We start from the raw sequence: 70474 nt of genomic DNA, 5'->3' as shown, positions 1-70474 counted from the left end.
CAAACAGGCTTTGTCAAAAAAATTTTATTCAAAACATTTTCTTCTCTTAACGATGCATTTTTAAAACATTAAAAATCTAAAATGAAACTATTAAAAAAATTTATAATTTTTTAACCTTCAATATTTAATTCAATATTTATAATTTTTATTATTTTAGTCCTTACTTTTTAAAGATACATAAAATAAAACCTAAAATAAAATGAAACTAATAAAAAATGAAACAATGTTATAGCATGATTCAAAAGCAGACTTTCCATTAAATGAATTGTTAAAAGTATAAAATATTTAACACATTTGTAGATATTCAACATAAATTTAATTCAAAGAAAAAAGAAAGTAAAAAATAAAAATAAAAATAATAAACTGAACATACGTTCAGAAGAAATATTATATAATACCTGATAGGTAATTAGTAAATGTATCAAGAATTGTCAAACGTGTTAGATTACTGATGGTTGACGGAATGGACCCTCCAAACATATTGAAAGAAATGTTTAATTGTTCCAAATTGAGAAGACTCGGGAAGTCGAATGGGATTGGACCTGCAAATTCAAATATTATCATAAAAAAGGCAACCATGTGATAGCGTGATTCAACAGTAAATTTACCACTAATGAAATTTACAAGTATACAATTTAACAAATTTGTATTTTCTTAAAATAAACGATAGAAATTGAACAATTTCATTTACGAAATAAATAAATAAAAATTCAATATATATTGAAGAAATGTGATATAGTGCTCAACTAATTATTACTGGGTAAATAGAAAAAATTGAAATGTTGAGGTCCTATGAAAGTAAGAGCGAAGCTAAAACAAAAAAAAATTTAATTGAAGGGAAAAGTAAATTATAAATTTTTGGGAAAATTAAAATATAATTTTATTGTGGATATTTATCTTATATATTATCAGTGGAGTAAAAAAAAAAGTTCACAAGTAAATTTGGATTGATACAATTTGTTTTTAAGGTAAAATAAAATAATGATTAAATAATTAAATAGATATTTGATATTATTTTAGACTCGCTTGTGGAAATTTTTTTATTCTATTGGCAGTGGATAGAATAATTACCATTTCTTATCACATTAACTTACAATTTTAAAATTTTTGCGAAAATCAAATTACAATTTTATTATTTTAGAGTCTAAGTACTTACTTCCTCCACTGCCACCTTTTCACCAAAGTGAAGATGACATATAATATATTTAGATCCAACTATTTTTAAATTTGAGTAATTTTAGAAACATATAATTTTTAATTTAAATCACTCAATTAAGCATTAAATTAAAAGGTTTCAAATATTTAATGCATGGATAATTACACACATATAAATTGAAAAAAATAAATAAGAATCAAGAAAAAAGTTGAATGAAGAAATGATATATAATACCACTTAGATGATTTCTGGATAAATCAAGAATTCTCAAACGTGTTAAATTATACATAGGTGGAGGATGCCGCAATAATCCATTGTTAGACATGGTTAATTGTTCTAAATTGAGAAGATCTCCAATTTCACCTGCATAATCAAATTAATTTGTGAAACAAATATAAAATAAATATTTGTTACTTTTGTTTTAAGATTAAAAGATCAAAGTCCAATAATTCGAATTTTATTATGCCACTTTTTTCTAAATGTAACGCACTAAATTGAAGCTTAAATAATGTCTATTTTATAATTTAGTGATGTCAAACATAAAAGTTTGTGAGCAAAGGGACAGTTTTCTATTGAGTTTCAAAAATACCTTTTAAGGTAAATATGTTTTTCAAGTTAAAAGTAAATAGACAGTTTTTTAAATTAAACCATACTTTTCGAGTCAAACCAAAACAAATAAAAATTATAATTTTCATTTCAAAAAATATTTTGAGTTTCAATTTATAAATTTACCTCTCATTTATATAAACTATACAAGATTAATATTATTTATATATTCCATATATCATAATATTAATTAATTTAAATATCATTTAAATTCATATATTAATTTTATTCATTACAAAATCATGTTTAAAATAAAAAAATTATTTTTTTCAAAAACACTTCAAACAACTTTTCAATCTCAAAACTTGTACATCAGTACAATTGAAGCAATGATCCTGAGTAATTTGATTATTTCTTTTACTTCTAACAAATAATGGATTCTTTGTTTTTCAAATTTGAATACCTAAACATTATTTCAAAAGAAATAAAAAAATTTAGAATTAATCAAAGCTATCTTAAATTATATAATATGATATAACTACACCAAGACCTTTTACAAAACCGTGATGCACGCGCACAGCCATTATATTTTTTATGATCAAGATATTTTTATGACGATTTTACAATATATAAAGTTCTTTTTTAAAAATTTTTATTTCCTCTTAAAATTGTCACCAAAACTCAAGTTCCTTTTTGGTTTTTAAGAAAAATACACTCAAATTCAATACGATATAGCTGGAAAAGAAGCGAAAAAAGTTATGGCCAAAAGAGAAAAAAATCAAGCCTTTTGTTTTTTACAATTTTAATAATTAAAATATGTAACAATTATCTTCTTTAAAATAACACATTAATATTTAAGACAATAACCATATTTGCTTCTTTTAATAAAATATGAAAATATTTTAGATTTTTAAAAATTAATCATCATTAAAATTATGAATTGAGCAATTAGCGCTATCATGATTGATGAAAAGCATGAAAATTCTTGTTTTTGCTACCTTGCAATCCGAAAGAGAATAATTTTTTTCCGTTTACCTTGGATCCGGTTATTGTCGAGATGTAGACTCCTAAGCTTTGTCAAGTTTCCTATTTCTTCTGGTAGAATCCCTTCCAACCTATTACTTTCTAAATTTATGAACTGTAACTCTTTGCACTTGAGTAAATCTATCGGAATTTTTCCCGACAGATTGTTCATACCCAAGTTAAGACTTTGCAGTTTAGGTAGACGTTCAAACATATCTGATGGGATTTGACCTGTAAATTTGTTAGCACTTAAAGACAAGTATTGAAGTTCAGGGAAGGAACCAAACCATGATGGGATCTCTTCGTAAAAATAGTTTTCACCCAATTCTATAAATCTCAGTCGATGCAAATTAGCCAACTGAATGGGTAATGAGCCATGAAATGAGTTGTTCATCAAGTTGAGTGAAGTAAGGAAAGATAAATTTCCAATTTGAGGTGGTAGAGTGCCAGTGAGAAGCATGTTAGAAAGATTAAGAGCTATGACTCTTTGATGTTGAGATCCACAAGTGACACCAGCCCAATTACAAACAGAAGTTGTAATAGACCAGTTGGTTTCCAAAATCTTTTGAGGATCGCTAACAACATGAGCTTTCAGTGCTTGAAGAGCTGACTGATCTGTGCTGGTATCGATTTTTGTTTTGGTAGAGAATGAAACAACAAAATTAGGTAACAGCACGGGCATTGTAAGACCCAGAATGAACCGAGGGACATTTGCCATCAAAATTTGTGGAACCGCAACAATTGTGATCAGAGGTATGCTCCAAGTGGCGAAATTTGTGATGAGACTTGCTCTACTTTGTTAAATTTTCTTACAAAATTCAATCACATATATAGAAAACCAATGAGGTTTTTTTAATCCAAACAAATTGACCGTAATTGTCTACACATGCGACTTATTGACGACTTGTAGCTTACCTGTGGTTGACTTTGACTAATAATTTTCTTTTCAGTTGTTTACAATAGGGACGTCATGGTTAGAGATTATCCAAATTCACTTGTAGCTTAGAAACAATTGGATTTCTTTTTGAAGTTAGAAATTATTTTTATTGGATTCAGGGAACCTAGAAATCAAAACAATTTTCCAATAATTTTTCGAAATTTAGTTTATTTTTGCCAACTCTGCAAATCACTGATCAAATATTTCAGAGCATCATTAAAATTTTAATTTCAAAAGATGAATACAATCAAAACTATTTACTCTACTGATTAAATGCCATAACCAATCAAAGCTAATTTGTTATTTTGTAACATAATTCTTTGGTAAAAGTATCATGGAAACTTTTGTACTAGGAATTAGTTTACATTTTGTCTCTTCTACTCATAAAATAAGTAAATCAGTCATTATGCATTAGATCAAAGAGAAAATTGGTATTTCTTTTAAAAATTTCACCCCTTTATATCATTAAAAACTGGTGTAACTGACAAAATAACTAGACAATGATATGTACCTATTTTTTAATAGTAAAAATGAACAAAATTTTTAATAGAATTACCATTTACTTTTTAATTTAATGCACAAAAATTAAATTACTCATTTTCCGAATATAAAAACTAAAATACACTTTTAATATAAATACTTCTATAATAAATTTATCCAATTTTTTATATCAAAACATTTCCTTTTTTTTCCACTTCCTACGAAAAGCGCCATGACTATATTAGCTGGTAACTTTTCCAATTTAGTGCAATAATGACCACCTTAAAAGGCCAACCAATAAGAGAATTAAGTATAATGGACATGTATTTATCCACGTGTCCCCTCATGGCTCAGATCTTTCATATTATTGTTTTCTTCATAATCTCATGTTATCTAATTTTTTCATGATGAAGTTTTTCAACGACATAAATATTGATTTTTATTTTACAAAGACAAGAAATAATTAGGACAAAGAAAAGATAATACAGAAGTAGCTTTAGCCCAACGAAAAGTGTGGCTCTTTAGGTGGTAATTGTTTGCTCGTTGTTGAACAATATTGACGTTCCGGAGGAGAGATTTGACATCTTCAAAGATTAGCAGCTGTTTCCACGTTACTTTAAAACAACTTGTGATGATGTTACTCCATTTCTTATTAGCGCTCATAACCTGCAATATTTATCATTATGGGTTCTAAAAAGTAGCCAGTATAATTCGGAGTAAAGATATGCGCAAGGACCATGTTTGTAAATATAAAATTGTTAAAATTGAGTGAATCGAATTCTTATTAAAATAAAATACAATAGTAAAATAAAAAAATAAAATTTATATAGAACTACACTTCTTTTATTTTATTTTAGAATAAGATTTTTAAACTTTATTACACTTAATCTATTTGATATTTATTAGAATAAGGTGTTTCAATCTTATTACACAACTTCTATTAGAATATGATTTTACAAGCCTATAAATAAACATAGCCTACTCCTCTTGTAATCACTCAAATTCGACTTAGTGAATTATCTTCTCCTCTGCCCGTGATTTTTTCCCAAAAGGGTTTCCACTTAAAATCTGTGTGTTCTTTATTTTTCTTTCTATTTTCTTTGCGATACATTGTCATTATCGACGTTCTATTTTTTAACAAATTGGTATCAAAGCTTTCTGGGTTACTTATCTCGATCACAGTAATGACACCACTGAAGTATGAAATTTTGTTGTTGGATCACAACACCAAATTCACGTTGTGACAAATTAAGATGCGGGCAGTTCTTGAGCAGATGGATCTGGAGGTTACCCTGCTAGGGATGTATAAGATGCCTTCGATATTGACCGATGAAGAGAAAAAGCGTAAGGATTGAAAGACGTTAACACAGTTACATCTGCATTTGTCTAACAAAATTTTGTAGGATGTAATGAAGGAGAAGACCACCGTTGCATTATAGAAGAGGTTGGAACAAATATGTACGTCGAAATCTCTAACCAGCAAGCTATTTATGAAGCAGTGTCATTATGCTCATCGTTTGGAGGAAGGTGCGTCTATGCACGAACACTTAACAGTATTTAAAAAAAATCCCCTCAAACTTGAAGGCCATGGAGGTTCAGTATGATAAGGAAGATTTAGGGTTTATTCTACTTTGTTCGTTGTCCCCATCTTATTCAACCTTTAGAGACACGATTTTATATGACAGCGAGTCTCTCATAGTTGATGAGATCTATGATTCTTTGACCTCGTATGATAAGATGAAGTATCTTATAGTTAAACCCGACTCTCAAGGAGAGGGTCTCATTTTTTGTAGGAGACAAGACCGGAATGTTGATGATGATTGTGGAATGACACAGGAATGGAATCCTCGCGGTAAATCTAAGGAAAGATCAAAGTCTTCAAACAAAGGTAAAACTTGTAACTTCTGTAAAAAGAAAGGGCACATTAAATCTGAGTGTTTTAAGCTGCAGACTAAAATCAAAAGGGAGGCTACGAATCAAAAGAGCAAACAACCAGAAAAATCTGGTGAAGCTGATATTGTAGAATGTTACAGCGACGGTGAACTTCTAGTTGCTTCTGTCAACAATTCTAAAGTAAACGAGAAGTGGATCCTTGATTTGGGTTGCACCTTTCACATGAGTCTCAATCGAGATTGGTTTACAACTTATGAAACTGTGTCTGAAAGTGTTGTTTTGATGGAAAATAATGCTTCGTGTAAAATCATAGATGTTGGAACGATTAAACTTAAGATGTTTGACGGAGTTGTTAGAACACTTAGTGACGTGTGACATGTTCCTGAATTGAAGAGAAATTTGATTTCATTGAGTACTTTTGATTCAAAAGTGTACAGATACATAGCTAAAAGTGGACTTTTGAAGATTTTCTAAGGTTCCCTCGTTATGATGGAAGGGTAGAGAAAGACTGTCAAATTATATGTTTTGCAAGGTTCTACAATTACTAGTGATGCAAATGTCACTTCCTCTTTCTTGTCAGATGATGATATTACTAGACTTTATCATATGTGTCTAGGGCATATGAGTGAGAATGGCATGGCAAAATTGAGTAAAAGAGGGCTTCTTGATGGGTAAGGAATTTACAAACTGAAATTCTGTAAACACTACATTTTGGGAAAAAAAAAGAGTTCAATTCACCAAAGGAATTCTTAACACGAAGGGAATATTGGAGCATATTCATTATGATCTGTGGGGGCCATCTAAAGTGCCTTCGAGAGGTGGAGCTAATTATATGCTAACTTTTATTGATGATTTTTCTAGAAAAGTTTGGGCATTCTTCATGAAGCAGAAAAGTGATGTGTTTTCCGCATTCAAGTCTTGGAAAACTATGATTAAAAAATAGATAGAAAATCAAATAAAACACCTCCGCATAGACAATGGCTTAGAGTTCTATTCTGATGAGTTTAATGAATTATGTAAGTCAAAAGAGATCGTGAGACACTTGACAGTTTGTCATACTCCATAGCAAAACAGCCTTGCAAAATGAATAAATAGAATGATCATGGAAAAGGTTCAATGTAAGTTGTCGAATGTTAACTTACCGAAGTCGTTTTGGGCTGAATCAGCTTTTACTACATGTTTTTTGATCAACCGATCTCCATTCGTTGCCATTGAGAAAAAAACTCCACAAGAGGTATGGTTTGGTAATCCTGCGGATTGTTCTGATTTAAAGATCTTTAGGTTTCTTGTGTATGCTCATGTTGATAATGGAGTATTGGAACTAAAATCCATTAGTTGTGTTTTTCTTGGTTATAAAGCTAGTGTAAAAGGGTATAAGTTATGGTGTCCTGAAAATAGAAAAGTTGTGATTAGCAAAGATGTTATTTTTTATGGAACTACTATGCTACCTAACTTATCTCTTAAAAACTCTTCCAATAAATAACAGCAAAAGTAGATGGAGCATCAAATTAATCCAGAATCTACAATAGAGTCGACTCATCAAGCTAGTACAGAAATTCAGAATAGAGTTGCTTCTTCACCACAATACTCTATCGCCAAAAACAGAATTAGAAGAGAGATTAAACCTCTAAAGAAGTATGACGAGGATGATCTAGTTGCTTATGCTTTAAATGTGGCTGAATATATAGATGTAAACCAAGATCCATCTAATTATTCTGAGGCAGTTAGCTGTGAAGACTTAAAAAAATGGATTTTTGCTATGCAAGAGGAAATGTAATCACTCCACAAAAACAGAACATGGGATCTTGTGAAGCTTCTTAAAGGCAAAAATGTTCGTTGTAAATGAGTGTTTAAAAAGAAAGAAGAGAATCTAAGAGTTGAAGAACTAAGATATAAAGCAAGGCTTGTTGCAAAGGGTTATAGTCAAATTCCAAGTGTGGACTTCACAGATGTGTTCTCCCCAGTTGTAAAGCATAGTTCAATTCGAACTTTACTCGATATTGTGGCTATGTATAATTTGGATCTTGAGCAGTTAGATGTAAAAAATATATTTTTGCATGGAGAACTTGAGAAGGATATTTACATGCAACAACCAGAGGGCTTTACAGTCTCAAAAAAAGAGGACTATGTTTGCTTGCTAAAAAAGTCTCTTTACAGTTTGAAACAGTCCCAAGACAGTGATACAAGAGGTTTGATTCTTTTATGACTTCTCATAATTTCAAAAGTAACACCGTGAGGACAGTATTTAAGTTTCATAAAGTAACACCGCAACGGCGGTCAATAGGCATTATGGGGCGACACCTCAAGAGAGGTATAAAACTTAATACCATAGCTCAAATATGAAAACTAATAGAGAGTCCGACGAGACAGTAAACACAGTGTAGTCCACTAGGAAAGTAAACATAAAGAAGTCCGCCAAGATACTAAACATGGGTTCAAATTGGGGAAGACCGTAACTCGGTTACAGTTCTAGGTGAAGTCTGCCAGAAAGTTTGGCTAGGAAAAATGACAGTACAAGGTACGAGAGAGATTAAAGTGTAATCTACTTGGATAGTAACACGAAAGGACGAATACAGTTTATCTGAGAATACAAGTAGATGGGATAGCCCTAATCACCAAATTATAAAGATAACAAATAATAGTATAAACTTATGAGTTTTAATGTATTGGCAAGTAAACCAAGTCAAGGGCAAACTAGGGAGATACAACAGAACCTAAGTCTAAGGGGTTTACTAGAAAAAGACCGTTTGCGCGGATAAGTCCGTTGGGGTTTCACTTGGGAACAACAATAACGTAACGGTTTAACTAGTAGAGTTTATCTGAACCTATAGAGAGGAAGAATATTTGACCAAGACTAAATAACACTGAATAGACTGCATGAAACTAACAAAAAGAGTGTCCGTTAAGGACAAATCAGGACGAATGGCCCGTCAAGAATAACAGAGGATAAGGATCTAGATTTTGAGGATGACAAACAATGGTAAATAATGGAATTCATATCCAAGGTTGTGATAAATAGGGAATATGAGCTTGTTATGTAGTAAAGAAAGTTGGGATGAGGCAAAATTATGCTTGTATTAATAGAGGAAAGTCACCATAAATGAACACACTTGTGTCTCAGATAGAGAATGAGACCACCAACGGTAAGCTGTTGGAAAAGGGGGAGACATCAACTTCACCGATGAACTCTGAGGAAGGCCAAGGATGACTAGAAAGTTGAAATCTCTGCTTAAAACTTGTTCCTTAAAGTTTCTAGATTATTACCATAATGTAGTCATGTAGATTCTCATTAAGTTCATTCGAACCTACAAATTTAATGCTTATTCGCAGGATAAAGCTTTGTCTTAAGAATTGAGTGGAGGGACCAAGCCAAACATCGTCAGCTTGTAAAAGGGGCATGATTATTGTTCATGTGTCTGGAGGGGACTCCTTAGATGCTATACCTCGGGAGCTAGGTCAAATGTATTAAAGTAGTAGACCAAAATCAAAATGGCAAATAATGTCAAGAATTTACCATCATAGTGAAATTGTAAGAATTCTAAAAGTTTGTTCAAAATAAATCACAAATGATGCTATATTTTGAGAAATGTTAAAACCCAAAATATGTAATTACGACAGTTAAAGAGTTTGTTTAATTATAGATGGTTTGTGACATTTTGTACCCAAACCCATGAATTAGGTTGAGTATAAGGTCTTACAGTTATGTAGGAGTATAAAGAGTGTCTCAGCTACAAGTGTGCAATTTTATAGTGGTTGGGACATTGCTCCACCAAAAGGATTTAATTCTCTTGTCAATTTCTTCACAAATATTAATAGGGGGCTTTAAAGATGGATAGGGATAAAGAGGAATTGAGAAAAAGGTAAACTTGATTAGAGTGAAATTTATAAGAAGCCAATTTTGTGTTTATCTTGTCTAACAAATTGTGAAAGAATTCCCTCTTTTTTCGAATTTTCACCAATTCATGACCAAGATACTTTCTAAGGATGTCAACTACTTTTGCATTAATAATACCACCATCCCTTCTTGTTGCTTAAACCTTAGTGGAACAGCTGAGAAAAAGCTTGGACTTCTCAAAGTTAATCTAGAGAATAGAAATTAAGAAGAAAAGCTTTAAGTGACTTACATGATTGAACAAAATCATTGCAAAAGATATAGCAATCCTCAGCAAAAAGAAGGTGATTACTAAGAGGAGTATTTCTTAATATTTTGATTCCTCGAATAGAACCATTATTTTTAGCATCTTGAAGCATATGAGAAAGCACATTCATAAAAATGAAAAAAAGAAGAAGATAGAGGGTCTTCTTACCGTAGACCTCTATTAGGGGCAAAACCTTTCAACAGTAAGCCATTGACCCATACATGATAAGAGGCAATAGAGATGCATTGTCTAATAAGGTTGATCCAATATTGGTTGAAGCCTATAAAGTCTAGGATAGAAAGGAGGAAGTCCCAATTGATCCTGTTAAAAGTCTTGCTCACAAATAAGACGTCCAATGACAAAAGCATTTGAAAAGGGTGATAAGAGAGGGAAGAGCATTCTTAAGGTTGACAATGGTCTTTGAGATGATCTTATAAGCCACATTGTAGAGGCTAATGGGAGAAAAATCAATTGGGTGATTCTAGGAACTTCCTTTCAGGATGAAAACAATTAAAGTTTCATTAAGTACTCTTAGGAAGTGCAAGTTAAAAAAGGATAGAGGGGATTTAAGTGCTCCAATTTGGAACACTATATTTTTTTTCTTTATTTCAAAAGCTTCAAATGGCTTGTTAAGACAAGTAGAACCATTATGGGAGAGATCGAATTTGGAATACCAAAAACTTGGTGTCGCGACATCACCAATAGCCTACTCTCAAAGTCATTTGGTAGCTTCGACTTTGTGACCCTAATTGCTTGGTGTCATAATTATGGACCCTGGATGGCAGGAACTTCTCAACCTAGGTATCGCCTTCGAATTCATGACTTTACGAGTTCAATGTCACGACTTTAAAGCTTAATTTTGTAAACAACCGTATATGTAAAACCTTATACCCAACACGATAGTTAGGTCCGAATACTAAATGCTAGAAGAACCCATTAAATTTTACTTAATATCCATACTTAATTTAATTATATACAAGAACAACTTAATCACCTTAGCCTAATTGCCACTAATAACATACATTGAAAATTTCATAATGATTTCCTATGACATTAGTTTGTATGTATTGTTACAATGTTTGAATATGGTTCTATTGTTCTTATGTTTGACTTAACCCTCTGAGGTGAGGCCTCTACAAGTGCCCCTCTACATACACGTACAACTTCTACTATGCTACACTGATTGAGTGATGGCTGGCTTGGCCCCTCCATTCGAACCTTTTATCATGGTTGGTCTTGCTATTAAGCGGTAAAATCTGTAAATTCTGATGGACTTAGTGAGAATCTGCTAACGACATTATATAACAAACTTTTAGAGAACAATAAGAAACAAGTTTTGGGCAGAGGTTTCAACTCCTTGTCTCCCTTTTTGGTATGTCACAAAATACACCAAAAATGTTGTTGTCTCTTCATTTCTCTTACAGCTTTTTGTTTCCCTAACTCAATCTCGTTATGAGACACAAGCGCAATTTTTCATTATATTGGTCACTTGATAGGGCAGACCTATCTCTGTCTTACCCCGACCTCACCTTTTTAACTCGTTCACCACTAATCTTGGCGACCTATCTGTTCTAGTTTGGCTCTTAATAGATCCATTCCCTTGTTAGCCCGAGTGATCAATTCTCCATGTAGTTATCAGCAAACTTATCCTGCCCCTAGCAAACCCTCACCTGCGGATCCTTATTGACCGAGTTTCACTTGATCACCCATTGCTACCTTACATTCCCATATTCTGTTGATAAAATATTTTGAAAAATTAGTCATTTACCACCTCTTCCCCCCTACGGCTTGTTGACAGACCTTCTATCTACCTAAGGCTCATAACGTTAGGCCAATAAAGTTTGCCCCATATTTGTTTATCCTCATAAGATCCTCCACTTCTTTGGCGGACTCAATTGACATATTGTTGCCCTCATTTTGTATCATCCTTGGCAAACCCCTTTATTATTCCAGTTATCCACACCCCTCAGATGCACCTCTCTTATGCATACTTGTAATTCATCATGTCATTCACGTTGCTCTTTCTATCTTAGCCCATGGCATACCTCCTGTGTGGTGAACTCCCTCGTTGGGATCCCACATCTTATATCTTGGCAAACCTTTCCACATTTTAAGTCATGGCAGACTTTGTGTAATGTTGCTTAAAGGCACTTAGGCAAAGTCAATAGGAGGGTCAACAATAATTATGCCATTGACACGTGCTTGTACTGGCGGAGGGATACAACATGTAACAAATTTAGTTCTCCACGTGTACACATTTGTGTCCATTTGGTATGGGTTCTAAAATATAAAAATTTTAAGAAATAATTTTAAATTAAAATTTTAAAACTTGAAATTTTAAAATAATTTTTAAAATGCAACATAATTTGCCCAAAATAATAATTAACTTAAATATTTTACAATACAAATAAAATTTCCATTAGTTCTATCATATTATATAAAAATGATTTAAAAGATCAACGTCACAATTTTTAAATTTAAGAAAATTAAAACATAATGAAATAATTTAATACTGACTCATAATAACTAACAACTATATAATAATAACAACAAGAGCTCGCATCTTTATGAAATAACATGAAAATCATCCTTTATTATTAAATATGGAGCACTATTTCACGACTTTATATTGTTCATAAATTTTTAGTTCGAATATGAAATTCTAGGAAACAATTATTTGAGGTTAAAAAACTAAACCAGTGGGAGTTAATTTTATTCTATTGACCATCAGGTTTCTTGAATCTCTATGTTCGCAAGTGTAGTCCAATTTCATGAGTTATTTTACTGAAAATCTCAAAAGGTGATGGCTAGTGTGAGCAGGTCTACTATCATCTAATTTCTCTTTTGACAATGACGCATAACTTTTAAAGTCATTTCAATTAATTTCAGTAGTAAAGGTGTTTGTTCCCCGCTAACATTCGACCCATTATTCCATCACGCGGTTGCATATTCTAACTAGAATAAACATCGAATAAATAAACTAATAAAAGATTCCTCAAAAAATGTAAAAATTTATAGATAAAAATAATTTCACTAAAATGGTAAAAATAGTGCAAGAGATGGAAATAGAATTAAATTTGAAATAATAAACACAAAATTCTTTGAAAGTTTGTAAAAGTTAATAATTAGATGTGCAATGAATTTTTATTATAGGGTAAAAAAATTTATTTATAGATAAAGTTTATAAGTCAAATAATATTAAAATAATTTATATTAATTAGAATTTAAATAAAAAATTAAAAATAAATTTTAATTAAAAAATAATAAAATACGAGACATAACTCATGTTTTCAGTATTGTAGCACAAGTCATAAATTAATAAAATGTAATAGGTATAGGATTTGGAAATCTAAATCGTTGTCTATGTAAGTAGAGCATATTTACGTGAATATTTAGAATTATTTATTATTTATTATTTGTTACTGATGTCTTCTAATATAAATATAATTTAATGAATTTATATTCTATCAATATAAAATTATTTTTTATCATGTATTAGAAAAAGCAAAATCATATCGAAAGAAAGAAATTGGAAAAATAAAATAAAAGAAGAAACAATAGCGGAAGTCCTTTTGTACCGTGGTCTTTCTTTAATGATTAGTCTGTCTTCTGCAATTTATGTACACCAATTCTACGATTTCTTTAGCTTTAGCTTTTGCTTTTGCTTTTGCTTTTTGCCTTTTTGGTAATTAATTATATGGCAATTTACTTTCAATTCCTATTGCATAGTTTTGCTTTTTGCATTTGTTCTTATTCGGCAGTTTCAATTACACTGTGCTTCTTCTTTTTATTAAAATAAACTCTATCAGTGCTACAAAATAACAAGTCACCTCATTCCAGGCAAGTTTATTCAAAGTAGTTTACCCCGTTTCAATAGTAGTGATCATTGTAGTTAATACTGTGGTAAGGAGTTATACAATTTTTTAAGTAAAATCTTTGAGTTCTCAATTATGTTGATATTGTAGTAATATGACAGTATATTTATGAAAATAGATCTATTTAATGTAATATATCTTAAGGATTGAATCGGATTTGGTTCGATTAAGCAATCGGATCTTTTAAATTTATAAATTATATTAAAATTACGTTACAAATTTATCTCATATGATCCTATTCCTACTTCATCTTATATTTTATTAATATATTGTACATGTTACAGGGGAAGTGATTGTAATTTTTTTATTATCAGCAAAGGTGAAAATTTATTACTAGAACAAAGCCAAAAGGTTGAGGTACAACTACAGACGCCCAAAATATAGAATAAAATACGGTTATCAGGATACATAAAGAGGAAGCAAAGTGAAAGGAAATTCAAATAATCAAAGTGAATTAGTCCTCAACAGACCACCGAAGGAGAGGGCCGAGAAAGTCCGGCTTTTGCAAGTCACCTCACCAATTTTCCAACCATTTTGTCAATTAATTTAAAAAACTCCCATAGTTTCCGCTGAGGTTCAGGAGAATCTGTAAAGCGATTTATTAGGTTAACAACTCTAACTTTAATTTCTAAAGGGTCCAACTTAATGGAGAATTTTCCAAAAGCTTTTTTTTTATACAAAACAATAGATATTATTTTGAGGATAATTTTATATTTTTATCTAAAATCTAAAAAAATATTTATATATGATAAGATTTAAATTTAAAATATTATCAATTTTATTGTTTCAACTAATATATTTTATTATTATATTTATTTTTTTAAAATTTTTGTTAAATAAAATTTTCACCCTATGATCATAATCTAATATAAATAGTACAGGTTGGAGTGAAAGAGGTAGGTTGGATCTTAGGCAAGCCTCTAGTTTCACGAGGTTAGATATTTCGTCTCGCGATCCATGCGGCCTTAGGTAATCTGTTCGTTCCAAACTCGCCTAAGTCAGCCTAAACACCACAAGTGAGGATTCCTTTAGAATTCCTCCAAGGCACCAATTTGTATAGTGAAAGCAACTATGCCAAAAGAAGCTACAAAAGAACAACAGAAAATCACAAAAAAGAACGCACGAAAAGTATTTGAGTAAATGCTCTCAATATTCTATTATTCACAAAGAATAAAGAAACAAGGGATGAAGTAAAGTGATTTACAAGTGAGAGGGAGGCTCTCTATTTATAGTTAAGCTCTCCCAAAACCGACAGCCTAAATCAAGTTACATCGACGGACGAGATTAGCCTATCCATTGATTTTAGAGACTTACAAGATTACATAATATCAAATCTTGTCTAATCTTTACAAGATATGATTCATATCAATCTTCTAAGATTAGTTCCCATATTTACCAAGATAGTCTATGTTGCCATATTTTCATCATTGGGCCACCCAGGCTTCAATCTGACAGGCTTCTCCAACATTTCTTGGAATCATCCCATATTTACCAAGATAGCCTGTGTTGTCATATTTTCATCATTGGGCCACCAAGCTTCAATCTTACAGGCTTCTCAAACATTTCTTGGAATTAGGCCAGTTCTCATGGGCTAAATGATCCTCATCTAATCGATAGACCTCTATGGGGTGCATCTTGTACCATGTCACGGGCTTCGCACTTTGACCTGTGACACTAGAACGTTGATCATCCTCATCATCAGTGAATCTTGGTGAAGGCAGATGTGCAATGTTTCTGCATTTCTTTAACAATGGCAAGCCACACCAATCCCAAGTCGCTGCTAGAGGAAGTGTTAAATTGCTTTTCAATGGAATGAGGAATGAATTTAGAAATATTTTAGGAGTGTATTTTGGATGAAAATTTTTGAAATTTTTAAGATTTTTAAATGTTAGTAGTTTAGAATTCATCAATTTAAAATGTTAGTATTTGTAACTATTTTGTTTGGATAAATAATTGATTTAGAAAAAATTAGTTTATTGGAATTTTACAAATTAAAAAATAATTATAAAAGAAGAATAATTATACTGAAAATAAATAATATAAAAATTCAATATAGATATTATTATATTTTTAAAAAATATAAATAAGTTTAATAAATAAGTTTTGAAAATTATATATTAAAATTAAATAAAGATTATTTTTGAAGTTTAAGTTTTTTAACTTATAGTGAGACATGTGTATTAAATCAAATAAAGTTATGAGGAATTTTGAAAAATCACCTCTTTAGGTAGAATTTAAGAAAGGAAATTGAGTTATTGAAATCTCCTAGAGTGCATTTGGATGAAAAATTTTAAATTCTTTGTGATTTTTAAAATACTTGAATTTTAGAATTTATCAATTCAAAATGTTAGCATCTGTAATTGCTTTTTATTGATAAATAATTGATTTAGGAAAAACTAGATTATCGAAATTATATAAATTAAAAAGTATTTATAAAAGAAAAATTATATTTAAATAAAATAAAATAAAAAATATTCAATATGGATATAATTATATTTATAAATATTTTTAATAAAATATATATTAAAATTAAATAACAATAATTTTTAATTTGATTTTTTATCTTATGGTGGGGCCATGTATATTAAATAAAATAAAATAAAATAAGGAAGAATTTTTAAAAACCACTTCTTTTGGAGGAATTTCGAAAGGGAAATTGAACTACTGAAATCCTCTCTTGAAATTACTCACGAATTTTGAAATTATTCAATGCTTTTCTTCAAACAAGTAAATTTATTTTTAAAATTTAAAAAACCTTGATTTTTAAAATTTAAAAAACCTTGACTCTTCAAGTGTTGTAGATGTTGTTAGTGCTGACTCTTGTTTTTCATCTAGAGAATCTTCAATGGGAAAAGAAATCTCCTGTTGTACCTGCTCTACAGTCATATCCCAACTTCCATTTTCATCAAACACTACATCTCTTCTACTTGAAAATTTTCCACTAAGAGGGTTATACAATCTATATGCTTTGGATTGAGCATAATAACCAATAAAAATACATTTTTTAGATTTTTCATCAAGTTTTTTACGAGCATGAGAATTTACCAAAGCAGAAGCAACACTCTCAAAAATTCTTAAATGACTTACATTCGGTTTTCTACCACACCAAGCTTCATATGGAGTTTTGTTCGTGACAGCCATTATTGGCGAGAGATTCAGTAGATAGACTGATGTTGCTACAACTTCTACCCAAAACTAATTTGAGAGTCCCATTGCTTGTAACATGTTTCTCGCCATCTCCACAACAGTTCGGTTCTTCCACTTAGCGACACCATTTTGCTTTAGAGTGTAAGGGATTGTTAACTCCCTACAGATGTCATTGTCTTCACAAAACAGATTGAACTCTTTGTACACAAACTCTCTTCCTCGATCCGTGCAAAGAATTTTGATATGGCAACCGCTTTGGTTCTCCACTATAGCCTTGAATTTATGGAACTGTTCATAAGTTTCTGACTTATTTTCCAAAAAATACACCCAATTCATGCAGTTATAATCATCAGTGAACAACAAAAAGTCATGGCTCTCACCCAAGGACTCGGTTTGCATAGGACCACATAGATCAGCATGGATTAATTCTAAACATTCAGTAGCTCTCAATGCTTTTCCAATAGGAAATGGCTTCCTAGTTTGCTTTCCATAAATGCACCCCTCACATAAATCAAGAGAGCCAATTTTTGGTAGTCTAAGGACCATACTTTTATCACTTAGCAATTTCAGGCCTTTAATATTGAGATGTCCATACCTCAAATGCCATAGCTTCGAGTCATCCTTTGCACTTGTAGCAAGAACAAAGTTTTCCATGTTTCAAACATCCAAAGGAAATATCTTGTTTGGAGTTATGTGGATATGGACTTGTTTGCCTGACTTTTTGTTTTAGATGATACATACATCATCATCAAGTATGACAGAATATCCACCAGCCATTAGTTGTCCAACACTCAATAAATTGTATCCTAAATCAGGAACAAATTGAACATTTTCCAAAATTTTTCCTTCTCCATGGCTAGTAAACAAAATTTCACCATGCATTTTCCTTCAACTTCCATCTCCCTTTTGTTCCCAAGCTGCACCTTTATCTTTTGTGAAGCACTTTGAACAATGATTTGGTGCCTGTCATATGATTCGAACAGCCGTTGTCCACAAACCACAAACCACTTGGCTTATGGTTAGCATCACAAGCCATAAAAAGCTTGTTTTCCTCATCACTTTCTGCTACAAAGTTAATTTTTTTATCCTTATACCAACAATCAGCTTTTATATGCCCATATATGTTGCAATGATAACATTGCATGTAATATTTTATGTTACCTTGCTCATTGTATTGCCTCTTTCCATCATTCTTTCCTCTGCCTCTGCCTCTACCATAACCACGGCCACGACCACCACGAAATCCTCCTCTTCCTCAATCATTATTTGTCGAATGATCATTGTCGCATTGATTTGCGAATGTTTCCTTCACTTGAAATGCCTACTCTTCGCTCTTTTCTATTGATCTGTTGATTCTCGCCTCATGAGATTGAAGAGACCCCATCAGTTCATCAACGGAGAGAACTGACAGATCTTTGGTTTCTTCAATAGCAGCCATAACATGATCAAATTTTGTCGTCAGGCTTCGCAAAACTTTCGCTATAATTATCTCGTCTTAAATTTGTTTGTCATAAGAACACAATTGGCTGACTATTGTCCTTGTTCGTGACAAAAAAATCAGCAATTGATTCACCATTCTTCATCATCAAGGTTTCAAAATCACGTCGTAGTGATTGCAATTTCACTACTGATTGCAATTTCACCATTATAACCTTTGAATCACCTTGATAATCTTTTTGCAAAATTGACCATGCTTCATTCGATGTGGTTGTTGCAGCAATTCGTGAGAAAATAGAGTCATGAACTCTTGATGGATAATGAACTATGCCTTAGCATCATTTTTCTTGGTTTCTTTCAATCTATTTTCTTCTTATTCATCAGGTTCAAGTATGTCAACGAACCCGTACTCGACCAAGTCCTATAGCTCTTGTGATCTGAGCAATGTCTTCACCTTAATGCTCCACCACTCAGATTTCTCACCATTGAAAATGGGTATGAGTGGTTGAGAGGAAGAAAAACCAGCTGATGCCATTCCAAGAATACACACTCTCTTCTCTCGTGTTTCCCAAAGACCCAAAAAAGTGTTTCTCTCAAATACCGAATGGACACAAACCTAACTTTCACTCAATTACCTAAAAGATCGAACATTGCTCTGATACCAAATTTGTTGAAGAAGAAAATGTGAAAGAGACAATTTCAATATGCATCAAAGTTATTCTATTATTGTTGAACACTGAATTTATAAAATAAAGCATAAATGCCTATATTTATAGGCTTACAAAGAAACTCCATTAATACGAAAATAGCTATCAACTTATTCAATTAAACTGAAAATCTGGAACTAACAAAGATTCTACCGAGATACCTGGTCAACTAAATAATCCACTACTTTGAATTAATTCTCAACAGTTCTAGTCTTTCATCATTGCTACAATTATTTGACAATGGAAATCCACACAAACCCAAGTTACCTCTATAAGTATCATTCTCAAATGTGTTAAACTGCTTTCCACTAGGATTGGGTCCAACAAGATTCTTGTTCCAAAACCTTAACACGTCAAGAAATGTCAAATTTGTCAATTGGGAAGGGATTATGCCACTCAACTTATTAAATAAGAGAGCAAATGATTCAAATACGGCCAAATTCACAAATGACGGTGGGATAGGACCAGTCAGGTTGTTATGAGAGAGATTGAGTGCTTGAAGCCATCTATCTCTCCAACTACCTTAGGAATTTCTCCATGGAATCAATTCATCGACAAATCTATGCATGTGAATATGGGGATATATAATTTTTTTGTAAACTCTATCTCCAAACCTTTTATTGTTAAATTAATAGATTATGGATAACCATGTCTATATTCATAGTCATATTCAGATTCATATCCATATCCAACTTCTTTCAGAGCCTTGAGATTTTGGAAGAACTTGGTTGGCAATAAGCTAGTGAAGTCATTACAAGAGAGATTAACCATTTTGCAAATTGGAGAAGGAAGTGGCTAAGGAGTCTTGGATGGAACCATGAAATCTGATAGATCTCAAAATAAGACTTTGCAGCTTTGGAAGAATACCTAACCAATGGGGAAAGGTATCACTTAAGTTGTTGTCTGCAACATTCAAAGATACCAGTACACTGTAATTAATCAAAGATAGTGGCAGAATCCCTTCCAATTGATTGTCATTAAAGGCAAGATATCTCAAATCATTATTTCGATCGCAAATTCTATCAGGAATTGTACCCGAAAAAAGATTTCCTGAAAAATCCACATAGTCAACATACCAGTTCCCAATTTCCCCTGGAATGCTGCCACTAATGTTGCAGCTCGAAGCATTGAAATATTGAAGAGAATGCAACAGATTTCCTATAGAAGCCGGAAGGTAACCACTGATCAATGAATTTCTTGCAAATGACAAGTAACTCAAGCTGCTTTTCGAGGATGACAGTGTGCTGCTTAAATCATTATCCGATATGTCCAGCAATACTAGAAATCCAAGATTACCCAAGGCAATTGGAATATGTCCTGTAAAATCAATTAGTTGAAAGGTAAATATAGGCAAGTTGAAAGGCATTCAAGTGAACAGTTATATATCGACCTAGTGAACAAATTCATCATATCACCCCTTTCCCCATTTTCTAATCCATTGGGTTGGGTTCTATTCCTAATTATCACAATAAGCAAAAATTAAAAATGTTGTATAACTACAAACATAATTTTATTTATTATCTCTATATTAGAATCAAATTGGATTCATTTGTTCAAATGCCAACTAATGACATAAAAAAAATGCTTTGAAAAAAGAATGTTAAAATTTTGAAAAAGAAAATACTTATTTTATTTATAACTTCTTCAACTATGTTTGGTTTCATGGATTAATGGAATACTAACTTAGTTGAGGATTTTTTTTTTTTTTTTGAAAACACTTAAAGTAAATCAATGGTGTAAAATTTTTGATCAATTTTTTATATTAGTTCCTATACTATACGTAAGTTGTGGATTTGGTCATTTTACTTTAATTTGATTAAATTTAGTTCATATATTTTTTAAATTAGTCAATTTTTGTTCCAATATTTTTTAAATTTTAAAATTTCAGTTTTAATCCAAATTGTAACAATTAAATATATTTAAATTATATTTCTAAACTTCTTATATACATAAAATTCTAGATTTAGTCTATATTCTTTAATTTCTACCACATTATTTTATAAGTATTTTTTTTTTTTGAAAAAAATAACTATCTATCATATCTCATGCTGTTTTGTTTTTTAAACAACCTTAACTTCTCTCAAATAATTTTAGTTATTTAATTTTAGTTAATGGATTAAAAAAAAAAAACCCCCACACTTTGTTTAAACAAGCCTTTGTATTTTTTTTCGTTAAATAAAGTCCAATTATATGATTACTTTTTTTTTTCATAGAAGCTCTTAATTTTAATTAAAGTGATAAAATTGTTAATTTTTTAGGCATGACATTTTCACATGGTTATTTAAATTATATCATACCAACTGATTGGACCGAAAATTGGTCAGGGTATCGATTCAGAGGGAGGTATCGGATTAATTGACTTGAGAATTGATACATATTAGTTTAACTAAGCTAAAAATTAGTTGAACTAGATTATTTTTATTTTTAATATTTTTGTTTTTATAATTTTTTAATGATTTATTTAATAAAACCGAAAAAACCGACCGAATCAATTTTACCGAGAAATCGGTACAACAAACCAGTGTGAAACCTTGCATTTCCATTCTTATGTGTAAGTTGACGGTAAACACATAAGAAAAAAGAATTAAGTTTATCTTTTTTGCTTTACTTTTACGCATGTCACAGGTTATTTGCTTTAAGATTTTAATATTAATCTCTAATTATACACTTAAATTCAAATAATTAAAGGTGTATTTGATAAATTAAAATTTTAAGTGCTGAAAGTTAAGTATTGAATTTTACTTCTAAATTTTATAGTTGTTAAATTTATATAGAAAATTGTTTGGAAAATGAATAAATATAAATATTGAATATTGAATATAATTATATTATTTGATAAAAGTAAATATTAATTTTTAAAAAAAATTATTTTTAATTATAATTTTATTAATATAATTTTATATTATTTTAAATAATTATTCTCCACAATCATTTTATTATTATATTGCTTCAATTACAGCATAGGATATCCTTTTGCTATTAATCATTTTTTTATAATTATATATGGCCATTTGCTTTTGTTTCTTCTATTGATGTCTTCCCTTTCTTGTATTTGTGGATAAACTTATGCGTTGAGGGACCTCATCGCCACAAATTGGGTCCTATATGTAAACTTAATTATATTTCATATTTTGTATAATAGTATAAATATCGATATAAAATAAGGCATTAAACGTGTGCCAATTAGATTTTGATAGTATAAACAAAGACAGCTTCAAGTATCTCATTCTTGGTATAGTGTGGATTCTCATTTCACACTTCATGTTCAAACCCTGTCCAGATTTATTTTAATTTAGATTGTTCATCCATTTTTTGCATCGTAATACTCTAATTCTTGTCATAAGTATATATGTTGTAATTGTAATTCCCTAATTCGTCTATGGAAGTCAGACGAATGTAATTTTAGTTTTACTTTAACATTGTAGTATTGATTCTAATTAGAACTGTAGTTATATGAAAATTGCCTTTATGATTGAAATGTGTATTTTCGTGCAAACTTTTTTCCATCAAATAATTTTAACCTGGCTAACATATTGACCTTGTTTTTTCTTTTTTCTTTTTTTTAACGGTTGAACAAATTAAAAAGAGATGTATAACATGTCCAACCGTAAAAAAACTGTCAAGATACATTCGTCACCTCACCACATGTTTAACAAAAATATCACGCCAAATTACTTTTGGAAATTAATGAATATTTGTTGGCTTCAAAAATTGGAACACATTTTAAATAATAATAATAAAAGTAAAGCTACTAAGAGTATTAAATTAAAGGACTAAATCCAACAAAAATCTATATAGTACAAGCACCTACTATAGAATTTAACCAAAAATCATATATTACACTAGACCCGAGTGCTCAATCCTTGGATTTTTTTAATTAATGCATCATTTGTGCCATTTTCATGCCATTTATAGATGGATAAAAAGAAGTCTCTTTGAACCTTATATTATCATCCATTTACAGAAACAAGGAGCTAAGTTTCTTATCAAATTAAGCCATTCCTTTGCCATTTACTAGCTTTCACTGAACAATGAAATGAGGCATGAATTCTGTCTACAACATACATACATTTCATAGAACCTTAATTTGTGGTTCTAAGAGAAGCAAACTCAGTTGTAGGTAAAGAAATCAAATTGAGAACAGAGACTGAACATTTGAACTTTCTATGTAAAATTTTCAATTAAGAAAACGATTCAGCACTGACAACTGACCTGAGTCTCCATTCAACAAAAACACTTCGAGAGGAACATAAGGAGAGTCTGATAATGATCCAAACCTGTATGTTGGCTGTAACAATCTGCATCCTTTAGCACACTGGATAGCTAAGACACGTGGTCCGGTTCTCATCTGCCACACCTGTGCACGTTCAGATACTCAACCACTTGACACAAGAAATTGATATTATCAAGTGCATAACGGTAATTGCATATGAAGATCTAAAAGCTGCATTTATAAAGAAAACCATCCAAATGTTGTCTAGTTTTCAGTCCCCAATACAACTCAAAATCAGAACAGCAAAGCCAAAAATCAGTCAAATTCATATATCTTGATAGAGTAAATATTAGTAACATCAATTCACTCATGAGAAGATAAAATTAAGATGTTTCCTTTAAGAGTGAATCAAGTTTTAGAGTAATACATCAATCCATTCACGCAATTATTTCTACTTGAAATATGTAATTACTCGATCAAATCATAACAGCACGGCCAATTGTTTTAGTAAGAGTTTTGACTAAAGCCCATGAGTAAAAAACACACTAGGGTTAAAAAAATGGAAACCTAAGGAAATAAAAATCAAAGTTGCCATCAATTTCTTATAAAGCATGCAAGAAGGAAAAAAAAAATTGAGAGAAAGTGGAGAAGCTCTAAAGAGAAGAGGAATGATAGAGAATGGTTTTTGGTCTTACAATTGAAAGAAAAAGTAAGTGAAAGCTCTTTTTTTTATTTCTAATGAAATTATTAGGATATATTGTGAAAATGTGGGTGAACATCATTTTGGGGAACACCTAGAAAAGTTATGAAATTTCTTATGATTCTTATTAATTTATTGGATAAAACTATTGGAATTGTTCTATTATTGATTAAGAGATAATAATAAAAAGTTACACAACAACACACAGGCAAAGGTAAGGGGGGGTAGATGGGCCCTGGCCCCCCAAAATGATAAATTTTTGATTTAGTCCTAAAAACTAAAGATATATGCCAATGCAATGGTGAAATTGCATTTTAGCTCTCATAAAAATATAACTTAATCTTCCCTCCCTCTCCACAGAAAAAATTTGGCCCCTTACAACACATCATCAGTTAAGGGTTTTTTTTTTTTTTTTGTATATTCTCCATATCCGTTTTACAGATATTTGGTGTTCGTGGTGACCCACTCCAACAATATCGTCTCCAAAGTTCGAACCTGCATTCTCCCTTAGGAGTGCAGTGTGTCTTACCATTGTTGGTATTAGATAAGGAAGAAGTGTCGGGCGTGATGGTAAGGCACACTAGCTTAGTAAAAAACCTTAATAATATATATACAAGTTGCAGCCACCCATAGGCGAGGGTTCACACTGGCTTTTTGCGTGTAGCCCTTATGCACCCCATACCTGTGGATCGTTAGATGATATAAAACCAATAAATGTCAGACTCTTGCTTCTCTTACCTTAATGGTCATAGTATAAAAATAGATTCTCAAGGTCCTAACACAACAAGCAAAATGGGTTCTATATCGAAAGTTACCAGATCTTAGATTTGTAAGCCCTCAAACATTTAAACTATAAACTGGAAATTCCAAATAAAGGACAACAAGGACCAAGTAAGAATATTAAAACCTCAATAATTCCTTTTCGGGGCGCATGAATGGCTAAACAGAGGCAATAGTCACTCTTTCCTGGTACATGGTAAGAGGAACTTGCACGTTTATCATCTCTATTCACTAACATTTCCATGAAAAAGCAGTTTGCATCACGATATCCCTGAAAGAGTGCATGAAAAATACTGCTTAGACCAGAAAAAGGAGCAGTTGGTTCCCAAGAATTCAAAATTATAAAAGCAGAAGAAACCTTCCAAATTCGCACTACTACAAGTGCCCGAGTATCTAAGAGTAATATACGACCAAGTGAATCCGTGATAGCAGCCAAAGTGCCACTGGGTGATAAGGTCAGCTTTTCACCCTTTCTTGGGTAGTCCTTCAAACATGTCAATGAAGAAGCTGGCATAAGTCATGACATCAGTAACTTATTCTATAGGTCTTGGAAAAGCATTAATAAGGAGAACAAAAAATGGCTGAGATTTGTATGCTAAGCCTGTTAGCATTCACAACACCTCAAAAATACACAATGAACTTGTAACATTCTTTATCTGAGATTATGATAGAAACATATTAAATATTTAACTTCACATCAGAACGCACTATGATGAACTCTGTTGCTCAGTATAAGCACATAATGGAACAGCATAAATAAGCATGTAGCATGAATGAGAAGGAAAATTTATGAAATTAAGAGACTAAGAACTTGGTAAATACAATAAGATGAGAAAGATGCAAGCAGCATTTCCATGTTTAAATATAAGATATGCTGCTAAACGTACTTGTGAAATGTGATTGTACCAAAGCAATAATGAGAACTAAAGATCAGTTAAAACAAATGTCTATCAACTTCAATAACCTAAAATTTGATTCTGATAACACATTTCTTGAAGGACAATTAAAAGAATAAATGGATTTTGGACAAGCACATACTTTTAGAGATTCATCCTAGGACAAGACAATACCCCAACAAAATAAGGAAACACAAGAAACGAAATTAACAAACTCCACCTCGAGCAAATGACTGAAGCTTCTCTTCTGGTTTACTGGTTGGTGTTGGTTCACTCCGCCATATCATTTTGGAAAAAGAAGCAATAGTGGAAAATGTGACAGGCATAACTTTTGACAAAATAACTCCTACCAAGGAACGTTTCCTATCTTCTGAAAGTCTTGAATATAGTTAAAAAATTTTGATCAGTAAAACGCAATAAAAAGGAAGAAAAGAATCCATTTTTTATGGAAGGTAAATCATATTACATTTCAAAATGCAGAGAAACTAACCTGAAAGCAGAGATCACAGCATCATCTCCAATGGTGACAGCACAATAGTAACGTTGACTTGACTGCCCAACAATAAAAGCAGCTGAATTCATATAACAGCATAACTTCAGAAAACTTCCATAATTTATTAGAGAAGAACCAAAAGCATAGATAACAATGTACTACAAGGAACAAGAAATGAACAGAGAACAAGCAAAAACTGTTTTCCATATGCACATTCAAAGTCAAGTGGCCAGTAATTAAGAATAAGAAAATGAGTAATTGCATTTCTAACTCGAGTTTTGGGCCTAAAAGATTAAGCAATATAAAAAAAATCACCTGGAGTTCCATGAGTGGAGGCGGCATTATGCCAGTGATTGCTGCATCAACACATGACCCATACTTATTAACATTCCATATCTGGTAAGGCAATCTGTTGTCAGAGTTTCCGTCATCCTCTAAATCTTTATTTGATTTCTCATCCCAAAAACGAGAATGAGTTTCTTGAAACCACCTTTGAAGCATACTCTACAATAACAGAGGCAAGTAGTCTAAGTTAGTCAAACATGTCCCACATATACATATTGATAACATTTTGCTTCTGTATAAAATAAACAGGTAGGCTCATGCCAATTGCAGAATGACTAGTACACTTTCAAACAGCTATGTAACTCACCCGTATATCAGACCCATCAAAACGAGCGATTACACCAGGCATGACAACACAAACATCCTCTGAAGATATATCTTGCATCAGATCTTTCTTAGTTCCCCGAACTCTTAGCTTTATGATTTGTCCGTGATATACCATCTATAAAATTAAATATTAAACATATGAGTTCACCCATTCCAACAGCAATTTGCATCTAAACTGATCTCTACCTAATAAAACTAGATACAACTGATTATAACACAAGAAGACTCATATGGCTCATCATTTAATGAAACATATAAAACTTTCAGGTTTATAGTTTCCTCAAAAATTATACAAAAAAGAAAAAAAAAAAAAGAACACCGATAATGTTAATTTCACTTTGCACAAGTTAATTTTTGTACAACGAGAAGCTCATTCTCCATTGTGAGGCATTCGAGCCAATTGAGCATTTGCATTCTAACACACCAAGCCTGGTATGCAACAAAGGTTAAGCATCAACAAACTTATGGCAATAGTAAACTAGACATGTCTTAATGAAGTTAGCAAAGCAAAAAATTCAAAAATAGTAATAAATAAACCCAGCATTGAATAAATGGAAAATCATCAAAGTACAATTTTGTAGATGCTTCTACTACTTCTTTCCAAAAGCATAATATAAAAAGCAATAAGTGCGAAGAATTAAAATTAAAAACACAATCTTCCTAGATGACCAAATGCAGAATTCTACTTTTACATAATGTAACAATCTTTATTATAAACATTTATTCCAGTTATTGTTCGTTTAATCAAATTACATAATTTTGCTATAAACCAACTTCTCAAGAAAATATCAATTACAAACAAACCAAACCAAAGAAAAATAAGTATATAGAAGCATTACCTGTCTATGAATCAAATCACCACGCAAAGAGTACATCAAAAGGAATCCTCTGGAGGTTCCGATTGCAATCACTTTAATATCATCGAAAACCAGCCACTCGATGGCCGTGATGCGCTCTGCCTCGATAGGTGACAGTTCGGGTCGGATCTTAACCCGAGGTTCGTCCGAGTCGGACCAGCCGATGATGAGAACAACAGATCGGTTAGCGATTGCGAGAGAATGGGCGTCGAGAGCGCAGAGGACGGTGGTGCCGGCATCAGGGGCTAACCAACCTTCCTTTCCGGCACCGAACTCCGTCAAATCTTCGCAGGCGATGCAGCCGAGTTCCGTCAAATGATGGTGGCTCCGCTTGGACATTGACACTGGATTACGGATTTTGATTTCGGATTCTTTTTTTCTCTTGACAGCTGAGTTTATGAAAGGAAAGAACACGTGAAAATTGGATTAATTATAACAGACATCCTCAAATTATGGTTAAAATTCTAAATCGGCTTTCAAACTTGAAAATATTCTAATTAAATTCTCAAATTATCAACATCAGATTATGGTCATTTTAGAAGCTTAGCTATTAACTTAGGTAGCTAAAATGAGATACTTCCTATTTTCAATTATGGGTTTAAATAATATATATTATATTCAACTTCTTTCTTATAATTTCAGATAATATTTAAATTCTGATTCAAATATCGATAATTTAGTCGGATAATAATTTTTTATACTTACTAAATATCATATTCAAATTCGAAAACTTCTTTGTAAATTTGAACTCGGAATAATCGGAAACAGCAAATATCCAATCCACTACAATGATGAACTGAAGTCATGTTAAACATGTTCGGAATTTCCACCAAATTCTTATTACTTTAAATATCTGAAACGCTCCAATTTTGATGTTGAAAAGAAAATTGGGAACTTTTCAAATACCAGTAGAGTCATATGAGCTTAATTGGTTTCATGTTCTGTTACTGAAATATCTCAACAAGGGCTGTACATGATCTCCAACAAGATGACAATGTAAAATCGGGTACCCAAAATTTGAAATCAACAGGAAAGCTGATCCTTTTAGCAATTAGCCGGGGGAACTCAGTGTTGCTGTTCGGAAGAATGTGCTCGATTTTAGGGATAATGGATGCGAATGAAGTTTTATTTTCGATAAATGTGCTGCCAAGGCAAAGAAAGGCCTTAAATGAAACAATCTAAAGCATAAAGGATATATAAGATAAGATAAAAGTATAGCTTGAAACTAATAAAGTTTTATTCACAAGCAATTTGGGTCCAGGTTTTGCTGTTAAAAGGATATATAAGATAAGATAAAAAGTACAGCTTGAAACTTATAAAATACTACATGCCGGTCACTCATAAAGTACTACATGCCGGCATCCACTAACCCGAACTAAGATCTGAAATAGTCCTCAGGAACATAAAATTTCAATCCTACCGCCTGCAACCATAACAAAACCGTGTAAATGACACTATTTTAATTAATATATGAGTTTAGACATTGATCAATATCAATAATTGAGGCATCCAAGTGGCACACAAGCAGAAAACGGGGGGCAGTTTAGATGATGTGCACTAAAAAGACCATAGTTTCTTCGTTCTTGCAGGTTACAGAAAAAGGGCTATGCGGAAACAACAGCAAGACCATGGAAAAAAGGTTACAAAATTGTATAACTAGGCAGGAATATTGGTTACTGATATAAAAAAGGCCATTTTCAGTATTCCAGCCTCAGCCAAAATGCCAGAGTAGAAAGACAAGTTAAGCAAACATAAATCAATAATGAAAACTAATGCTTTCGGAAAAATGAAATAAAATAATCAATACAATGAACAAGTTATATGAGACCTGTGCAAATTTTATATCAGCATCACTATGATCATTGGGTCTCCCAGCAGCATCGCCAACATAAAAAGATCTAGAACACAGAAAATCAGATTCCCGTCAAATAAATAAACTTAAATGCCCACATCACACGATTATACTAAAATCTTTCATGAATCACCAACAGCAAGTACAAACATAGATACTTAAAAGTTGAGAATAGTGAAACATAGCAAAACAAGATAACAAAGACGGGAAAAATAACTGATCCATATCAATTGGAATGCCAGAATTGAAATGTTTCTCCATAATGTGCCACATGCCAGGCTTTGGTTTGCGGAAAGGATCAACAGCTTTACCACCAGAACTGCTTATCCCACAAGCTATAAAAACCTGCATGCATATAAAACAGGTGAAGACCTGTCAAATTCATGGTATTCTTACATTATAGTAGAGCACTTCAGAAGCATTCCAGGGTCATTTAAAAAGTAAGAAATCAAGCAAGAAGATAAGGCCAGATGTTCGTTATAGATGATCCCATCATTACAGAAATCAGTATGGTGATTTGTACTTCATTGTTCAGATAGCATCATGCATTATAAAGTGACCATGAAACCTTTTCAGATATCAGAGAATGATGCCTAACAAGTTGTTTTATTCAGTGCATTCAAAGATCCCAACAGACCTCGTAGTTGGACTTTGGATTGTTCCCATTACTACTATAATTGTTCTTTTGCTGCAAACTTTAAGCAGCACATTAGACTCGATTTAAATAAGCCTTAATCTCAAACTAGTTGGGTTTGCCAGATGAAAGTATCTTCCCCACTCTCTCAGTGAAGGGTTCCATCATCTAAAGGTTTGAGCACCACCTTGATAACACCATTGAGATGAAGACTGGGAGCAATTATTTCAACAAGCACCGTCATGCTGGTTTAAGTTTCAGTGCTAGAAATTATTCGAGATTTGTTCAAATAGAATGGAGGATCTTTCCTTTTATGGAGGAATAATAAAGGTTTACCAATGGGAGCAAAACCAAACCTGCATTGGAACCTTTACTTTATTGATGAAATTGGTGATACGTCCAATTTTCGAGTCCACGGCTACCTGCCTTTTATTCTTCCAGCGGTCAATATTGGATTCATTTGTAAAAATTACCTAAATATTGCACAACCCAAAGTTGCAATGAGAAAAAAGATTGCAGCTATATTTTCTTAGAAAATAAACAAACAGAAAGCTTTCAGAACACGAGACAAAACCAGCTTAAAGCCCTCTTCATAAAGACTCTGCAGCTTCTCTGGTATTGAAGGATACATAAGGGACCAAGCATCTGCACCAACTCTGAAAGACAAGTATAGATATCAATTCAAAAAATAGAGCAGCTACTTCAATTCAACACAATAACGATTCCCACATTTATCAGCACAATAACCGTTTCCCCTTTATTCCACATACCTCCTAAACCTCTAATTCCTATATCCAGCATGGCAGTTATGTTGAATTCTACTCCATCCAATCAAATTGAATGCGTGGGAGGGAAAAATGTTTAAAAGAATTTAACATCATTCAGAACCAAAAACAAGTTAAAAAATGGGCATGCATATCAATGACATAGAACAAAAATTCGAGAATTTCATATAACAAAGATGCGGAATCAACTGATAGAAAAACAAGCAAGTATTTTATTCATCTGACGCCAATACATGTCAAATTTATGCAAATTCAAATGTATATGTGCAGAACAACCATAATTAAATGCACAAAAACTGCATAGAACCATACCTTTTAAGAGATGTTTTAGCCAGACAACCATCGAAATCAAAAGCTGCAATTTTACCAGAATCATGGAGACCGTCATCCTGAGAAAGATACAGGGAGATGCCACCTTATAATTGAAGTACTCGATACCAGAAAATCAATTAAAATAAATAACGATTCAAGAACATTAATATGCCTCAACATAAGAAGCATATGGATATACCACCAAAAGATCAAACAAGTAAAATGACAAATAGTTAGAATCTGTAAGATTAAACCAATTATTGAGCTTCTGCATCCATTATCATAAAAGAAATCAATTTATTCTTCATTCGTTTCTCTTCTGTATTATATGATTGGCATCTTACCCGCTCAAGAAATATAATTGTCTGGAATGCCTTCCATTTCGGTTCTAATGCAGCATCCTAAAAGCAAAGAAAAAGATACAAACAGGTAAAGGCCGAAAATTTTTCAACAATTTATAAACATTTCAGCCCTAAATAAAGAAACTTCTTTAGAATATGTTAAGGTTCAAAAACATCAAGTAAAATATACTATACCTTATACTTATCCTTGATATCAGAGACAGAAAAGGCTACGTCCAACTGAGCTTTCTCATCAGGTGCCGACAACTAGTTGATGGCATACAAATTTAGAACTGATTAGTTGTTGGGGATCCTCAACTACACAAATATCATGAACTCAAGCATTATACATATATAAATGCATTAACCACATGAACCGACCACACTTTACACATTTATCCATGCATAGAATAATTAGTGCACGGCTAACCAGGCAGGCTTTGAATTTGGAAATAACAATAGGTGATTACAACGTTATTTCCTTTGTTTATTCTTTAGGTTGCTCAACATACAAGGAAAGCGAAAAAAGGGATAACCCGCCCTTACTTCCTCCACTTCATATCTTCTTTGTTTTTATTCACTTTCTGTCACGACATGGCATAAAATATGAAAGATAAATGATAATAAGTGCAACGGAAAGGTGAAAACGGAAAACTGATTCTCCTTTTCTTTCTGATGGTCTCTATGCCATGCAAGAAAATGGAAAGGGGTATTCCCCTACCTTAATTTTCTTTGTATTGCTTTTCTCTGATTCAATTTCTTCATCTTGTTCCCTTTCCTCTTCATCATCTTTTCCTCGCAACTGTTCACGAAATAGATAAATAGTTGTTTTAGTTAAAATTACTTGTTTGTTCTTAATGTAGAGTTTCAGGTAGGAGAGAGAATAACTGAATAAGCAATACATTTTTGTACGACTCATTAGTCATTGCACTCATGACAGCAAGGAATTAAACAGAACACAGAACTAGAGTCCTCTTGGACACAATGGTTCATCATTACACAAACTTGATCTAAAATTCGGATACAAAGCACAACAGTACAAACATAAATCAGACATAATTAACTGGCATTTCTCAAATCACACTCAACTGTGTTATGAAGCATCCAAGCTAAACCAACTACGAAACTCTAAAATTAACCAGTAAAAGATAAAATCAGTTCATATTTGCTATCACAGTTCGGAAACTTAACAAAGTACCTGCTTAGGCGATTTAATAGACCCATCAGCCAGTTTCTTTAAAGCTTCCTGGTCAACACCCTAACACCAATAACAGAAAATAATCCCTTTTTAATCAAAACCCAGTTTTTTAAAATAATTTTTTAGCCGTAAGAGAAAAGGAATTTCAACCTTGAGAGAGTCAAAGCCCTTAATAACATCAAGGGAATCAATTTTTTCATGGAAGCAATTCAAGTGGTGCCATTTGGTCATATCAAAGCCCCTAGCATCTCTGGTAACAAGGCCTAACCTCAGGACCTGAGCAGTAATGGTTTTCCCACATTTCTTGCAAGAGGACCTGCCAGACTTGGCATACTCAGCTACGATTTTGGTGGACATATTCCGCTTTTCCCAAAAGTGAAAAGAAAAATGAGAAAAAAGGTTGGGGCTTTTAGGGGATTCTGGTTTGGAGAAGTGGCAAAACAAATGAGGAATTTTGGGTTTATTGGGGATTGTGAGGATAAAGGAAACTTTTAGCATAGAAAAAGATGTGAGGCTCCGGGAAGAGCCGAATAGGTTTAATGGGTTCCCGCCATTTTGCGGTAGTTCTGTTGGGGAGCTGGCGTTTTAGTGTCACAGTGTCTTTGCTCTTCAATAATCTTTTATATTTGTTTGGGTGGTGAGAAAATGAGAGAGTACACACACACACACAAAAAAAGTAAAAACAGAGGCCAGAGAGTGGAATGGCCTTTTAACCTATTTTCATTGTCATTTTTTGGGAAGAAAAAGAAGGATGATTTGCATCACAATGTTAAACTCTACAATTTGATATAAATAAATTAATTAAAATATCATATTTATATAATAAAAATTAATAAATTAACATAAATATCTTTATTATTATTACCTTCCTTAAAAATATATTATTATTTATCAAAATATTTTTAGATACCTAATAATTTCATTAATTAAAATAGCAACACAATTATCTATTTTGGTTATCAACTATTAATTTTTTATTTAATTATTAACTTTTCGAAATTAAATATTTTAATTATCGCCCCTTGCAACTAGATGAGTGATCAAATATTTACATATTTTATAAATTTAATCTCAAATATTAAAAAATTTTAACAAATTTAGCCCTTAATGTTTACAAAATTTATCATTTTAGTTTGAATTCTAAAAAATTTAATAATTAGTCCTCAATATTTACACAATTTGTCAGTTTAGTTCTAATTCTAAATTTTAAAAAAATTGAGTAACCAAAAATAAAATGAAAGATATCATCGGGTGACAATTTTTATAGTTTACCCTAACACATATTAGGAAGGAGACATTTTTTGAATAAAAAGAATCCAAATTTTAATAAACTAGATAATGACACGTGACAAATGAAATTATGTAGCAAATATATTTATAAAAAATTGATATAAATAATAAACGAGGTTTTGATTGAATAGAAAAGTACAAATATTAAAAATAAAAAAAATAAAGTTTCAATTAAAATCTTATTATGTGGGCATATTTTTATATAAAATGACAAAAATACCTTCAAAATTATACAATTTCTTTTATAAAATAAAAGTATTTTTATCATTATCAAATTAAGTTGTGATTAGTTAACTCGACACCCAATTAACACAGGTTTAAGTGTGACTGGATCACTACCCAATATTATAAAAGAAAAAGATAAAAAGTTCTCTCCGGTCTCTCTCAATTTCAAAATTGAGCAAATTGGCCCCTCTCAAAAAATCAAAGCAATTTAATAATTGTCAATTTTGAAAGTGAGCAACTAAGGACAATTAATCATGACATTAATGTTTTTCATCAATTGTATATGGTTTTAATTGGTATAATAATAAATTTAGTAATTAAAGTTTACACATTCTATCAATCTGGTATTAATTTAACAAATTTATCTCACAATATTTGAGTAAATTTATAACTGTTGAGGTTGAATTTATTTAAAATTTTAAAACTAATACCAAAACGACAAAAGTATATAAACATCGAAGGTTAAATTTGTTATTATACTAATTAAAATTATGTGCAATTGATGAAAAATATTAACATGGTAATTAATTATATTTAGTTGCTCACTTTTGAAATTGACATAGATTAAATTGCTCCAATTTTTTTAGAGGGATCAATTTGCTCAAATTTGAAATTGAGAGAAGCTGGATAAGTGATTTTACCAAAGGAAACCCTATATTCCAATTATTTTTCAAAAGGAAAAAGAAAAAGGTAACTATGTGTCTTTTAATGCTTACTTCACGTTGGGCGTTCAGGGTTCTCCTCTTTCCCATGTTTTCCCCTTCTCTGGCATCAATTTCTCGCCCTCCAACTAAAATTATTTAATAAGTCATTCAAGTTGAAGAATCTTCTCTCATAAGATTCCATAAACAAAGGAAAACCCGAAAGAATCCTTGTCCTAATGAACCCGTATGATGAGAAAAGGCTAAGAGACGAAGTCATCTACTTACACTATCTATGGGAACAAGGTCCCCCTCAGACCACTAATCAAACCCATCAGAAAAGACCCAGACCTTCAACCCAAAACCCCATCAACAGAAGAAAGTTTGCTCATTCTGGATCCCACCCTCCACCCAAACCTGACCCTGGGCTCGACTGGTCAGTCCTTCTGAAACCCACATCACCTTCCTCTCCTGGATGGCCAGAACCCAAGTCTAAACCAGACCCCATGGTCAGACCTGTTTCAATTGAAGACCAAGCTAGGTTTGCCAACATGCAAATGCAAAACAAGGTTCTTGACGGTTGCAAAGAGTTTTTCAAGAAAAGGGTTCGTGATGAAGAAAACGATGATGGTGATGATGATGATGTTGATGTTGATGAAGAAGAAGAAAAGAATGAAGTAGACATGTTTTTTATGAGAATTTTTGTGAATAACAGTGAGTTGAGGGGCTACTATGAGGAGAATCATGAGAAAGGTGAGTTCTTTTGCTTGGTTTGTGGTGGCATTGGTGAAAATTTAGGTAAGAAATTCCAGGGATGTGTTGGACTTGTACAGCATTGTATGTCGATTTCGAAAACAAAGTGTAAGACAGGCCATAGAGCTTTTGGATTGGTTGTTTGTAAAGTTCTTGGCTGGGACATTGATAGGTTGCCTGTGATTTTGTTGAAAGGAGAGCCTTTGAGTCGTATTTTGGCTAATTCAAGCGAATCACAGGTAAACTTCTTATGTTTATTTGCATTTTAATTGCCTAATAATTGTATCAATCATGAAGCTGTATGAGTGTTGGATACATGGTATAGATTGTTTGAATTGAGCAATTTGTAGAATTTACATTGATGATTATTGGTTATATGAACTGCTATGAATGGTAAGGTTTGTAGTGTTGAGGATTTATGTTGAATTGATGGTCGGTGAGGTGAGTGAGTTTTTTCCCTTATTATTTGCTTAATTAGTGAGGAATTTTGTGTGATATGAGTTTAGGAATTGGATGTATAGTGAAATAAAGACTTGTATCCTAATGGTGTTGAGTGCAGAACACTTTGCAAGGAGAAGGTTCCAATAAAAATGTAGAAAATCTTGAAACTGGAAATTCAAGTGGCGAAGTCTGGGAAGATGCCTCTGATTCTCTGGTGAGAGTTCATCTCTTTACTTTTTCTGTTAGTGTTTTTATGGACCATTTGCAATGTTGTGATGGTAGTGGTCACTGCATGATGTGAAGTAATAATCGTTGTTATAGCATTGTAGGTGTGGGGTTGGCATTTCATGGACAATTGAGCAGGATTATTATGTATGTCAGATATGCAAACTTTTGATATTTCAAAAATCAGTTAGCAAATTACTTAAATACAAAAGGTACCACTTACTGATATTTCCTTGCCGGTATACTTAGTACCATTGTCTTTATTTCATTCCTAAGAGCACTATAATTCTTCTTCTTAATGTTCTATAAGTATTCAATCTCATGATGTATTTAGAGGAAGGACAATAGATGATTTGAGGATATGCCAATGGTTGTCAAAAAGCCTAGAGTTTCTCCTAGAATATTTTGAAACTAAGCCTTTTCTGTGAAGTACTAAAGCCAACCTCGTCTATTCAATTCGGTCAGAGCATGCTTTTGTTTGATTTTATCCATGTTGTGGCTTTTTTCAAATGTTCCTTATCCTGACATTGTTCGTGCATTAGTTAATTTTGGTTTTGTGAAGCTCAAGGGTTCGCTTATGTTCAATGCTGCAGGATAAGGGGGATGATTTAAATGTTATTTTGGGTGATGTAGAGTTCGTGAATGCTGATGGCAATGGATCAGTTAAAAAAGAGGTTTCTAGTGATGATCAGAGTAATGGTGAATTGATGGCCTGTAACATGAGTAATGTGAGTGTAGGACTATTCGTTTTATCATTTTTGGAATCTTTAGTAAACATGGATATCTTGCTGTTCTTGTGAGTTGTAGAATTCCTTAGAGGAGGAGGTTGCCAACGAAAATGTTGAAAGTCTCGAGATTTCAGATGGTGAACCAAACAAAGGATCGGTTAATGATCTGGTGAGATAACGGTTTTCTAGCAGTGTTTGTATGTCATATAAATCACCTGAAATTACTTTACCAGAACCTCAACCTTGTTCTTTATATCATACCACAAGGAGCTCTAAAAAGCTTTTCCATGATTCACAAGTTTTTAGAAACTCGTTGTTATTTGGTGAAAGAAAGTCAAATTTGAAAGTATTAAGGTGTTTTCCGGAGAAAGCATTAGGAAGTTTATGAGATTAAGTTACCTAATCTTCCCTCAGCTACACATCAATTCTTGCAAAGCATTACCTAAGTTTTGCCTTCTGCAAGTCGTTATTTTAGATTCCCTTACTTGCACCCTTGCTTTTGAATGTTAAACTGATGAAAGTCGATAAATGATTTTGGTACCATCAAAATCTAAAATAATGCAGGGATTAGGCTCGTCTCAGGTCACAAACACCGGGTGGCCCTGCATAGAATCCATTGATGTGTCCACTTCAACAACTCCGGAATGGCCCAGCTTTGAGCCTTGTACTGCTTCTATCACTCATGTGATTTCTGCCGAAGAACAGATTAGAATAAACATGGTGCAGTGGCAGCTGAATGTCTTTGATGCTTGCAAACAATTCTTATCTACAACAGCCGGATCAGACAGCGATGAAGATGATAATGAATTTGATGAAGATGATTTAATGGATGATGATGGGTCTAATGACAGTAATGAGTTCAATTTCTTTCTGAGGCTTTTCACAGAGAACAATGAACTCCGAAGTTATTACGAGACTCACTGCAGAGATGGGGATTTCTGGTGTTTGGTCTGTCGTGGGATTGGGAAGAAAGATTGGAGGATTTTTAAAGATTGTGTGGGGCTAATTCAGCATTCCACTGCAATATCAAAGACAAAAAGGAAGCAAGCTCATAGAGCTTTTGGGCAGGTTATTTGTAAGGTTCTTAATTGGGATGTTGACCATCTTCCATCGATCATGTTGAAGAACAAACCTTATAGCCATTCCATCAATCATGCTCTTACGGATAAATCAAAGTCCGAGTCAGGTTCAAAGGAGGATGTTGATGCACATCAAAATAATATCCTGTTGATGAATAGTGAGGTCAGTAATGCACCCATATTGACCTAAATGCTTTCTGGTACCCTCAACTCTTTGCCCTCCTTAAATAGCTTCCGTTGCAGAATACCTTGAACGAAGAACCCGACAAAGATGCTAATTTAGAAAACAGAGCTTTGAATATTGGAGCAAATGAAGATAAACCAGAAAATCCCATGGTGAGTTGGTATTTTTCGAATGTTTTATGTTATTCTCTTGCTTTACGCATTTCGGGAAGCAATATGGTTTAACCATGTTGAAATTTTAGAATATTGAAGCTGGCATGGCAATTGCTTTGTTCTTTGCTAACCATTCATTGTGAACAGAAATCTTCAGGAGAAAATAACACAAAATCTGAAGCAGACCAATGATGACATGGAGAATTCTAGTTCTGAAGATCAGAGTGACGAAGATGCTCACCATCTCAAGTAGAAGAAATGAATTTATCTAGAAAACATGGTAGGTAGTGAAAGTTTGTGTTAAATTATTGCGCAAGTACCATTAGGATCAACAACTCCATTTAGCATTGCTCTCTCTATGTGATAAGTGGTAGTGGTTGTTTAGGAATCGAATGACTTAAAAACCAACTTATTTGGGATCGGTGTTAATTCAAGACTTATAATATAAATCTTTTGAGTTGGCTTTATCTTCTTAAATAATTAGTTAAATTTAAATAATTTATTTAATTATGGTATAATGATAAATTTAATCCCTAGTGTTTATCTTATTTGTCACTTTCGTCTTATTTTTTCACTTTGGTTCTCTATCTTTGAACGGAAAAATTACTTCATAGTTGTTGATAATTATTTTTATTTTTTTAATGAAAGTTTTTGAATTTTTTGAAAACTTTTATTAATCATTATGTGCTTTTCTAAAACCAGTTTCCAATGGCGTTGTACGTGCTTATTTTTATTTCATTAAATAATGTATTTTTAATTTTTTCAAAAGATATATTTTAATAATTAAATGATTAATTAATTTTCAAAAATAATTTAGAGAAAAAAATAACATTTTTAAAGTAATAAAAATAAAAACTATCGATAGGATAAAATAAATAAAGTATAAAATGAATTTATAAAATTAAAATAATTGAAAATTTTAACCATATAATTGATAATTTCCTTTTTTTATATTAAAAAATGGTTTAATATTAATAACCAAACTAATAATTTTTAACAACAGGGAAAATCATATAAAATAAATAGATGAGATATTTAATTAATACCAAGTAAAAAATAAATTATATTATTAAATTTATAATAATATAATTATACTTAATACTGACATTATATTATTTGTTTGTTCATGTGCTCTTTGAAACAATCAATTGAAATTCAGTGGCGGAGTCAAGATGTTAACTTTATTAAGAATGTTCAGTTAAAATTAAACATGATACGCAAAGAAAAGATATGAGAAAAGTAATGTGAGTGCCAAGAGTAGGTACGGCTTTTTTTATATTCTAATTTTTACTCCTCAAATTTAGCTTCTTTAAGAAGATTTCCTACTTGTTTTTATCAAGAATAATATTTTTAATATCATTTGTAATATTATAAAAATGTTGGAAGGATCTTCTTTTATATTTAGGAATTGAAAAATCTTAGACCTTGAGGCTATAGCCCCTGAATCTCTTAGTAGAAAATCATAAAAGAAAATAATATCGTAAAATGAAAAAAATATAATATTATTTTTTTATAATGATAATCTCACCTATTATTTTATATATCATAATTTTTGTATATGGTTTCGTTTTGTGTTTTTTATTATTATTATATAACTCGACTTCTAATAAAATATTGTAACTCCTTTAGATAATACGGTACACAATATTTTACAAATAAATTATTTAAAATAATAAGATATCACTCATTGAAAAAAATAAATTGTGTAAATTGTAATAAAAGTGTAATGGAAGATGAATATAAAATGTTATTTGATATTTCTTGGGTTTTATCCATTTTAATTTTTTTAATTATTTTTAATATAATAATATTTAATTTCTCATAAAAATATTTAATGTATGTGTGGACCATCACATATGTTGCAAATTATTCTTGGTTTAAATAAGAAACATTTAAATTGATAAAATTAAATAGTTTAAATTATAATTAAAATGTAATTGAAGATGGATATAAAATATATATTAATTAAAAAAAGTGTCCTAATAAAATACTTATTTTAAGTTTGAATAAGGGGTAAAAGAATAATTCTATTTTTGTCAAATTTTGTTATAGTCTTTATATTATGCTTAAGTTGTGAATTTAGCTCATATATTATAATTTGGTCAATTTTGGTTATTATACTTTCTGAATTGATAAATTTTAATCCTGAACTTTTCGATTTTTAAAATTTTGATCCTAACCCGATCGATAATAGTTGAATCCATTTAATTTTGGTTTACTATTAATCTTTTATAAATTAACTAATTGAGGGGAAAACAAAGTATAAGATAGTTAACTATACTAATAATCTTTCATAAAAAAACTATATTAAAATGATAATTATTTGGTACATTTAATTTTGAATAATTATTGGATACTATATCTTAAGAATTCATTTTGAATATATTAAAAAAATAATTCCAAAAAAAAAAGAATTGGAATTAGAATTCAACTTAATTTGTATGTACACATTAATAATAAATAAAATTAATTATAATTTTAATATATTGTTCAAATTTTAAATTTAATGTCAAAACATTAATTTTAATTTTATTAGTTTTAATATTAAAAATTATTATTTTAATAATTAAAATATAAATTATAATTAGATCAAATATAATCAATATCAAAATTTATGAACTTAATGCAAAATCAATTTACATAGTAAGTTATTATAATAGTTTTCCAAGTTTATAATGTTGAAAAGGAGTGAAGAAATAGGGGAACACATCGAATTTTGTCAAAGTTCAATACCAAAGCTCGTTTAAATCGGTTCGTATGATATTTCACATGCTATTATTTGATACATTTCATATATATACACATATTGTACCATTTCATATTATGATTCAGTTGAAATATCATTCATCAAGTTAATGTTTTATAATCCCCATTAATTGAACTCAGGCTCAAGATGGATACATGGATTATCCAACCAACACATCAATCTGGCACCTCAATGTATCATCAGAAAGTCCGAAGTAATTTGCGCTCAATGCTATCATATCATACTTGCACTTAGTGCATCATCGGAAAGACTGAAGTAATTAACGCTCAGCACTATTTATATCATACTAGCACCTAGTGTCATGGGTTGCGCATGGGAGCACGCAACCGTGACAAACTTGTGCGATCCATCATATTTGAGGAAGGTCATTTGGCCCAACCAAATTGACCCGTTGCCTGGAGAGATTAAAAGCCCATCTCAAGAGCCTGGTAAATATGGAAAGTGATCCAAGAAGATATGATTATGTAATCTTAGAGTTCTAATTGTATACAACTTCTAATTGTGTCTTAGAGTTCTAATTGTATACAGCTTTTAATTGTAGCCATTCATATACTTTGAGGCTCAACTATAAATAGAGACCTCTTTGCTCATTGTAATTCATTCAGTTGTTAATAAGAATTTTGAGAGTGTTCACTCAAACTTTTCTCCCAAGCGTTATTGCTTTTGTTCATCTTTCAAAGTTCGTTCTTACTTCGTTCTTCTGCTGTTCTTCGTGGGTGCCTTGAGGGAATTCTGTTGAATCCTTTATCATTGCGAGATTAAGCTGACTTAGGTGTTTTTACTGTTGAATCCGTTATCATTGCGAGTTAGGCTAACTTAGGCGTTTTTTAAGCAAAGAAACTGCCTAAGGCCGCACAGATCGCGTGGAAAAATTCTAAGTCCGTGACACTAGTGCATCATCAAAAAGATCAAAGTATAAACTCGTACACAATCTAATCCTATGGCATGCCAATTATATTTGACTTTGCCTGAACAATTAATAGGGTAACTAATGTTCAATAACAGATCATTACATATTTAATATCATAGTTTCATATAATTCCCATCATCAATTCATATTACGAATCATTTAACATGTTCATATCATGCTCGTTTTTACTATGTTCCAAATCAAGTCAATCTTCGACATTCAATTTCATCAAACACAATCAATTCATGAGACAAGTAATGATTTTATCTTAATAGCTAATATGCAACAATCATGTATATATGTTGAAAATAAATCTTACAAGTACAAATTGAATTTGTCACTCATCTACGACTCTCATCTTTCCCTCGCGAGGCCCGTCGTTGTCTTTACTCTTTAGCTACGTTCAATAATGCAATTATAAAACAATGTCAGTTCACATCCCAATCACATTAAAATACATAGCCAACATATTTTGTATTTTAATTAATTTAGTCTCTATACTCGCGATACACATATTCCATATTTAACATCGGATCAAAATTAAATTTCACAACCTTTCATTAGGGATCCTATACTTTTCATCTACAACATAATTTCATGAGTTTTCAATTTAGTCTCTAATATTACAAAGTTATCTAACAAATTTAACTTAATTTCTAACTTAGTCCTTATCATAAGCTAAGCTTATTAGCTACCAATTTCTTCAAATCGAGCTCAAAACGATCAATTTTATTTTAATGGCAGTTTGATAAACATCTAACAATTGATCAAATTAACATATGGAATAGCTAGATTAAACTCTGATGATCAAGAATTTATAAAAATCAAAGAAAAAGGCTTGGTTACCTTTGAAAATTAATGGTTCAAAGTATCTATCGGAGCAAGCACAGTAACTAATTCTTCGTATTGTGGAGGCCCATTAAGGGGGTAAATGTTGGCCATGAGTTTTAAAGTTGCTCCATACCCGGGACGAAGATTGAACCTTTGTCCACTAGTTAAGATAGGAGAGACTCTTACCATCTCACCTTGAAACTTCATCTTTCATTCCACTAAGTTGCCATATATACTTAGTTTAGTATTTAATTAAACTAGTTAATGATAATTACTTAGTTAATCTTATTTTATATTTTTGAATTGCAATTTCATTAAATAAACCATCATTTCCCACTAACTTATAAAACAAAAATGATTTAATAACTATTTTGGTCCTCTAAATTATTGCTAACTAGGTCTCCAAGCATTTTTTAAATTAAAATTTAATACTGATTCTGAGCTTTAATTAATAATTCTCTCGGTTGAATTATTTAACCAATCTTTAATATATTTTCATATTATCTCCATAAATCTTTCTATTTTACTTTTACGGACTCGGTTTACGAAGATGGAGTTTTAAAACAGCATTTTCTGACAACGGAAAAAGTCAGTTCATTACAAAGTACATAAAATGTGTCTTTAATTATTCATATTAATCTATAATAAATAAGTTTTTATTATGATTTTGTCTAAAAAATGATTATTTAAATGTCAATTTAGTTTGCTTAATTATTATGATTTTATATAAATATTATCGGTAGATGTTAATTCTATAATATAGTATAAAATAAAGAGTATTGAAAAACAATTTAACTAACATTTAAAGAGTAAAGATTAAAGCGTTCTAAAAAAAGAATTAGGGTAAAATATTAAATTAAAATTTTCATTATGATTTTAATTATTAAAAAAATTGATTTAATAATTTAAAAAAAAATCTTACCTATAAACAAATCTATCTGAATTTTTGGACATTAGCCCAAATCAGAACTCAAGCCCAACTAATGTTTTTAACTTTAAGTGATTAACTGCCACGTCATCTAATAATAGTTAATAGTAAATGGGGATAATACCTCATATAAATAGACGAAGCCCGTTTGCTTTTTTGCTGCATTTCTGACCAAGGAAGAAAAATTCTCTTCCTTTTTTTTATTCCTTCCTTTTTCCTTTCATCCAATCGACCAAATTCAGAGCTTACAAAAGAAAAATGGCCGGAATCGGACCTTTAACTCAAGACTGGGAGCCCGTCGTTATTCGGAAAAAGCCCCCAAACGCTGCCACCAAGAAGGATGAGAAAGTCGTTAACGCCGCCCGTCGAGCTGGTGCCGAGATCGAATCCGTCAAGAAATGTAATTTTTTCCTTTTCAGTTTTTAACTCTTTTTTCTTTTGGGAAAACTGCGTTTAGTCAGATCATCGGACTAAATACCTAACTTAGATGACAATTTATCATATCGATTAGGGTTTTTGTTTTTAGTGAAAATAGAGAATAATAAAAATCTAATTTTGTTGATGGGAATTTTGCAGCGAATGCTGGGACGAACAAGGCAGCATCGAGTAGCACTACTTTGAATACAAGGAAACTTGATGAGGAAACTGAAAATCTTGCTCGTAAGAAATATTTTATTCCCTTGCATTTAAATTTCTATTTACCCTATTATAACTAAGTTATATCTGAATTATAAATGAATTTTTTTATGTATGATATTCCCAATTTATTTCTCAAAAGAGAATGATAATTTTAAATTTGAATGTATTGTTTTTTTAAATAACGGTAATAAAATCATTTGTCTATAAATCTGTGTGTTCTGATGGATTTTAATATTTGTATGCTACCAAAGTAATTGTTGATATAAATTTTAAAGTATGTTTCAGAATATGTAATCCTCTTTAACTAGTAGTTTTGTCTTACTAGTCTAAGCTATTAAAAAATAAGAAAAAACTTTGCATATCATTGGGGATAGAGAGGTTTTATAAATTTATTCTTATTAATAAGTATACTTGTGTGCCCTTTGATTTTTGCTTTTTGCTTTCTTTCGTGTGTTTAGGAACCGATATGAGCTTTTAATGCATCTATGCATGCTTTGTAAATTGTCTTGATTATCTTCTCTTTCTTTTGTGAATTTATTTTTACTAATAAGTATACTTGTGTGTCTTTTGATATCCGTTTTCTTTCGTAAGTTTAGGAACAGATATGAGTTTCTAATGCATCTATGTGTACTTTGTTAAGGTGTCTCGATTAGCCTTTCTTTGTCTTGTGAGTATACTTGTGTATCATTTGGTTTCCTCTTTCTTTCGAGTTTAGGAACTGATGCAAGTTTTTAATGCATCTATGTATGCATTGTTAAGATGTTTCGATTGCTTTGGAAGATCAATTATGCTTTTATGATTTTATCTACATATTGTTTTCGTGATTATCAATTTTACCTGATTACATGTTTTTGTAGTTTCCTTCAATCTCATATAACAAGTGAGATGCTTTTTTATTTACATAATTGGCTATTATGATAAGATCCTAATCCTGGCCTCTGATCAGTTTGTTTAGCTTATATGATTACCGTATGTGTTCCTCTCCGCCCTACTTGCTCCATATGTTTTCATCAGTTTTAAACTTTTGTACACCTTTGTTTTTAATCAGTGTTTCTATTATGATCTTTGATCTGTGCTTGAATTGATGAACAGATGAACGAGTGCCAACTGAACTGAAGAAAGCCATCATGCATGCTCGAATGGAGAAGAAACTCACCCAGTCTCAACTTGCTCAGGTCTCTCTCATTTATCTATGTGTATGCATGATGTGCACTCCCCGAGAGTGTTATGAGTCTCTATTGTTAAGTTCTTTCGTTAAATCTTTCTTGTTATCTTACAGATGATCAATGAAAAGCCCCAGATTATACAAGAGTACGAATCCGGAAAAGCTATTCCTAACCAACAGATTATAGGTAAACTCGAGAGGGCACTTGGTGCAAAGCTGAGAGGGAAGAAGTGAGGAGGGTCTTGTCGTTAATCAAACAGAAGTTGAATATGGTGTCCAGTTCTTGAGTCCTAAAAAATGGTGATGTAAATAAATGCGCTCTACTGTTACTATGGCTCGCATGTAATAACAGCGTCTTCGATGTTATCTGAAGACTGACTATGACTATGACTGATGAAATGAAGTGTGTTCTTGACTGTTGCAAGGGATTCTCTGTGCTATTTATGTTTTGCTTTTGTGAAATTAGAGTAAGACACACTCCTTTGTTGAACAGATGATGGTTTCAACAATTAGAAACACCAATAAATTTGTTTTGGCGTAAACTTGTTGCAATTGGAATTTTGTGCTCGGAATCTAGGGAACATGTCTTTTTCCCCTCGTGAATATGTGATCTGTTTGTTGGTTAATTGATTGAATCTGTAGTTGTAACTGTATTATAGCTCTTAAAAACCAACAAAATGTTGTAGAGAACTTCATGAAACTTGCTCGGCTGCTTCATACTTTAAGGTGTGAAGGTTTGCTTTGTAATTCCACACTCTTCATTTCTTTTATTTTTAAAAAATGTCATTTGGACTCTCTATTTGTATTCAACACACTTTTGGGTTAGTTGTATGTGATATTCTCATACTTAGATTCTAAATGGATCTTTAAATTTTAAGTTATGCAAATCGTATCAATTAAGTCCTTTTATTAGTCTTGTCAGCTTTAGTATTAAATTTTACTTTTGAGTATAATGTGAATCAAATTTAAAATGATATGTAGTGTTTAGTACTTTTTTATGTATGATGTCACTAGAATATGCTTTGAAATGTGATAATTACGAATGTGATTCTTTCAAGATATTGATTAAAATTTCATGGAAGATATATTCTCACGTTTAGTTCACCAATTACTTTCTTAAAAATATAATAATAATTAACGAATTTATTCTTATTAAATAAAGATAATATTCATGAATTTAATTTTATAATAAATTTTAATTTTAAATATTTAGATTAAATATTTAATAATAAAATTTAATTAATAATTTTAAAATTTATAATTTTAATTGAAAGCAAAATTATTTAAAATTTGTCTTGCATATATTTTCTAAACAATAATAATGCATATATTAACTCATAGAATATAAAAAAGTTAATTTCAAGTATTATTTGAAGCAAAACTACAATTAATTAAATCATAGGAGTGTAAAACCATAGGTGATCTATCTTAAAATTCCTACACAACTTAAAGTAGAACAATTCTACCTATATTCTATAAAAAAAAAGTATGTCATACATATACAAGTACAAAATCAAGTTTGTAGCTAGAAAAAATAAAATAAAATCAGGGAATAAAATTTGTGAAAAATCCGTTGAAGTAATAGAGAAAAATAGGGTTACTTCTGTCTCAATATTTTTTTTAACTTCCCAATTTACCATGTTTATGGAAAAATAACTCTTAAGAGAAAGTTAAAGTTCAAGTAAAGTAAATAAAACTTCTCAGACTGACGTACCCGTACATTGTCAACCTTTAATATTTTACAAAACGATAATATCGGCACTCAAATCAATAGGAAAAGTTTTTCATCTTCACAACCTGATCTTCAGGTCTTTTTTCAGAACCTAATACCCTTTACGATAGGCGCTAATTGCTTTCTACTAGCTAAAGTAGCTCAGCTCAAACTCTTCTCATGGGATTGGCTTACCTCACTTTCAAGCATCCATTGGATCAGAAATCTTTCTTCCTTCCCTCATCTGTCCCACGTGCTCTAATCCTTTGAGCTATAGGCCCCACCTCGTCTATCATACCAAACGTTACTATAAAACAAATTTTAAACACATTCATATGGATTACAAGAATAATTTTTTTGATTAAGAATAGAGACCATGTCATTAAAATTTAGTAGGGTTATTTTTTCATTTTCCTAATATGTTAGATTTAAGTTGTCCAAGCAATTTAGGCACAAATGTTTAAATGGCTTGACTAATAAACTAACCAAATAATCTAATTAATACGATATTGATACTTTAAAAACCTAATTAAAGAAGTTGAGAATTGAGAACTAGTTAGTTGTAATTAATAATAATTTTGAAGTACTATGATATATTCTTCTTTTAAAAGAAATTTGGTTCTCATATCCAGCCTTTTCCTTAGAAGATTTCAACAGAAAACCATCAATTTTGGAAACCTCTTTACCAGGAGCTTCTAACTTGTCAACAAACATGGCGGCCTGAATGCAATGTTCCAACTATTCGAGTGCAAATAAAATACCAAAAGGAAGAGTTAATAATACCAAACAAGAAGTAAAAATCATATGCTTTTGTCGATACTTTCCCTATGAACACCATTTCCAAAGAAATGCTTTTTTCCTATTCAATTCCCAAACCCTGCCCTCAAATTTCAAGACATGAGAAACTACACAAGGTACTTGCATGTTGATGCAACTAAAAGTCCAAAGATATTTTTAAACCAATAATTTCAGCAAATGTTATTAGATACAAAGAGAAAACATGTACATGATTTTGATTTTGTCTCACCAAGCCAAGGCTCTCCAAACGTTTTTCAAGTGACATTTAAGAAAAAAAAAATATTATATTAAAACATGTAGCACAACTTGTTACCATATATATGTATATGATAGTACATAAACATAGTAAAATCACTCACAAGCCAATTTTGTACCAAAGCTTGTAAGGCAGATGGCAAAAGCGAGAAAAGCCGATAAGGGCTGCCTATAATCCATGGTGAATGTATCATCCCCTACTTTACCAAACTGGAGAACGGTTTCCTCCTCTTCTTTCCCTCCCAGTTGGCTCTCTTCAACAGTTGCAGCCAGCTGAAAGTTTTTCACGGATGCTACAGTTACCCGACCGTGGAAATTTAAGCACCAGCACTGTAAATGTTCGTGCCATCTTGGAGCTTTGTTCCTCAAAATTGTATGACCGGATGAGGCATGCTCGGGCATTTTCATCTTGATGTCATCTAAATACTTCTCATCAGCCATATCTTCCGGCAAAGGGCACTGTATTGAACAAACCATCCTCCTAGGACCTCTCGATTTCAACAGATTGAACTTGTAAGACACTTGTCCAACCTCAAAATTGCCAGCTGGAACTTGGGGGCAGATTTGCTTACTTGCAAATCTGCGACTTGCTCTGCAGCTCGAGGGCTTAGCGCCACTGTGCGGTGGCTGACTATCATAGATTTTAAAGTTGGTACCTAGAAAATCCGAACTGCAAAGATTTTAAATTTGTGTGTCAGCTTAACATTTTAATCTGAACTATAAAGCATTCTATTTTTGTTGCATCAAGACAAGTAATAGCATCATAAATATTGTTCCACAAAGATCCTTTAAAAATTCACTGCCACTAACCGTATGCAATATATTCAAAGAGGAGATCCTGTAATCAGAGTTCTAGAAAGAGACATCACAAAATACCTCTACTAAACTTCATGACTGCCATTTGGCCAAAAAAAAAAAAAGGGAATCATGAGTGCCGTACCTTAACTTCCCGACATAGGCATTACTGCCTTGAGATAGTTCATTTGGATCAAGGGATATAAAATACTCGATATGAGCACCATGTCGATATCTTCGTGCTGCCAATAGAAACTTCCCCTTCTCGGTGAATGCTGACAAACATCAGGAAAAGATTAAAATAAGGTAATTTCAACCACTAACAGCTAGCATCATCCAGTTGCATGTTGGCTACAAAAAGGGAGAACTACTAATAAGATTGGCTAACATGGGCATGCTCTCAAGAACTAAAATTGAATAGCAAAGAGGTCTTAGTATATAAACAAAAGGTAACAAGATATTATACTCGGTAGTCAGTGAACTGTTAAATGTAAAACTAAAAAGAGACAAATGATTGCTATCCTTGCATGTTTCCATTGCCCAAAGTTGCTGCTTCCAGAAAGAAAATATCACTAGTTTGCATCCCGAGAGAGAGAGAGTTGGGGGTAAAGAGGTTACAATATCAGATCCTTATGACTCGAGCAATAGCTTCATATACCTCTTGTCAGAAATAAACCTGTCATCAATTTGAAGATAATACCACCACACCTAAAGAAGACTACCGAGACCAGAGACTTAATAAATATCAAATTGTTTACCAACCCGTATCCTTTCTCTCAGAAGCCACATAATGATTATTTTGCTATGCTTATTACAAGGCTATTCTGGAAAACAACACTATTAAAAAAAAAATTTTAAAAAAGGAAAAAAAAGAAAACCCGATTGCATGTAGCAATGAATTCTCAGTTTAATAGAAGCTATTAGTCAATAGAACTGAAGATATAATTCAAGAACCCAGCACAGGAGACCTCTCTGACACCCTTCGATTACTGAATACAAGAAAGAGTGGACAAGTTCTAGTAAAATAAATTAACAACTGCCACCATACATTGTTTTCCAGAGAAAATAGTGGGCAGATCGATATCATCACGTTAAAAGCCCAAATCTAAGATGACAATGTGCCATGTATAGAATAGACAGGTTCAGATGATGAAATCTCATTGCCCTTTTAAAGTCAATGGGTGTCTAAGACCATTAAGCAAATTGACAATCATTATCTGAAAGGTTAAGACCAAGTCAAACTGACTTAGGCAAAGGTATTAGGTCAAAAGTCCACAGTTTTGAACCTACCCAGATAAAAGTCAAAAGTTAATTAAGGAGCTTTGACAAAGTGAATTATGTCCCTTTTAACCCATTTGTCAGCATGTATTACAGCATATCAGACTAATTTACGCATCTTATCATGTTTTGCTTGTGAAAAGAGAAAAAAGTACTTACATGGTGAAAGAGCAAGATAAAGGAAGAATGTTGAGTTTTTTTTGTTTCGCTTTATAATACACTGGTTAGGAAACTCCCGTGGACCAGGCTGCATTAGCGAAAGGGAACAAAACCATCAGCCCCAAAACTTATGAACTTGTTCATCAATTGACAACTGTAAATCCTAAATGCATTTCATATTCATAACCAGTAACCATCAAGCAGCTCAAATTCTGAAAACTCCACTTCAAACCAATAGCAATAAGCTAATACATTTAAAGATCGCAAAAGACAAAAATTCAACATTCAGGATAAGTTATTTTCCCCAATTTGCGAGACTTTTGAATAAGTTATTTTCTGATTATTGCAAGTGCCCAGAAAACAATTCTAACCCTCAAATGATAATTTCCTTATATATCACAAGAAAAAAAAAAGTGTCATTTCTATTAGACGTAAACCATGCTATGCTAAAAATTGACCATGCATGAAGTTTAACTTCCAATCACCAATAAAGGTTCAAAAAATGTTATTTGATTCAACTTTTGAAACTCTATACCCAGCACATTTCCCCCCAAATAACCCAATATACAGATAAGAAGCACAAAATAATTTCCTAAATTACATACCAAGAACAAAATGCATCTATCAATAACAATTATCAGTAAAGGACATTACCATAACTAGAACTCAAACAAATGAACCAAAATAAAGACTAATTCTACATCAATTCCCCACAAATCATTCCAATTCGCAAACATTTGAAGTCTAAAAAAGTTAAAGTACCCTAAATTACAAATATTTGAAACCTTAATGATACTTACATACACTATCAGATTACGAAATTATATCTCAATTTCAATTTCAATTTCAATAAAAATAAATAAATTACCTGCTTAAGACAAGAAGGAAAAGTGATTTTGCCGCTATTTTGAGAAGAAGCCTTAACGATCTCCCTCGTAACTTCTCTCCACTTCTTACATACGCAAGCGCTCGAAACCACGTTTTTCCTGTCAGGCCACATTTCTTCACTCGCTTCCACACGCTCCATGATCTCAACTAACAATTCCGGCAGCAACGTCGACCATGAATCCCCTCCAGCCTCCGCCAACGGCGGCGGCGAAGACGGTGATGATGTAGAAGAAGACTCCAGGTGATTCTCCCTGGTCGAGACTGTTGTTAACGCCGCCGTTCTGGCAGACAGTCTCAATGATCTCGAGAACCTACGTGAAAGGCACGAGGTTTTCCTCATCGGAGACGAACACGACATCGTTTCAAAGACTCTGTTGTTTTTATATTTTTCCTTTTACACTTTTGAGAGAAGAGATTCAGAAAGGGGGATTTTATGTGAAAAAAAAAGGGTACAAAAAACGAAAAAAATAAATGGAGGATAAAAATGATGACGGTTGCAAGAATAACAGCGCGGTGAGCGAAACCGAAGAGGGACAAATAAGATAGGGAGACAATGTGACGTGGCAAAATATGATTGGCGGTGATCAAACGGGGGTTGGTGAGATTTGGGATTTGTTTTAATTTTTGACTCGGTCCCTTTGAATCGATAATCCTAAAATGTTTGTTTTATGCCCTGTCAGTGTTTTGAATTTTGAGTCTGTTGAGTTGTCATTTTGTTATTTTTTGTTTGATTTTTTTTTAAATTTCATCCATAAATAAAATTTCTTTTCAAAATTTAAAATTTAAAATTTTACTGTATTAATCAATTTGTTAATAAATAAAACAATAGTTTTGTTAAAACAGTGGTACATTTGTTTCAATTGTAAATTTAATCTAATTAATCCAAAATGATTCTCACAATTTCACATTTAGAATTTAAATGTCAACTTCTATAGTTTTCTTTATTAAATTGTAAGTTTTACGGTAATAAAAAGTAATTTTATCATTTTAATAGCCTATATATTTATAATTTTTAAAAGATTAAATCAAATTTTGATCATTTTTAAGGGGTCAAATTGTAATTTAATTTTTACTAATTTAAAATTTTTAAAAATTTAAAGAATCTAAATGAAAATTTTTCCATTTTAAGAGGGCCAGGGCCTTGCCAACCACTCTAGTTACACCCCTGGATTGGAATAAACATTATTGTCAATGCAAGATGACATATATTCAAGTAAGGTAAAGTGCATTATTCTCCTATTTATAACTTAGAGAAGAGATATGATGTAAACCTAGAATCTCAAAGTTGTCACATTTAAAAAAAAAAAAACCCAATAAAATTCTAAATTTGTGTTGTATCATAGATATTTTTTAGTTGTATAAAGAGTTTTCAATTTGGTGAAAAATTTAGTTAAAGTTTTTAACCAATACCAAATTTACATTACGTACCTATAATTTTTATGAGAGAAAAATGAAATGTATGCATCAAAACTCTTATATATATATAATAACATCAATCATGACATAGATTAATAAAGCAAAGTGCATTTAAACAAACAAATTATAAGTTGATACAGCTCTCATAACGAAAGCCTTTTATTTCAACAGCATACATATTTTAGTAAGTATCAATAGCCATTTATTCACTTAAGCAGCTGGTGGAATGGCTCAGTTGAGTCCTGCATTATAAAATTCAAAGGAAAAAAAAAGGGTGAATCAACACAAAAATTGAAGTAGCCCATGCATGTTCAACAAAATTTAATGTTGTTGGTTTTAGATCTAATTGAGTTCCAAATAAATGTGTATGTAAATTATGGTTTTGGTCCCTCCACCATCCTTATATTTAAGTTATGCAAATTAATAGTAGTTATGAATCAAATCGTGACATACATTTGAAAGAAACTCGTTTCACTATGATGAGTTGGAGATAATGTTTTTAAGAAAAAATTTATATCAGTGTCCATTCATTTCTCCTTCCCATAATTTTCCCCAATAAGTGAAACAAAAGAAAAGATAATTATATAGTTTGCATTGCTTCTGAATGGAAGTTAGTACTTACATCATTCAGCTTAGGTTGATTGTCAGTCTCCAGCATCAGTCCAAAATGAATGTGAGGGAAGCGAGCCCACTGTAGTTGAGAACCCCAAATCACACAAACACAAAACTCTGTCAGTGATATCTGGATTGTTCAAACTAGACTATGCTTCTTCTTTTTTTATGATGAAAGCTAATATTGAGCTTACATTCTTAGCAGCAGTGCTAAATGCCTCCCTGTGAGTGATATCAGGATTGTTCAGCTTGATCCTCTGAATCTCCTCTCTATAAACATACCCCCATTTTCATCCCAAAAGATTAGAGGTTATTAATATAGAGCACAAAAAAAAAATCAACATAATTAATGATCAAATTACAGTCACTATTACTTGATGAACTGATTGTACAATGAAGGAGCCCTATGCCTCTTGTCAGGAGCTGGGAAAAAAGTCCATGAAATGTATATTTTAAAATTAAAATGAATCACAAATTAAACACAAAATAATAATGCAAGGATACTCACGTCGATTAACAACCCTTTCTTGAGTGGTAGTGTTTATAGTTGTTGCTCGCTTTGGTAACTTGTTCTTGCACCTGGAGGAAGACCCTAAGTCAATTCTGTACTCCGATGATGTGTAATTAGGCACCTAAAAACCATTAATAAACTAACATCAATTAACTATGTTCTGGATTTAAATTGCAGTCACAACGCAATTTCGGTTATCTCATCTAAATGCAGTCGCTATCAAGATTAATCGAAAGTATGGACGGAAAAATTGAAAACCACAAAATAATATCATAACATACAGGTATAAAATCACTATAGTTAATCATATTAAGGTGTCTTTTATATTTGTTTTATGATAGATAAAGATTAATTCTTTCAAAGATCCCTAAATCAATGTATGGAGTATCCTGTGGCACTAATGAAGCAATTTTCTCTATTAATCAATGCAAAAAGTATATTATTATAATGTTGATTAATAGCTTTGAATGACCTTAATCACATTTCAAAGTTTTTATTAGGTTCCACTTAAAGCATTAGATTGGGATCTATCTCTTTGATTGGACAAGCATGATCAATGGTTTTGCAAAGTTTTCTGTCTGCAAAAACTTAGCATTATCCATTTGCTTTTTCTCAGATATATATTCTTCAGAAACCTTTTTTAGATTTTAGTTTCCCCATAAAATGAGCTAAAAAGAAAGAAAGAACAAAGGAAAAAACAACACTGAAGTGACTAAATCAATAAAAAATAGTTTCATTGTGCTGAATTAAATAACTTTCACCCACATCCCAGAAGCAACCAAGATTGATGTTAAACAGAATATTTATATATACACATATATGATATTTTATATATATATATATAAAATAGCATCCTTGGGATCTAAAAACTGAGGCTTTTATATTTGGTACAATAGAAGACAAAACCTAAGAAAAAGGAAAATTTTGTGTAGTGACCAAAGCCTACAAACCCTAAAATTCTTGCCAATCAAAATCGAATTGAAATTTTTTGAAATTGAGGCTCAATGAAAGAATGGAAAATCCTGAAACTTTGATTTGCCCTAATTAGCTAACTATATCCTGACCTATGAAAAAGAATATTTAGGAATTTGGTTTTAATCATGGGTCCTTAGAGCAGCTCCTAGGGTTTTTTGAGTGATCTGAGAAAATATGCTTTGTAAATAAACTATTCTTTGGGGCTTTGCAACCCTAGATTTCAAGGCCCCATGGGAAATTACAGAGATTTTCCTTGGAAAGAGATAAAATCCCAGAAACCCTAACTGGATCTACAAGAAAAAAATATTGAAGAAAAAGATGATGATCATAACCTGAACATCTTTTCCAGCCCTTGATTGAAAGGAAGCTGCCAGGTTTACCGAACACAGATTGGAGCACTGCCCACATCTGACTGTTACTGTTTCAAACAAGCTGTTGCATGGAACATTGACCTGCAAAAATCATGTAAAAAAATTTTAGCTTATAAACCCTTTTACATACAAATCATTTGCTTATTAAAACTTGTAGGTGTTTGAAGAACAAGAACTCATATAAAGTTCTAAGATTTTCCAAAGCAAAAAGAAAATAAAAAAAATGTTTTTGGAAGTATATAGAGCTTTTCTTTAACTTCCAACTAGTACAGTATCTAGGGCTTTGTTTTATTTATATTTTTTCATTTTTTTAGGGTAGTCAATACTCAACACTGCCTGCCCCCTGGACTTTCTCATTGTTCAAAAAACCTCTTTCCTACATGAAAATGGGGGTTTTGAGGAAGACAACTGAGATGGTCCCTTTCATTTTCCATGATCAGTTAAACAAAAAAAGAAGAGAAGCTTTTTGTCATTACAAAAGAAAAAAAAACACCCCAAGGCAGGTAGTGTAGTGTATTCTAATAAGGAAAAGGTTAAGGTAATCTCAGAGGAAAAAAATATGAAGGAAATGTCATCTTCATTCTATATATCAGCAAATCTATCATCACATGCTTGTTTTCACTACATCTTTCTTTAAAAAAAATGAATTTAAGATCCATATTTTTTTTAAATAACTTCTCTCAGATCACAGGGTAAGATCTGCAAAAGAAAAGAAAAAAAATATGAAGAGAATTTATCACTTTTTCTGCAAAAGAATGAGAAAGGAAGTCTTAGGATAGTGACTTGACTTCATTGCATGAAAACCCTAAAATAATTACATAAAAGAAAACTCATCAAATAAGATTCTCCTATTAAGCTTAGTAACATAGAGAAGAAGAAGATAAAAGGAAAAATAATACTTTTGAAAGTTAGGGTCTTTAATGTAAAATAAAAACTAGAAACTAGGACATTGCTTATTATTTAGATATTGAACAATTGAAGACCTAAGCATTCACCTGCAACTATACAAAGCCATTATGCTAGCAGTAAAAGAAACTGACATCATGATGATGATATGAAGTCAGATTAATATATATATATAAACATTATTAATATATATGCAGGATCAGAATTAAATACCGCAAGAATGATGTTGCAAAGGTTGCAAGGGATGTAGCAGAGTTGTTCTGGTGCAGAATTGTGGGAGCTTGACATTTTTTTTTATTTTCCCTGATACCAAACTGGTTTTTACTTTTTTTCTTTTTCCTTTTGAATTAAGTTTAAGACGAAGACAAAGAAAAAGAACAACAAATAAAAAAAAAACACAAACTTGAGTAAGAATTACCCAAAGTAAATGTATAATTATATTATCAAACAACACAAACAATTATATTGAACAAGAAAAGAAGAAAAAAAAGGGAAATTAATTGAAGAAACTATGATGAACAAAGAAGGTAAAGGCAGACTGAGGAAAACGTGGGATTTGTAGTGCCATGACAGGCAGCACAAAAAAAGAGTACACTCTCTCTCTCTCTCACTAATATTTTAAAACACATCACAGTCACTCACTCACAAACACTCACTCTGAAGAAAAAGAAATGGAGAATGGGGCCATGGGGGAGAAAGCAGACAAAACAATACGGGGTTGGGGTTAGGGTTAGAAAATAAGGAAAGGGTAGAATCAACTTACAATTCAAAGCTGTTCCCTGGTTTTTTTAAGCTAAAAACAAACAATAAACCCTTCACTTTTCCTCTTCTTCTTCTTCTTCTTCTTCTTCTTCTGAAACTACAATGGAAATATAACATATTATATATAATGAATGAAAGGATATAAATTTCTTGGATTAAAAATTATGGGGTTTCTTTTGGGGGGGTTGAATTCAAAGACATATTCACAAACACATGCAAATGTTGTAATATTTAGGGGACATGGTTACTTTATTCGAGAATATAAAAGTGTTTCAAAGTGTCCTATACAAGGTATTGATAGAATACCAGATGGACCCTGTTTATAGTTGGCTATGAAATAAACACTAAGCCTGCACCATGGGTTTTAGATCTTTTATTTGTTTTTTTTTTCTTTTTTTTTTCTGGGAATCAAAGAAACTATATCGTCTTAGTGTAACTTTGCCAACTCCAAACATCAGTCACCATGGAAACAGCTAGTTCCATATTTATTCGTCTTCACCTAAAGGATTTGTGAGCTCGAATCTTATCAATATATATCTCGTTGTTTCTAATTGTAAATTGTTGGTAAAAGTACTGTTTAGGTCCCTATTTTATAGTGTTGAATGCATTTTGATCCCTGCATTTTTAAAATAAGTATTGCATAGGTATCATTTCAAGGTTCATGGTTAACCTTACTAAGGACGTTATTTCAGGGTTTGAAGGATTTTTTACCTAAATAATATAAAAATTAAAAATTTTTTGAAATGGGATAACAAGGGGCATTATTTAGGAAATTAGGTAAATTAAACACTAAAAAGTGGCGTTGTCTGATCAATCGGCTGTACTAACTTCAGCTGCCACCAATCATTACATTGATGATTAGTTTTGAAAAAATAATATATTTTTTTGGTGCCGCCAGGGCAATCGGCAACACTGATATGTATCATGCAATCGGCATTGGAATAAATCGATACAATTTCTTCTTTTTTATTTTTTAAAAGATTAAAAGAAGCATTAAAAGTAAAAAAAAAAAATCAGTAGAACTTGTGACTAATTGGTCACGACAATGTCGTGGCGGCATCGACTTGATGGCCTGCCACTGACATAATTGGTTAGTCAGAAGTTCAGCTTTAAATTTGATTTCCAGCTTTTTTAATCTTTTAAAAAAAGAAGTTATATATTAATTTATTTTGGTGTCGTATTCATACTTTTCAGGTGCGTATTTTTTACATGATACATACCGGTGTTGCCGATTGCTCAGGCAGCACCAAATTTTTTTTTCAAAACTAATCGTGAGTGTAATGATTGGTGGTAGGTGAGGTTGGTGCCGCCGATTAGTTAGGCGACACTATTTTTTATTATTTAATTTGCCTAGTTTTATAAAAAATGCCTCTGTTATCCCATTTCAGTAAATATATATTTATTTTATATTATTTAAGTAAAAAACAGGGGTTTGAATTTGAGATATATACTTGGATCTTACCACTGCACCTAACATCTATTGATTTTTAAAGGTTCTATATTTTAGAAAAACGAGCAAAATGATAAAATTTTGAATCAGTTGAAAAGAATTGTTAATTTTGTGAGTTGAATTTTAACCAAATGATATGGTATTAATTTAAAAAATGACACAACATGTTTATCGACATATTGCTAAATTTATATATATATATATAAAAGAGCATTCACCTAAGATTTTTTTCTCAATTTGGCACTTGAATTTTATTTTAATGTTTAATTTGATACCCAAACCAAACAATCTCATGAATATTTGAAATGTGTCCTCTAATAAAAAAAACATAAATACTTAATTAAGACAAAAAAAAAAGTAGAAGTCACATTGCAATCAAATACTTCTGCGAGATAAAAGAGAAACTCAAATACCAAATTTAAAAAAACTCATATACCAAACTTACATATAAATAGTACACTAATCCTTAAATTAATATGAAATTCAAATTATTTTCGATTGTTACAAAAGAAAATGATGAACTTATTTGTTTTTTACATACAAAGATTCTTTTCTTTTTTAAAAAGAAAAAACAAGAATCAAAATGCAAGTGTGGGTTTCTATACAATTTTTTTACCCTAAATAGTTGGAATCATATCGAAATTTTCCTGACTACTTAATTACTGCAAATCCAAAATGAATTAGCTTTTCCACAGTTTAACCTACACTTTTAAATATATATATATTTTATTTCGATCAGAATTTGACCAAAAGACTCCAAGAATCACTGCAAATGTAAATGAGCCAAACAACTTTTGTAAAACCAAATATCAGAAATGTTGGATAGGGTAAATTCTTTAATTTATTTTAAACAAGAGAGAGATAAATTAATTAATGAATTAAATAATGTGGGATTTGTTGGTTTGAAGGGCGTGGGTCATTTCCGATCCCAATGTTTATACAGTCAGCGATTCACTGTGAACTGTAAACGAAAGAGGGTTTTAATGTCTCAGACTGGGGAATCATGAGAGAGACGAAAGGCAAACGTATGTATATAAATATATATGTACGCACTTTGGGGGTGCCCAACGCTGATACCAACATCATTAATTTTATTTTCACAAAAATGTACTCTGCAAACATGTTTTTAATTACCTTTGTGGTGTTGGGTTGTTTGTATACGTATTATTTTATATAATTATGTTGTATTTGTATTTCTAAATTCTAAAAAGAAAAGGCTTAATTATCTTGTCTACTTTGTATAGGTTGTGTTCAGCTCATATACGGTATTGATAATATAATAGGTGAAGTTAGAAAAAAAATTTCTTGGAGGTGAGGTGGAATTGAGTTATGCACTTTGTAGATGGTTCTTTGATGGAAAGAGAGGAAGAGTTGCAAACAAGTGAACGACATGTACTAAGAGAAGACAGAGAGGAAGATTGAAGTAAATCCGGTAATACTGAGCGTAGCGGCAAGTGATGATATGTAAAGTGGAGAAAGAGAAATATGGTTAATGATAAGGCTAAACAAAGGGAAAATTTATGTATATATGCTGAAAAAATAAACATTTGAGAAACTAGATTGATTTTTTTTAATTTACTGATGTACACTATTTTTGGAGAGAGAAAGGAAAACGTGTCTTAGAGTTTTCACTTTGGTAAAAAATATTTTTTCTTTTTTTTTCTTACGGGCTGGAAATTGAAAGTTCGTATATTTATTTTTGTCTATGTTTGAGATAGACATGATTATAGTTTTAAGGAATGTTTGAATTTACGATGGTATCATGGAGCTGGGTGGCCTACAAATTTCATCTGTTGTGTGACTATGGAGTCATCACTCAGGAAGTCGAATTGCATTGTAACTCGAGGTCCAAGTTGATGGTGATTATACCGTCTCGAGTTGAAGTGTAACTAGGGCTTCAAGTTTACAAAGATTATGCTGTCAAAGGATAGAGCATAACTAGGCCCTAGTTGGCAGTGGTTATGTGGGCACAACAATCAGTTTTTTCTCATTAGAGGAGCATGCTTTATAAAACCCACATGGACGTACGAAGAAGAAAAACGTAGTGGCCTTTCAATATAACCAAGTAATTCGTGTTGTCCATGTCCACCAAATGTAGTGGCCTTGTTAGTAAAACTTGTTACACCCCAATTATGTCACAGGTTAAAATAACGGGATCACTTCCTTTGGTGGACATGGATAAAATGAAATACTTGATTATACTAAAAGGTCACTGCATTTTTCTTCTTCGTACGTCTGCTTGAGTTTTATAAAGCATTTCCCTCTGACGAGAAAAAATTGGTTGTCGTGCCCGCATAACCACTGTCAACTATGACCCCATTTATGCTCCATCCCTTGACAACATAACCTTTGTAAACTTGAAACCCTAGTTACACTTCAACCCCAAACCGTATAAACACCGCCAACTGGGACCTTGAGTTACAACGTGATCCGGCTTCCCGGTTGATGGCTCCATACTCACATGGCAGATGAAATTTGTAGGTCACCCATCTTCACAACACCACCATAAATTCAAACATTCCTTAAAACAATAACCATGTCTATCTCAAACACAAACAAAAATAAATCTACAACTTTTAATTTCCAACCGCAAGAAATAAAAAAGAAAAAAAAAAGAATTTTTTTTTACCAAAGTGAAAACGCATCTTACAGAGCACGTTTTCCTTTCTCTCTCCGAAGACAACATAGATCAATAAATTTTTAGAAAATCAGCCTAGTTTCTCAAATGTTTTTTTTTGTAGCATATATACACAAATTTCCCCTAAACAAAGAAAACAAGTTCAAATAATGTTAGAGAGAGCTTTAAGAATAAGAATATCCAAGTGTCAAAAGTCTCTCAACGGTTGTGAAAAGCTCATGTTTGTAGTGTTTCAAGAATAAAAGTTACAAACTAGTAATTAATGAGAGTAACAATAAATATTTTTAAGTTACAAAGGCATTAATGGTTTTTTTAATTAGGAAATAATTTTGTGGGTGATACTGAATAAATAAATAAGAATTCACTATGTTTCTAAAAAAAAAAGGGAGAAACACTCAATATTATAGGAAAATGTTAAGAGGAAAACATCTTAACTACCTCCATAACTGATCCACCAGGTCAAGCTCTCTGGAACATTCCAAGAGTAAAGATAACCCAAGAACCTTGCGATATTCTGGGTTACTTTCACTTCTACTTTGATGAAATGGTACACATGAAAAATCTTTCGCAACATCTCTTGAAATGTAAGACAATGATTGTTCTTTGATGAGAATTGTTCCTAAATAATGGTTACTTTGACTTGTTGCAAAATGAGTTTTTATCAACATAGTTCTTCTCAATGTAGAGGTTGTTTCTAAACATAGTTATTTCGAACTTTAGCTATTCTCAACAGGAATTGTTCTCAAATAACAACTACACTGGATAACAGTTGTCCCAACTAAAACTTTGTTCTAAACATAGATATTTTAGACATAACTATTCTCGAACAACTGTTGTTTTGAACAACAACTATTCTAAACAATAGTTGTTGCTCCGGAAGGTGAAATGGAAATGCTACTCGTTCCATACTTGATAGCACAATTTCTTGAAATATAATATGATTTATCTCAAGGAATCAAGAGATAAAATGTTAGTGGTCAAAATTGAGTATCTACAAGTTTCTATGAGAGCTAAGATGTAATTTCATCATTGTATTAACTTAAATATTTATAATTTTTAAAGGGTTAATTAAAATTTTATCATTTTTAATGAGTCAATTATTATTTCAAAAGACTTTTAAACTTTTTAAGAAGAATAAATTTACTTAATTTTGAAATTGAAATTAACTAATTTTTTTATTAAGAAACTACTGCCAACTCAATTAGTAATAAGATGTGATGTTTAAACCTAAGAAACATGAAACTAAAGAAGTAAAAGCAGGAAAGTCTTGTGTGGAGGAATGAATAGTTGTGATCTAAGAATTAGTTCAGACCCCATGAAAAGAAATCACTTCAAAACCTAATAAGTCTAATCAACACAGAAAAAATAATAACTACAAAATATTCTAGTGGCGGCTCACCAAAATAAATGTAAATCACTTTCAAAACCCTTATTAATTAGTTAGGTCAAAACCCAGAAGGAGGCTATATTTTTCAAAAAGAATAATTCTGACAAATCATATAGGAAAAAAAGACAGCCTAAGACTTGAAAGAAATGGTTTTCACTAAAAAATGGTTTAAAGGAAGATAGCTAAAGGGCCTGAAAGCTTTCGATTACAGAGGCTAAGGGCTAGACTTAATGCTATGATAAGCTAACAGCCCCCTTCACTTCAGATGTCTTTCACGCAATTTCTTGACTGCCATATTCTTAAACTTGCTGCATGCTTAACTCACCTACACAAGTAGAAACCCACTATTTATTTATTGCTCCATATTTTCTTAACTTCTGCATTTCTGATAAATATTTCTATTTTTATAAATTTTAAATTTTAAATTTAATTCATTTATTTTTATTTTTTAAATTTTAAAATTTAGTTACAATTGTTAATTATAATATATGAAAAATAGAGGAAGTAAATTATAAAAATAAAAATATAATGATTAAATTCTAAATTTATAAAAAAGTATAGAGACTTATGATATATATTTTAACCTATATAATATGATATATTAAGTTTATATTAAGTTTATATAATATATGGCATATTACAGTGCATAAATTGAAATTTACTTGGATTCTAGTGGAGTAGGTCAAATAAGAAAGGAATAAAGGAAGATTTAATATTTGAAGTTAGTCAAAATTTTAATTTAGGGAGTGTGATAAACTATTAAAAATGAAAATTTTTAACCTTTAAATTTTGAATGTGTTTTGATAATCATTTTAAAATTTTTAATTAATATAAAATTGTTCATTAAAAAGTGTTGAATAAGATAAGTAAGTAGATAGCTGTTTATCATTTAATGAAGAAAAAACTTATTTTATTTTATTTTATTAAAAATTTAAATAAACTATTGTCTTCTTAAAAAAATTGAAATATTCAACTTATTATATTTATCTTTTATCCAAAATAATATAAAATATTAGATTAATAAGATTAAAATTTTAAAATAAATAATCTTTTAAAAATAAGTATTTACTTTTATCAAACGATAAAATTATATACTCATTTACCAAACAATTTTTAAATATAAATTCAGCACTTATAAAATTTAGTATTAAAAATTCAATACTTAATTTTTTAATTTATCAAACACACCCTTAGTCTCTAAATTTTTTTTCCATATTAGTCTTAGAACTTGGTTATTTTTCCTGATTTGGTTCCTAAATTTGGATTTCATTCAGAAGTGATGATGTGAAACTATAAGATTGTGCCACATTATCACTTGGAGTTATTTTTAATAATTATCTAAAAATTAAAAAAAATTAAAACTATAAATATGAAGTGGCACAATTTTAACGTGCCACATAATCATACTTTAATAAAATCCAAGATCAAGGATCATATTGAGAAAAATGATCAAATTTTGGGAATATTATGCATAAAAAATTTTAGGAATCAAAATGAGAAAAGTTACTAAATTCATGGACTAAATGTTACATTATCAGAATAAAAAGAAATTAATTACATTTACAAGGAATCAAAATCTTGACTCTTACCAACTAATGTCGGCCAGGTCAAGTTATATAAAATTTGGATTAAAATGTGTTGGATAAAGAAAAACAATATTAAGCGAATTTTACCCAAATTTAAAAGAATGATATAATTAAGTGGTATGAGTGGCTCACACTTCACATGTATGGTGAGGGTAGTCGAGCTGGGGATGCAATGGGAAGCTTAGCATTGTCTCAGAACATGGGTGTCCATTCCTTCAACAGTCCCCCAGGCCAGATACTACAGATTCTGCATAAACATAGCACGGCCTTCACTGTACCTAGAAGGGTGTTAGTGTAGGCTGTCTTTCTTATTTATCTTCTTTATTAAGAAAAGGATGATGGAAAAAAGTTAAGAAGAAGCTTTTACTACACATCTCATCTTTTTATGAGAGTTTAAAATCTTCTTTTTTTTTTTCTTCCGAGAGTAAGATGAAAGCAACACGATTTGAATTCGAGTTAAATGAGTGTTGATAAAAATTTTAATCACCATTACATATAAATTAAGGCTGAAATAGCATTTAAATAATATTTTTTAAAATGATATTTAAACTATTATAATTAAAATTTAAGAAATTAAATTTATCAATTGATGAATATTATATATGCTCATCAATTTTTTATATAAAAATAGCTTAAATGTTAAAAAAGTCATAAAAATATTCACTTTGTTATTCTCATTTTTACTTGTAAATATTTGTGGGTTGAATTCTTATTTATTCTTTCAAGTGTTAAGTTATATTTGAGAGAGTTGTTTATTTGTATATCTACCTTCTAGAGGTATTTATTCATTCATACTTTTATTTCTTTATTTGTGAGGGTTTACTTACGGTTTTAGATAATAAAAAAAAACTTAAAAGAGAAAGTGATTTTATCTTACTTAATAAATAAATGGTGAATTGTAAAGGTTTACTTGAGATTAATTTCATTTACCCAATATGATCCTATTTTATCTCATGGTAACTATTACATCTTTCTTCATGAAAAAAGTCAATTACTAACAAATAGTTATTAAATCTTTTGTCTTAGACAAATGACCCGTGGCCGTATTATTTTTTCATCTGGCATGTAATGTTAATGAGAGGATACCATTAACCCTTTATTGAAGTATAAGTTTCAATATTGTAAATGAGGTTATGTCATGCAGAAGTCGTATATCCAACGTACCAACTTCCAGTTATTTAGTTATTTAAACTCAGACTCTTAATACATCCAAAGTATACAAGTCACTCACTCAGGATTGAGGTAAGTAACATTATGAATGTCATAAGTAAATTAATTAATAAACAAATCTAGAATTAATTCAACTTGGGGTCCTATTCAATGTATTGCCAATCCAAACAATCATATCTACGTCTCTATCTTTTGGGAGTCGACCACTCCGATACCCAAGATAAGATATCTTCTCAATTTGATTTGATAGGCGACATAATAATCCTTTAATCAATTTGCTTAATTTTGATTCATCAAACTATTAACCTTTTAGATTACCTACTAATATATGTTGTCTTCTTACATTATAATCAACCATGCAATACAACTAATTATTAGTTGCATAGGAACAAAAAGATATCCTTGTAGCATTGAAACTTTAAACATAAAGCAATTATGAATTTCAGGTTCAACCTTTGTATATATATATTTTTCAAGAGATCATTTCCAATAATATTTCTCTCATTAATTTGTTCTCATTTTTCCTTCTTTTCAAATCAATACACAATTCCCACCTATTCGATGCCACTAATAAATTGCTAAACTTCCATTTGAGTCACATATCGATTTGTTCTCGTCATTTCTGTAGTTAGTGGGTCAACTTATCAAGGTCATTCAATTCTCTTCTAAGTTCATTCGTACTCGTTCGAAGTTACTTTGTATCCCTGCGTCATATTCCTTCTAGCAAATAATCAACTCAATCTTCAGTTCTTTTCACTTTTTAAAACTCTTCAAAATCTCATAGTCTGAACCTAATTATCTGAGTCAGACTCACATTTATGCAAATTTAAATGTATGTACCACCTTTCCAAGGTCATGGGGAATAATACCATATATTAGATTAAGTGCGACATAGAATCTATAGAATTCCCATCATTAGATCACTTGTTCTTACCACAACTTATTCACATTCTTTGGTTCTTAATAATTGTCCATTTCTAAACTGTATTTCCTTTTTCCCTATTTGGATTGAAACTGTTCTCAAAATTTGTCACAATCACTAACTTGGTCGCCTACACATTTTTTTACCATTGTCCCGACGATCTCCACAATCAATTTGCAACCAATATAACAACCAATATAACAAAGAACCCGTAGCTAACAAGTGGACCGAGACTCAATATAACCCCTTTATAATTATCTAACCTTCCCTACAATTTCAAACCACAACCAATTTGCAACCAATATAACAACCTATACATCTCCACAATCAAATATGCCTAATTCTGCCTACAACATTAATTTAACAATTTATCTACTTGATCATTCATAAATAATTTTTAATTGAACTAATAATTTCATTTATTTCCATTTTAGTTTCATGCCACATTTACCAAATATGCCATATTATTTCATTTCATACTTATAATCTATATTAGACATCATTTTACAACCAAAATTACAAGACTTAAGTACATAATTTATATAATACCTAAGTACATGCCACTTTTACCCAAAGAAAGGTTACATCACCAAATTGTCTTTGAAGTCGGGATTGATCTGGATACTGAATCGGGACCTTTGATTTCTATTGACTTGCGCATAGAAACAACCGTACGCTGAGTATTTCATACTCAATGGTATTACCATAATTCAAACTACATAACTTTAATGAATTATAAATATTAATCATATAACATTAAACATGTAAAATTTATAACTTATAAGAACTAATTTACATTCAGTTTCATATTTCATATAATAATTCATCAACAATGTCATATATTAATAACTTGAATTTGATCAATTCATGAACCTTAGGTTCATGCTTTCAAATCTCACAATTCGACTAACAATTTCTTTCTTATACTTTCAGTAGTACGATCAATCAAATTTATTCAATTCTCACATTTCGATTATTCACCCTATTAACAAACCTAAACCTTGGCAGATACACAGATTCCAACGAAACACACCAATACGGCACATTGTGCCTAAAACAGTACTCAGTATATGATCAACATATCAGAAGCAGTGTACAACACATAAAGTACCTGAAACGACACACGTGGTGTCTAATACGACACATATAGTGCCTGATCGGCAAAGCCGATAAATTCCCGTACTCTTCCAATCCTATGGCATGCCAACTATATCCGACTACGCCCGATTAGTTAATAGGGTATTCAAATCACTTTCTCAATTTCAATTTCACTTTCAATGTACAATTCAATTTGATACACTTTTCCACTTTCCAACAATATACTATCAAATATTCATACATAATCATACTTCATCTCAATTTCATTCATTTCAATATTGATACCTACCTTAAAATTTTACTTACCATACACATAAATTTAAATATAACATTTAATAAATAGTAGTTTGAATTATAGTAATACAAACCATGAATTTCTTGTTTTAGTCCTCGATAGCTTTCTCCTTTCCTTTCGATGTCGATGCCTCGGGTTCTTTGTTAGCTACGAAAATAATAATAATAATTTTTCATTATTAATATAGCACTAATTTACAATAATTAATTGAATTTCTTTTCAATTTATACCCTAATTCCAATTTAATCCTAATTAACTCATTTACTTTTCTAACTTAATATCTTGTCATATTCAACTTAACTATTCAATGTTCATATTAAAACCCTAATTTTAAATTTCTTTCAATTTAATCCCTCTAACACAAAACTTATAGCTTCTTTTACAATTTAATCCCTTAATCAATTTTAACTATAAATTCTATCAATTAAACCCCTAATTCATCATTTTGTTCAACATGAACTATGTTCAAAAACCTAAAAACTTCCAAAACCTCAACTTAATTTCAACAAAACTTTATTCTCAAACTCCTAAAACACCAAAATTAAGTAAAAAGAACTTAATTGACTTACCAATTTAAATTCCAAGCTTTAAAACCTTAATTTCCCCATTTTTCTTTTCTTTCCCTATTCGAATGCTTCTCTGTTTCTTTTCTCCTTCATTTCTTTCTTTTATTCTTTTAGTTTCTTTATTTCTTTTATGTTTATTTACTTTATTATTTTAATGATAGTTATAATAATAATAATTTTTATAATAAATATCTATTTAATTACAAATATTTATATTACATTTGTACACATATATTTTACACTTGTCTATTATCATCAACATCCAATTGTCCTTATTTTATTTGTTTTTATTAATTTAATATTTTAATATAATAAAAATCTATTTACTTAAATAAAAAGTAATTAAATAAATATATTACAATTGTACAAATATAATTATTACACATGTATATTTTTATTACCATACATTTGTCTTTGTTTTAATTTACTTCATAATATAATAATATAATATCAATTAAATAATAATAACTTAATTAATGTGTGAAATCTAAGAAAAATCTTAGATTTTTCAATTCATTTGCCGCCAATAATATCAATTAGGACAAATGGCATAATTTCCATTTTGGTCCTTTATATTTTCTTTTAATCTCTAATTCAACTTTTTCCTTTTATTCAATTCAGTCCTTTTTCCTAATTACCCTTAATTAAGCTAAGTCCACTTAATTAAAACCTAGTTAAGCTCACTACTAGACTCATAAATATTTCTAATAATTATTCACGAAATCATTTCATTAAGACAGAGGCCCGATATTGCACTTTTCCGATGCCCGTGAATTTTAGGTCATTACATTTCTCCTCCTCTTAATAAATTTCGTCTTCGAAATTTACCTGAGAAAAGATGAGGATATTGCGCTCTTATAGTTTCTTCCGGTTCCCAAGTTGCTTCTTCCACATTATGATTTCTCCATAATACTTTTACTGGAGGAACTCGTTTGTTTCTCAACTCTTTCACTTCTTGAGCTAATATCTGAACCAACTCTTCTTCATAAGATAAATCTAATCGAATTTCAATATCTTCAGTGGGAATGATATGCGAAGGATCCGGCCTATATCTTCGAAGCATAGAAACATAGAAAACATCATGAATCTTCTGTAACTCTAGAGGTAAAGCTAGTCGATAAGCCACCCGTCCAATTCTTTCCACTATTTCATATGACCCAATAAAACGAGGACTCAATTTACCTTTCCGGCCAAATCTTAGGACTTTCTTCCAAGGTGACACCTTCAGAAATACTTTATCACCAACAGAATATTCTATATCTCGTCGTTTCAAATCCGCATAAGATTTCTTTCTATCGAAGGCTGCCTTCAATCTGTCTTTAATCTTCTTAATTGTTTCATCTGTTTCTTTAATTATTTCAGGCCCAATTACTTTTCTTTCATTCAATTCTGCCCAACATACAGGCGATCGACACCTTCGACCATATAAAGCTTCATAAGGAGCCATCTGAATACTAGATTGGAAACTATTATTATAAACAAACTCGGCCAATGGTAAATAATGTTCCCAACCTGATTCAAAATCAATGATGCAAGCTCGAAGCATATCTTCTAATATCTGAATTACCCGCTCAGACTGTCCGTTGGTTTGCGGATGAAATGCAGTGATAAAATTAAGCTGCGTACCCAACAACTCATGTAACTGCTTCCAAAATCTCGATGTAAACTGAGGATCCCGATTTAAAATTATCGATACCGGAATACCATGTAATCTAACAATTTCCCATATATAAACCTCGGCAAGCTTCCGTAGTGACCAGTCGGTTCTAACTGCTATAAAATGAGCTGACTTTGTGAGTTGATCGACAATTACCCAGTTGGCATTCTTTTTACTCACTGACAATGGCAATCCCGTAACAAAATCCATAGTAATGCAATCCCATTTCCACTCGGG

General features: G+C 31.3%; 8 protein-coding genes across 13 annotated transcripts in view; 2 read left to right on the top strand and 6 right to left on the bottom strand.

Annotated features, from left to right (window-relative positions):
- Nucleotides 1-3656, bottom strand: part of LOC107943059 (probable LRR receptor-like serine/threonine-protein kinase At3g47570) — a 6316-nt gene extending 2660 nt beyond the window's left edge. The window contains exons 1-3 of the mRNA XM_041086864.1: nt 2738-3656; nt 1391-1519; nt 399-542 (exon numbers count right to left, since the gene is read on the bottom strand). Coding sequence (XP_040942798.1) covers nt 399-542; nt 1391-1519; nt 2738-3443 — 979 coding nt within the window. The 5' untranslated portion in view covers nt 3444-3656. The remainder of the gene's footprint in view (nt 1-398; nt 543-1390; nt 1520-2737) is intronic.
- A 14861-nt stretch (nt 3657-18517) lies between these two features.
- LOC121213528 (receptor-like protein 9DC3) lies at nt 18518-20706 on the bottom strand. The gene is made up of 4 exons (XM_041086309.1): nt 20213-20706; nt 19988-20079; nt 19608-19862; nt 18518-18675 (listed from the first exon to the last, which is right to left on the bottom strand). The coding sequence occupies exons 1-4, from the start codon at nt 20704-20706 to the stop codon at nt 18518-18520; spliced, it is 999 nt and encodes a 332-aa protein (XP_040942243.1).
- Nucleotides 20707-23319: 2613 nt separating this feature from the next.
- On the bottom strand, nt 23320-28344 carry LOC107943064 (rab3 GTPase-activating protein non-catalytic subunit). Of its 3 annotated transcripts, none has more exons than XM_041086863.1 (8): nt 27934-28341; nt 27075-27209; nt 26738-26926; nt 26420-26481; nt 26150-26307; nt 25392-25540; nt 25161-25304; nt 23320-24935 (listed from the first exon to the last, which is right to left on the bottom strand). In XM_041086863.1, the coding sequence occupies exons 1-8, from the start codon at nt 28288-28290 to the stop codon at nt 24921-24923; spliced, it is 1209 nt and encodes a 402-aa protein (XP_040942797.1). In that variant the 5' UTR covers nt 28291-28341; the 3' UTR covers nt 23320-24920. The 3 variants fall into 3 exon arrangements, with proteins under 3 accessions (XP_040942797.1, XP_016732282.2, XP_040942796.1); XM_016876793.2 differs by having other exon boundaries at nt 23320-23697; nt 27934-28339; XM_041086862.1 differs by having other exon boundaries at nt 23320-23697; nt 25161-25540; nt 27934-28344.
- Nucleotides 28345-29166: 822 nt separating this feature from the next.
- On the bottom strand, nt 29167-33846 carry LOC107943057 (polynucleotide 3'-phosphatase ZDP). Its single transcript, XM_016876785.2, has 11 exons — nt 33224-33846; nt 33074-33133; nt 32597-32677; nt 32071-32142; nt 31879-31935; nt 31535-31611; nt 31012-31093; nt 30794-30910; nt 30021-30148; nt 29780-29849; nt 29167-29374 (listed from the first exon to the last, which is right to left on the bottom strand). Exons 1-11 carry the CDS (start codon nt 33569-33571, stop codon nt 29327-29329), a joined length of 1140 nt encoding a protein of 379 aa, XP_016732274.1. The 5' UTR covers nt 33572-33846; the 3' UTR covers nt 29167-29326.
- A 1426-nt stretch (nt 33847-35272) lies between these two features.
- LOC107943060 (uncharacterized) lies at nt 35273-39258 on the top strand. 2 transcript variants are annotated; one of them, XM_016876789.2, is made up of 8 exons: nt 35287-36221; nt 36542-36637; nt 36745-36795; nt 37242-37376; nt 37456-37545; nt 37941-38618; nt 38699-38791; nt 38939-39258. In XM_016876789.2, the coding sequence occupies exons 1-8, from the start codon at nt 35469-35471 to the stop codon at nt 38981-38983; spliced, it is 1941 nt and encodes a 646-aa protein (XP_016732278.2). In that variant the 5' UTR covers nt 35287-35468; the 3' UTR covers nt 38984-39258. The 2 variants fall into 2 exon arrangements, with proteins under 2 accessions (XP_016732279.2, XP_016732278.2); XM_016876790.2 differs by lacking the exon at nt 36745-36795 and having other exon boundaries at nt 35273-36221.
- A 5105-nt stretch (nt 39259-44363) lies between these two features.
- LOC107943063 (multiprotein-bridging factor 1a) lies at nt 44364-46459 on the top strand. The gene is made up of 4 exons (XM_016876792.2): nt 44364-44627; nt 44804-44887; nt 45959-46041; nt 46146-46459. The coding sequence occupies exons 1-4, from the start codon at nt 44486-44488 to the stop codon at nt 46263-46265; spliced, it is 429 nt and encodes a 142-aa protein (XP_016732281.2). The 5' UTR covers nt 44364-44485; the 3' UTR covers nt 46266-46459.
- Nucleotides 46460-48693: 2234 nt separating this feature from the next.
- On the bottom strand, nt 48694-52422 carry LOC107943062 (tubby-like F-box protein 7). Its single transcript, XM_016876791.2, has 4 exons — nt 51896-52422; nt 51028-51115; nt 49736-49865; nt 48694-49465 (listed from the first exon to the last, which is right to left on the bottom strand). Exons 1-4 carry the CDS (start codon nt 52271-52273, stop codon nt 48892-48894), a joined length of 1170 nt encoding a protein of 389 aa, XP_016732280.1. The 5' UTR covers nt 52274-52422; the 3' UTR covers nt 48694-48891.
- A 953-nt stretch (nt 52423-53375) lies between these two features.
- Nucleotides 53376-57968, bottom strand: LOC107943058 (axial regulator YABBY 5). 3 transcript variants are annotated; one of them, XM_016876786.2, is made up of 9 exons: nt 57775-57968; nt 57470-57565; nt 56920-57045; nt 55762-55881; nt 54452-54575; nt 54318-54366; nt 54138-54213; nt 53954-54022; nt 53376-53573 (listed from the first exon to the last, which is right to left on the bottom strand). In XM_016876786.2, exons 3-9 carry the CDS (start codon nt 56992-56994, stop codon nt 53538-53540), a joined length of 549 nt encoding a protein of 182 aa, XP_016732275.1. In that variant the 5' UTR covers nt 56995-57045; nt 57470-57565; nt 57775-57968; the 3' UTR covers nt 53376-53537. The 3 variants fall into 3 exon arrangements, with proteins under 3 accessions (XP_016732275.1, XP_016732276.1, XP_040942794.1); XM_016876787.2 differs by having other exon boundaries at nt 56920-57009; nt 57775-57964; XM_041086860.1 differs by lacking the exon at nt 57775-57968 and having other exon boundaries at nt 56920-57009; nt 57470-57668.
- Between the last annotated feature and the right edge of the window lie 12506 nt (nt 57969-70474).

The sequence above is a fragment of the Gossypium hirsutum genome, chromosome D01 (assembly GCF_007990345.1).
Source record: "Gossypium hirsutum isolate 1008001.06 chromosome D01, Gossypium_hirsutum_v2.1, whole genome shotgun sequence".
NCBI classification, from domain to species: domain Eukaryota; kingdom Viridiplantae; phylum Streptophyta; class Magnoliopsida; order Malvales; family Malvaceae; genus Gossypium; species Gossypium hirsutum.
This window is presented reverse-complemented; position numbering and strand designations above follow the sequence as displayed.

Excerpts from the sequence above, each read along its gene's own strand:
- LOC107943058 (XM_016876786.2), bottom strand. The coding sequence starts at position 56,994 with ATGTCAAGCTCCCACAATTCTGCACCAGAACAACTCTGCTACATCCCT. Across the intron at positions 54,367-54,451 it reads AGAAAGGGTTGTTAATCGAC|CTCCTGACAAGAGGCATAGG; the intron begins GTGAGTATCCTT and ends CTTTTTTCCCAG. Across the intron at positions 54,214-54,317 it reads TTGTACAATCAGTTCATCAA|AGAGGAGATTCAGAGGATCA; the intron begins GTAATAGTGACT and ends GTATGTTTATAG.
- LOC121213528 (XM_041086309.1), bottom strand. The coding sequence starts at position 20,706 with ATGCCTTTCAACTTGCCTATATTTACCTTTCAACTAATTGATTTTACA. Across the intron at positions 19,863-19,987 it reads TGACTATGAATATAGACATG|GTAGTTGGAGAGATAGATGG; the intron begins GTTATCCATAAT and ends GAAATTCCTAAG. Across the intron at positions 18,676-19,607 it reads TGAGAATGATACTTATAGAG|CGAAAGTTTTGCGAAGCCTG; the intron begins GTAACTTGGGTT and ends AGATAATTATAG.
- LOC107943057 (XM_016876785.2), bottom strand. The coding sequence starts at position 33,571 with ATGCTAAAAGTTTCCTTTATCCTCACAATCCCCAATAAACCCAAAATT. Across the intron at positions 32,143-32,596 it reads GCAATACAAAGAAAATTAAG|TTGTCGGCACCTGATGAGAA; the intron begins GTAGGGGAATAC and ends GCCATCAACTAG. Across the intron at positions 30,911-31,011 it reads ATGAAGAGGGCTTTAAGCTG|GTAATTTTTACAAATGAATC; the intron begins GTTTTGTCTCGT and ends TGCAATATTTAG.
- LOC107943062 (XM_016876791.2), bottom strand. The coding sequence starts at position 52,273 with ATGTCGTGTTCGTCTCCGATGAGGAAAACCTCGTGCCTTTCACGTAGG. Across the intron at positions 49,866-51,027 it reads TTATCTTGCTCTTTCACCAT|CATTCACCGAGAAGGGGAAG; the intron begins GTAAGTACTTTT and ends GATGTTTGTCAG. Across the intron at positions 49,466-49,735 it reads GCCTATGTCGGGAAGTTAAG|TTCGGATTTTCTAGGTACCA; the intron begins GTACGGCACTCA and ends AAATCTTTGCAG.
- LOC107943064 (XM_041086862.1), bottom strand. The coding sequence starts at position 28,290 with ATGTCCAAGCGGAGCCACCATCATTTGACGGAACTCGGCTGCATCGCC. Across the intron at positions 26,308-26,419 it reads GCTGTGATCTCTGCTTTCAG|ACTTTCAGAAGATAGGAAAC; the intron begins GTTAGTTTCTCT and ends ACTATATTCAAG. Across the intron at positions 25,541-26,149 it reads GCTTCAGTCATTTGCTCGAG|CTTCTTCATTGACATGTTTG; the intron begins GTGGAGTTTGTT and ends GACTTATGCCAG.
- LOC107943063 (XM_016876792.2), top strand. The coding sequence starts at position 44,486 with ATGGCCGGAATCGGACCTTTAACTCAAGACTGGGAGCCCGTCGTTATT. Across the intron at positions 44,888-45,958 it reads GGAAACTGAAAATCTTGCTC|ATGAACGAGTGCCAACTGAA; the intron begins GTAAGAAATATT and ends ATTGATGAACAG. Across the intron at positions 46,042-46,145 it reads CCCAGTCTCAACTTGCTCAG|ATGATCAATGAAAAGCCCCA; the intron begins GTCTCTCTCATT and ends GTTATCTTACAG.
- LOC107943060 (XM_016876789.2), top strand. The coding sequence starts at position 35,469 with ATGAACCCGTATGATGAGAAAAGGCTAAGAGACGAAGTCATCTACTTA. Across the intron at positions 36,638-36,744 it reads AAGATGCCTCTGATTCTCTG|CATTGTAGGTGTGGGGTTGG; the intron begins GTGAGAGTTCAT and ends TCGTTGTTATAG. Across the intron at positions 37,546-37,940 it reads AAGGATCGGTTAATGATCTG|GGATTAGGCTCGTCTCAGGT; the intron begins GTGAGATAACGG and ends AAAATAATGCAG.